Source organism: Triticum aestivum, chromosome 7A (assembly GCF_018294505.1).
Source record: "Triticum aestivum cultivar Chinese Spring chromosome 7A, IWGSC CS RefSeq v2.1, whole genome shotgun sequence".
Classification (NCBI taxonomy): domain Eukaryota; kingdom Viridiplantae; phylum Streptophyta; class Magnoliopsida; order Poales; family Poaceae; genus Triticum; species Triticum aestivum.
Window position 1 is genome coordinate 276,237,674 of NC_057812.1, and position 63,103 is coordinate 276,300,776.

A 63,103-nucleotide genomic window follows, 5' to 3' on the forward strand; every position below is an offset into this window, starting at 1 on the left:
GATGAACTACTTTCCAATAAGGGAGAAGGTACAATTACCTCGTCAAGTTCTACTTTCCTCCCACTCACTTCTTTCGGGAGAAACTCCTTCTCTAGAAAGGATCCATTCTTAGCAACGAATGTTTTGCCTTCGGATCTGTGATAGAAGGTGTACCCAACAGTCTCCTTTGGGTATCCTATGAAGACACATTTCTCCGATTTGGGTTCGAGCTTATTAGGTTGAAGCTTTTTCACATAAGCATCACAGCCCCAAACTTTAAGAAACGACAACTTTGGTTTCTTGCCAAACCACAGTTCATAAGGCGTCGTCTCAACGGATTTAGATGGTGCCCTATTTAACGTGAATGCAACCGTCTCTAAAGCATAACCCCAAAACGATGGCGGTAAATCAGTAAGAGACATCACAGATCGTACCATATCTAGTAAAGTATGATTACGACATTCAGACACACCATTACGCCGTGGTGTTCTGGGTGGCGTGAGTTGCGAAACTATTCCGCATTGTTTCAAATGAAGACCAAACTCGTAACTCAAATATTATCCTCCACGATCAGATCGTAGAAACTTTATTTTCTTGTTACGATGATTTTCCACTTCACTCTGGAATTCTTTGAACTTTTCAAATGTTTCAGACTTATGTTTCATCAAGTAGATATACCCATATCTGCTCAAATCGTCTGTGAAGGTGAGAAAATAACGATACCCGTCGCGAGCCTCAACATTCATCGGACCACATACATCAGTATGTATGATTTCCAACAAATCTGTTGCTCGCTCCATAGTTCCAGAGAATGACGTTTTAGTTATCTTGCCCGTGAGGCATGGTTCGCAAGTACCAAGTGATTCATAATCAAGTGATTCCAAAAGTCCATCAGAATGGAGTTTCTTCATGCGCTTTACACCAATATGACCTAAACGGCAATGCCACAAATAAGTTGCACCATCATTATCAACTCTGCATCTTTTGGCTTCAATATTATGAATATGTGTATCACTAGTATCGATATTCATCAAAAATAGACCACTCTTCAAGGGTGCATGACCATAAAAGATATTACTCATATAAATAGAACAAACATTATTCTCATATTTAAATGAATAACCGTCTCGCATCAAACAAGATCCAGATATAATGTTCATGCTCAACGCTGGCACCAAATAACAATTATTTAGGTCTAAAACCAATTCCGAAGGTAGATGTAGAGGTAGCGTGCCGATCGCGATCACATCGACTTTGGAACCATTTCCCACGTGCATCGTCACCTTGTCGTTAGCCAATCCTCGCTTAATCCATAGCCCCTATTTCGAGTTGCAAATATTAGCAACAGAACCAGTATCAAATACCCAGGTGCTACTACGAGCATTAGTAAGGTACACATCAATAACATGTATATCACATATACCTTTGTTCACCTTGCCATCCTTCTTATCCGCCAAATACTTGGGGCAGTTCCGCTTCCAGTGATCAGTCCCTTTGCAGTAGAAGCACTCCGTTTTAGGTTTAGGTCCAGACTTGGGTTTCTTCACTTTAGCAGCAACTTGCTTGCCATTCTTCTTGAAGTTCTCCTTCTTCCCTTTACCCTTTTTCTTGAAACTGGTGGTCTTGTTGACCATCAACACTTGATGCTCCTTCTTGATTTCTACCTCCCCAGCCTTTAGCATTGCGAAGAGCTCGGGAATCATCTTATCCATCGCTTGCATATTATAGTTCATCACAAAGCTCTTTTAGCTTGGTGGCAGTGATTGAAGAATTCTGTCAATGACACTATCATCCGGAAGATTAACTCCTAGTTGAATCAAGTGATTGTTATACCCAAACATTTTGAGTATATGCTCACTGACAGAACTATTCTCTTCCATCTTGCAGTTGTAGAATTTATTGGAGACTTCATATCTCTCAATCCGGGCATTTGCTTGAAATATTAACTTCAACTCCTGGAACATCTCATATGCTCCATGACATTCAAAACATTGTTGAAGTCCCGGTTCTAAGCCATAAAGCATGGCACACTGAACTATCGAGTAGTCATCAGCTTTGCTCTGCCAGACGTTCATAACATCTGGCGTTGCTCCTGCAACGGGTTTGGCACCTAGCGGTGCTTCCAGGATGCAATTCTTCTATGCAGCAATGAGGATAATCCTCAAGTTACGGACAAAGTCCGTGTAATTGCTACCATCATCTTTCAACTTTGCTTTCTCAAGGAACGCATTAAAATTCAACAGAACAACAGCACGGGCCATCTATCTACAACAACATAGACATGCAAAATACTATCAGGTACTAAGCTCATGATAAATTAAAGTTCAATTAATCATATTACTTAAGAACTCCCACTTAGACAGACATCCCTCTAGTCATCTAAGTGATCACGTGATCCATATCAACTAAACCATGTCCGATCATCACGTGAGATGGAGTAGTTTTCAATGGTGAACATCACTATGTTGATCATATCTACTATATGATTCACGCTCGACCTTTCGGTCTTAGTGTTCCGAGGCCATATTTGCATATGCTAGGCTCGTCAAGTTTAACCCGAGTATTCTGTGTGTGCAAAACTGGCTTGCACCCGTTGTATGTGAACGTAGAGCTTATCACACCCGATCATCACGTGGTGTCTCGGCACGACAAACTTTCACAACGGTGCATACTCAGTGAGAACACTTATACCTTGAAATTTAGTGAGAGATCATCTTATAATGCTACCATCGATCTAAGCAAAATAAGATGCATAAAAGATAAATATCACATGCAATCAATATAAGTGATATGATATGGCCATCATCATCTTGTGCATGTGATCTCCATCTCCAAAGCACCGTCATGATCACCATCGTCACCGGCTTGACACCTTGATCATCGAAGCATCGTTGTCGTCACGCCAACTATTGCCTCCACGACTATCGCTACCGCTTAGTGATAAAGTAAAGCAAATACATGGCGATTGCATTTCATACAATAAAGCGACAACCATATGGCTCCTGCCAGTTGCCGATAACTGTGTTACAAAACATGACATCTCATACAATAAAATTTAGCATCATGTCTTGACCATATCACATCACAACATGCCCTGCAAAAACAAGTTAGACGTCCTCTACTTTGTTGTTGCAAGTTTTACGTGGCTGCTACGGGCTGAGCAAGAACCGTTCTTACCAACGCATGAAAAACCACAACGCGGTATAGTGATTGCTTTTTGATCTTCAGAAAGAACCCTGTTCATTGAATCTGATTCAACTAAAGCTGGAGAAACAGACACCCACTAGCCACATGTGTGTGAAGCACGTCGGTAGAACCAGTCTCGTGTAAGCGTACGCGTAATGTCGGCCTGGGCCGCTTAATCCAACAATGCCGCTGAATCAAGAATCAACTAGTGACGACAAGCAATATGTATATACCCACGCCCACAACTCCTTTGTGTTTTACTCGTGCATATAACATCTACGCATAAACCTGGCTCGGATGCCACTGTTACGGAACATGGTAATTTCAAAAAAATTCCTACGCACACGCAAGATCATGGTGATGCATAGCAACGAGAGGGGAGAGTGTCGTCCACGCACCCTCGTAGACCGTAAGTGGAAGCGTTATGCGAACGCGGTTGATGTAGTCGTACGTCTTCACGATCCGACCGATCCAAGTACGGAACGTACGACACCTCCAAGTTCAGCACACGTTCAGCTCGGTGATGTCCCACGAACTCCGATCCAGCAGAGCTTCGAGGGAGAGTTCCGTCAGCACAACGGCGTGATGACGGTGATGATGATGCTACCGATGCAGGGCTTCGCCTAAGCACCGCTATGATATGACCGAGGTGGATTATGGTGGAGGGGGCATCGCACACGGCTAAAAGATCAACTGATCAAATTGTCTGTCTTGGGGTGCCCCCTGCCCCCGTATATAAAGGAGCAAGGGGTCGACCTGCCCTAGTAGGGCGCGCCATGAGGAGGAGTCCTCCTCCTAGTGGGAGTAGGACTCCCCTTTCCTAGTCCCACTAGGAGGGGGAAGGAAGGAGTGGGAGAGGGGAAAGGCAAGGGGGGTGCCGCCCCCCTTCCATGTCCTATTCGGACTCAAGGGGAGGGGCGCGCGGCCCTGCCCTGGCCGGCCCCTCTCTCTCTCCACTAGGGCCCAACAAGGCCCATTAACCCCCGGGGGGTTCCGGTAACCCTCCCGGCACTTAGGTAAAATCCCGATTTCACCCGGAACCATTCCGATGTCCAAATGTAGGCTTCCAATATATCAATCTTTATGTCTCAACCATTTTGAGACTCCTCGTCATGTTCGTGATTATATCCGGGACTCCGAACTAACTTCAGTACATCAAAACACATAAACTCATATTACCGATCGTCACCGAACTTTAAGCGTGCGGACCCTATGGGTTCGAGAACTATGTAGACATGACCGAGACATGTCTCCGGTCAATAACCAATAGCGGAACAGGGATGCTCATATTGGTTCCTACATATTCTACGAAGATCTTTATCGGTCAAACAGCATAACAACATACGTTGTTCCCTTTGTCATCGGTATGTTACTTGCCCGAGATTCGATCGTCGGTATCCTCATAGCTAGTTCAATCTCGTTACCGGAAAGTCTCTTTACTCGTTCCGTAATGCATCATTCCGTAACTAACTCGTTAGTCACAATGCTTGCAAGGCTTATAGTGATGTGCATTACCGAGAGGGCCCAGAGATACCTCTCCGACAATCGGAGTGACAAATCATAATCTCAATCCATGCCAACTCAACAAGTACCATCGGAGACACCTGTAGAGCACCTTTATAATCACCCAGTTACGTTGTGACGTTTGGTAGCACACAAAGTGTTCCTCTGGTACTCGGGAGTTGCATAATCTCATAGTCATAGGAACATGTATAAGTTATGAAGAAAGCAATAGCAACAAACTAAACAATCATCGTGCTAAGCTAACGGATGGGTCAAGTCAATCACATCATTCTCTAATGATGTGATTCCATTAATCAAATGACAACTCATGTCTATGGTTAGGAAACATAACCATCATTGATTCAACGAGCTAGTCAAGTAGAGGCAAACTAGTGACACTCTGTTTGTCTATGTATTCACACATGTACTAAGTTTCCGCTTAATACAATTCTAGCATGAATAATAAACATTTATCATGATATAAGGAAATATAAATAACAACTTTATTATTGCCTCTAGGGCATATTTCCTTCAAAACCAATTTAGATTTAAATACTAACTGAATTGTAGCTACTGTTTAAACTATATTCAAATTATACTTTTACATATTTTTAAAATTAGTCTACAATAGCTAAGATGAAACTACAATTCACTAGACTCATTTTGCCAAAAAGAATCGATTTATTTGGATTTCTAATTTGCAAGTTATGCCCTATTTGAATCATATTCATTCTATTTGAATTCAAATTTTAAATTGTTCAAAGTGAAATGTTTCTAGACTGAGTGAAAGTATATTTCGTGAGGATAATTTTGCAAAAGGAATCAGTAAATTTGGGTTTATATAGATAAGAAGTTATGAGGGATTGAAGTTCAAGGGGGGTTTCTGCAAAACTGCAAGAATTCTCTTTTTTAGTTTATATCAGTTTTCGGTTCTAGATAAGCTTTCGGATAAGGTGGAAACATGGCGCAACGGGATTGACCGATACCGGTTCAGATAAGTTGTGTGTTGTGGATCGTCGTATATAAGATCTAACGGTCGTGAGTGCATACCCCTTCCCGAAATAAAACGATCTAATCTTGATCGCCAGATCAAGATCGAACAACAGAGAGGAGCTCACGGGCGATGGGAGTCACGGTGGTGCTAGGGTTGGGGAAGATGGTGGCTAGGCAGCTCGGGTTCGACGCAGACGCCCTCTCCGATGATCGTCGGAGCACGAGGAGGGGTTGCATGAAGGTCAGCACGACGCGGGGGGGGGGGGGGGTGTCGGTCGTCACGACATCACCGTGCTTGTCATCTAGTGCCGGCGATGGACGGACGGGGCGGCGGCTCACTTCGGTCATTGTCGGGGTTAACGATTCGGTGCCTCACTGCACGAGGAGAGGTTCCCGTAGACTACGAACGCGTCTATGGCGATTTCGTCAATCTCAAGATGATGTGCCGACTCAGTCACTCGAATGTGCTCATTGGGGTAGGGTGTGCGTGCATGCATTCATATGAGTGAGTGCATGTGTGTATGTACAAGCGTTTGCTCTTGTACTTTTAAGTACATTTTATTCAGTTTAATCTTTTTCACGTACTTCATTTTTTTTCTAATTGAAAGGATCGAGAAGAGGTGTCTAGAGGGGGTGATTAGACCCTCAACAAAGAAAAGTAGCATTTTTAAAGTTCTTCAAGTTAAGGTGGAGTTTTAGCACAAGTTTAAACATTCACAATACATTTCAAGCAAGCATGGCAAGAGTATATGAGCAGCGGAAAGTAAAGCATGCAAGTTGCAAGAAAGTAAAGAGATGGGATTGGAGTGTGCAAACGCAATTGGAGACACAAAGGTTTTTTGTGTGGTTCTGATACGTGGTGCTATCGTACATCCACGTTGATGGAGACTTCAACCCACAAAGGGTAAGGTTGCGCAAGTCCACAGAGGGCTCCAACCATAAAGGGTCCACGAAGAAGCAACCTTGTCTATCCTACCATGGCCATCTCCCATGAAGGACTTGCCTCACTTGGGTCGATCTTCACGAAGTAGGCGATCTCCTTGCCCTTACAAACTCCTTGGTTCAACTCCACAATCTGGACGGAGGCTCCCAAGTGACACCTAACCAATCTAGGAGATACCACTCTCCAAAAGGTAATAAATGGTGTGTTGATGATGAACTCCTTGCTCTTGTGCTTCAAATGATAGTCTCCCCAACACTCAATTCTCTCTCATAGATTTGACTATAGTGGAAAGATGATTTGAGTGGAAAGTAACTTGGGGAAGGCTAGAGATCAAGATTCTTGTGGTTGGATTGGAATGTCTTGGTCTCAACACATGAGTAGGTGGTTATCTCTCTGAAAATGAATGGTGGAAGTGTAGGCACGTTCTGATGGCTCTCTCACTTATGAAGAGGAGGGTGAAGGGGTATATAGAGCCTCCACACAAAATCTAACCGTTACACACAAGAGAGCCAACTCGGTCAGTCCGAATGTGTGAACTCGGTGAGACCGATTCAGTTCAAAATGTGAACGTTAGGATTTTCGGTGGGACCAACATGATCAACTCGGTGAGACCGATGAGCTAGGGTTAGGGCAAAACTTGATCTTGGTTTGACCGATTACTTCAACTCGGTGAGACCGATTTCAGTAACAAGCAAACAGAGAGTTTGCATTGCGAACTCGATGGGACCGATCGCTCATTTTGTTGAGACCGAAACATTACGAAGGGAAACAAAGAGTTTGCAATCCCATCTCGGTGAGACCGAGATCCCTATCGGTGAGATCGAACTGATTAGGGTTTCTGGCTATGGCTATGTCAAGTGAACTCGGTGGCGCCGGATGAATCAAATCGGTGGAGCCGAGTTTGACATTAGGTTTAGGACATATTTGGATTTGAGAAGATGGTTGAGGGCTTTGGAGCATATCACTAAGCATTTTGAGCAAGTAGACCATTAAGCAACACATCATCCCCTTTTAATAGTATTGCCTTTTCCTATGGACTCAATGTGATCTTGGATCACTAAAATAGAAATGAAGAGTCTTGAGCTTTTGCCAATCTTTTGTCCTTAGCATCTTGAAGGGGTTCCACATCCTCTTGCCCATGCCACGTCTTAGTTGAACTTTCTGAAATATACTAGTTGAAACTATTAGTCCAACAAGGGATATGTTGACATTAATTACCAAAATCATCCAGGGAGCACGTGTGCTTTCACCAATAAAGAGTGTTTTTATTCACTCAAAATGAAACATCAAGAGGATACAAACACAATCGACATATACCCGGCATCTGCATAATTAGGATGCACACAACCAACACCAACACACCCACACAAAAGATCACATCGGCAATGAGCAAAGTCATCAAAGACCGAAGCTATACCTAGGCGGATGAAAATAAAAAAGAAGAAAAAACAAATACAACAAACACGACCAAAGACACACAGATAATAAGCAGCAACACTTTCCACCGTCTTTGGTAACACAAGAACTATGAGAAAGGTTCTTCAAAAGCAATGCCTCAAGCATGGAAACGTTGTTGTTTCTGGATTCAAACACTGAAGGTTGGATCCTTGGTTTTCACCTGAGAGAGCACATCTGAGTTATCTCCAAAGCAATAACTTCAACAAGGATGCGGCCCTTGAACACTGCCACTGCCAAGTCCGACCATCGATAGTCAGATCTAGGGTTTTCACCCGGAGCTCGAGACTTCGTACCTGAAGAGCACCACCAAGCCAAAGTCACCTTATGTTGTCGCCACCGCTTGTCGAAGAAGGTGATGTTGAATTGAAGAGCACGCACAGGCCATGGTCACGGGATATTGTAATATGAGCCCTTTTATGGTGCATAGTTCCTAACATGGACATCACCAAGTGACCTCCGCGAAACATGAGTAACCACATGATGTCACCGTGATGCGGAAAAGGAGGCTGTGACACCCGTCTCCTTTAGACGTTGATCCAGGAATCATCCGTGACCAAGAGGTGCCTGTTGTCGAGCCAACCAGGCCAGCCGCGCGGGGCACCAAGGAGCACAACATCGTGGCGCATCGAGCGGCCTTCATCACCACCAAACATCAGGAGCAGATGATTCTGCTGGATCTTAATGAAGGTCGGGGGATGCCGCTGTCCCGCCATGCCAACGAGTCGCCACACCTCAAAGGAAACGTCATCAGCAGCAGACCCATTTGCGCGCACGTGTACCAATGCCTCTGTGGCATTGACTACATCACAACTATGATCTCTAAGGTCACCGTCGGCCATCACGCCGTCGTCGTCGCTGCCAAATCATCTACACCGCCTCAGTCATTTGAATCACATCATTGCCTTCAACAAACCAAACTTGAGCTCCACTCTGATCACCATTGATCTGCTCTCAACCAAGCCGGGGTGAGACATGGATCAAGGGGGGTAAAGCCAACACAAATGTCTCCAACCATTCCTTGCACCGTCCACCTTGTTGCCACTAAGATGTCAGAGGTAGACGAAGGAGGAAGGCAACATGTGGGGGCACGTGATCCAAACTCTGTGTGAGGCAAGGTGATGGAACCGAGCTGCCGACGATGTGTTGGCCCTGGAAAGAAGCCTTCAACCGAGACCGGGGCGTCCGCCTGCTATGCAACCACATTCGTGTTCCACGTCTGCATTGCTTCACTATCACTGTTGCACATCGCCACACCGCCGTCTCTATCTCATGCCGACACAAACCCGCCTGAAGTCCTGCCGCCGCCGTTGGCCACATGGGCGTCATCCGGCGGCAGCAAGGGGAGCAAATAGGAAAACCAGATCGTGGTGGCCGCCCGAGCGGACGACGCGGGGATACTCTTCCTTGGTTTTAGTTGTTTATAAAATCTACATCCACATTTTATTTTAACATGATTCTAGCAACAACGCACGGAGCTACATCTATTTTTCTATTTGAAGGAAAGCCTCGTGGCACTTTATTTAAAATTGTGGCAGCGTTACATCGTTGAGTACATGAGATAATAAAAAGCTGGGAGCAACATTTGCCTAAACAAAACTTACTTAACATCATAACAGTATCGCGGAGCCACATGTAGTTTGATTTATCCACCGGTTGCAACGTTGTACCCTGCTTAGTGAATTAGGGATTTTGTGCCCTCTACCCAAGCACTCGAGTAGATCATATACATTTCTCGTTATAGAAAGTAGCAACCCCGAATAAAATACATTACTCTCTGACCCAACATGATCAAAAAAACAGAGGCATGCAGTAGTGTAACACGCATGCGTGACGGATAAAATTATAGCCGTTTTCATCTTTGTTCTTTTTCATGAGGCGTAAGGCACTGCTTTAGAACACACAGTTTTTCTCGAATACACCATGGTAGCATATCATTGCATTGATAGAAGGAAGAACATACAAAACGGCATCACGGTCTCATACACAAGAAGGCGTGGCCGTGATACAGAGCGAGCATAGGAGGGGTTGCTCAGCCCCCTAAATGTTCAACTAGACTACAGGGATAATAATGCTAAGTCCTTTTGCTCCGGTGTAGGCCCAGGAGCGGCGTCATCTTGAATCGCGGCCAGGAGGGAGGCGGAAGAGGGTGGTAACCAAGCAGCTAGCATCTCTTAATCCGAACCAGGGCAGGCTGTCCCGATTAATCTTGCGCCGAGGCGGCGGCCGCCGCGCGCGCCATGAACGCTGGGAGGCTCGTGATGTGCCGCAGCAGATACTCCATCTCCTCCTCCTCGTCATCTTGGTCCTCCTCACACATGAAGTCGCCGCCGTTGCTTCCGCTGCTGCTGTTGCCGCTACCGTAGTGCACGACCTGCTCGTCCTCTGCGAGAAACTGCAGGAAGTTGGCCAGGACGTCCCCCTCCAGCCACTTGACGCCGGGAAGCTGCGCGGCCTCCTCCGCCTCCTTGAGGAACTGCACGTACTCGGCGAGGACGTCCCCCTTCAGCCACTTGACGCCGGGAAGCGGCGGTGCCGCGGCCTCCTCGGCCTCTTTGAGGAACTGCACGTACTCGGCGAGGACGTCCCCCTCCAGCCAGACCACCGGGAGCGGCGCCGTCACGCACGCCGGCTGCGCCTGTCCGACGATCTGCACGTACTCCGGGGGCGCCATGCTGCTGGCCGGCTGGTCGCTGCTCCTCGTCCCGTATGCAGATTGGGGGAGAAAGGAAGGAAGATGAGCTAGGTCTTTGACGCGATTGATGGAGGACGATTGAGCTTATGTTGTTCCTTGAGGTAGATTATTACTCCTATGTATAAAGAGTGGCCGATCCGACAGCAGCTCGGTATCGGAACCGGGTCTGAGTGCCCGACGGACTGAGAGTGCATATCCGGGACAGGTTTTGCAGTGGCGTAGCCTGCGCGCAAAGCAGTGGCGCGGAATCACCACACAAGGGAACGTGTGTGCGTAGGCGTGCCGCAAAGTCTCTTTTACCGGAACCGGGATGTACCGGCAAAGGATCCATCTTACGCCTCAGACTTTAAGATTCGTGCAATGAAAATAAAATCCATTCACATTTGAAGATACAAACGGAATAGACATGCACAGACTTTTGTCAGGGAAAGTACTAGTGGAGGATACTTTCATTCAGAATAGTAACACTGGCTGCATGCACATGTCGTCCTTGTCTCTCTCTCTCCAAACAAAAAGCTTGCCTTTTATTTTCAATCTAGCATTTTGAATTGCTCATAACTTTTGAACCGAATTTTTGTTTTGGAAACTTTTTATATATTTGTATTTAGGTCAACAAGAACTTTAAATCAAGACCAATCTTGGATATATTTTGACTAGTTTAATTTTTTTAATTATATTTCAATTCTAGTTATGTTTTTCAAAGGAGCGAATAAGTTTTTGAAAATGAGTGAAATAAGTTTTTGAAAATGAGTAAAATGTGTTTTTTCAAAGGAGTGAAATAAGTATTTCAAAATGAGTGGGGTTGGTCTCACGTTTTTTTGAAAATGAATGAAACCAATTATTTCCAATGATTGAAATATGTGTTTTGAAATGACTGAAATAAGTATTTTGAAATGAGTGAAATAAACAAGTTAAATCATTTTTTAAGAAATGAGTGAATTTTGTTTATTAGAAATGAGTGAAATATGTTGCAAGAATTTTAAACTCGTTCGAAATGTATTCAAATAACAAATTTGACATCTCAATTGAGCGAATACTGTCTTTGAATTGAAACGAGTGAAATCCGTTTTTTGAATGGAGTGAAACTATTTTTTTGAAATGATCGAAATATGTGTTTTGAAATGACTAAAATGAGTATTTTGAAATGAGTGAAATAAACAAGCTAAATCATTTTTTAAGAAATGGGTGAAATTTGTTTATTAGGAATGAGTTAAATATGTTGCAAGAATTTTTAACTCATTCGAAATGTATTCAAATAACAAGTTTCACATCTCAATTGAGTGAACACTGTCTTTGAATTGAAAGGAGTGAAATCCGTTTTTTGAAATGACTGAAACCAATTATTTCAAATGATTGAAATATGTGTTTTGAAATGACTGAAATAAGTATTTTGAAATGAGTGAAATAAACAAGTTAAATCAATTTTTAAGAAATGAGTGAAATATGTTGCAACAATTTTTAACTCGTTCGGAATGTATTCAAATAACAAGTTTCACATCTCAATTTAGTGAACATTGTCTTTGAATTGAACGTAGTGAAATCCGTTTTTTTAAATGACTGAAACCAATTTGGTCAAATGATTGAAATATGTGTTTTGGAATGACTGAAATAAGTATTTTGAATGAGTGAAATAAACAAGTTAAATCATTTTTTGAGAAATGAGTGAAATTTGTTTGTTACAAATGAGTGAAATATGTTGCAAGAATTTTGAACTCGTTCGAAATGTATTCAAGTTTGATCTTATTTTAAAGATCACGTCGTCAGGAATTCAAATATGTAAAAATATTTCAAAATGAAATTTTTATTCAAAAGATATCAATGAATTAATATCTTCCAAGATAAATAAAATGTTTGCCTTTTCTGTGTGTGAAGTGGTCTGACAACATGCATGCATTGCTATGCATGCAAGATGCACTCAGTAGTACGGTTGGGTCTGACATTGATTTGACCTAATGGACCTGATACTAGCTAAATACAACACTATACCATTGGATAGTTGGCCCACACAAAGTTAGCTGGAAGCATTTGATTGGTTGGGACTTCACCGGTAGATCCCAGCACCGGTAAAAAAACTTTTTCAGTAGGCGTGCGTCGATCGGGGCGTCACTCGGTCCTCCTCAACGCGGGTGTGGTGAATTAAAGCACCCACGCACGTGCTCCTCATCAAATCATCTGTCCAGAAAAAAAACAAAGGCTGAGCTGTTTTTTCGAAAAACTTTCCGTCTACTCATCAACTGTCAAGATAGTACAAAGAACATAAATTACATCCAGATTTGTGCCTACAAGCACCGGAGCCCCTCATCACCAACACAACCACCCATTGGGTCGTCGGTTGCCGCCGCATGGTCAGGGAGCCACACTGGCCATAGTGCGAAGCCCCCAACCCGAGGTGCCCTAGCTGCCTCGAGTGGTTGCCGCCGCCTCCTCCCGCCTCAGCGCCTTGGCACCGGGAGCCGCCGCCGCTACGGCCAATACTAGAAACAGGCTTTCGCCCCGCTTTATAGATAAAGCATACGTCCAAACAACCACGTCTCAAACAAAGTCATAAAAGAGAAAAACTGGGGCCACAGCACAAAGACGCCCAAATGAAAGAAACTGAAACGACAAAGGCCACCAGGGGCAGGCTATGAAGCAGGCGGGCGGTAGGAGAGCCGACACGCGGTAGACACCAGAGCGTCCAGCAAGAGCTGAAGACGGTCACGATCCCTCGGCCTAGCGAGCGGATGCCAGTACTGCAAGAAGGCAAAAAATTTGAAGAACGAGTCAGAAGCACGACGCGGGAACACCCGCTCAATCACCATCTTGTTGTGAGTAGTCCAAAGAGTCCACATCATAGCCGTGAAGATGAGCCAGAATAATCGGCGCTTAGGGCCAACCTGGGTGGCCCTTACCTGCAGAAACTCTGCAAGGTCATGGGCCTCCCACTCTGGTCCTAGAGCCTCACAAACAAAGCACGAAAGTGCCTGCGCTGCTACGCAAGAAAACAAAATGTGCGTTCCCATTTCCGGGGCATGGCACAAAGGCAAAGGCCATTGCCCGGACCATGGCGTTTCAGCATGTCGGTCCCCGAAGGAAGACGATCTCGTAGAAGCTGCCATACGAAGATCTTAATCTTCAAGGGCATCGGTGCCTTCCACAATGGGGATAGCCACTGTAGAACCGGCACACGACATAATGCCTGGTAGGCTGAACTAAGGAAGAATTCACCCGAAGGAGAAAGGCTCCAAGAAACAGTGTCAGGGTCCTGGGACAGAGGAAGAGGGACTACTTCCCTCAGGTCTGTCCATTCTCGTACCTCATACGGTCCGAATGAGCGGCAAAACGCAATGTTCCATCCCTCATCCAAAGCAGCCGCAGAAACAAGGATGGTCGGGTCGGCACAAATCGCAAAGAGCCTCAGGAACCGCAAGCGGAGAGGCTTGCCCTCCAGCCAGGGGTCTAACCAAAACTGGGTCCCAGACCCATTGTCAACCGAGAAACACAAGCCCAGCCTAATCTCTTGATGGCCTGAATAGATTTCTAGAACTAAGACCCAGCCGAGTGAGAGCAAGCCAGGAGGGGTTGTCCCTGCAAGTACTTGGACTCAATCAGCTGCAGCCACAAACCTCCATCTCCCCGCAAGATCCGCCAAACCCAACGCAACATAAGCGCAATGTTCATCCGGCGAGACGCGGGGATGCCCAACCCACCTTGGTCCTTCGGCAAGCATATGTCAGCCCACTTCACCATATGGTACTTAGGCCGACCATCCCCTATGGTACTTGGGCCGACCATCCCCTGCCTGCCAGAAGAACCTAGCCAGCTCCTTGTCAAAGTGACAAGGAGCTATGTACACCTTCGGGCAAGATGTACATCCCCATCATATACATGGAGAGACTGGCAAGATTAGAGCTAATGAGGACAGTTTTGCTGCCTTTAGAAGTGAACCTACCGCACCAGGGCTCCGCACGGGACGCTACTCGTCCCACAAGCGGATCATACCCACTCACCAAAATCCTGGACTCAGCCAGGGGCATCCCCAAGTAGGATATGGGGAATGACGCCAACCTACAGTTGAGATTGCCAATGGCAACGGCGGTAGGATCTTTCGCTGTGGGGTGGGGGGCTGGCAGTGCTGGGATCTGATCCCCCTAGCGCCGCCCAGGGGTGGCGGCGCCGAGGGGGTCGGGCTGAGCGCTAGTTCTGCCTCAAAACAGGAGATGCCTCAAAACAGGGCTAAAATGGGAGAGATTTTCACTTTGCGGCCTCTGCACCAACTAGAGATGCATACAATCATTTTAGTATGAGTATCAATACAAACATGGTCCTCAATTTTTTTTACATGAGTATCAAGATATTTCTTGATGGGTGGTTCCACCACGGACCAAGCTTAATTCTCAATAAACAAGGAAAAAACCCTGTGCATCACCTGTCAATTCTATGAATTGAACTTGAGTCATTAGGCTGCACAACCATATGCCTAACCACTGACCAAAGGCACTGATCCACTTGTTTCTACTGAGACACTGTTCGGAGCTTCTTCTTTTAAGGTGGGAGTACTCCTCTGTCGTACTTAACTGAAACGAAACATAATCCGGCGTAGCACGCATACTACAATGCAATGCAAGTGTTAGTTTAGCAAGCAACTTACTACAACCAGAATAGACACAAACCCTGCTATCCTGGCAAAGTGTTAGCACCGACAAAGAAGAGAATTCAAATTTCAAACCTCACCTACACCTACACAGCCGCTTTCAGCAGGATCAGAGCAAAGCCTGCGTGGTGCAAAGCACTTTGTACCGGCCAGTGGTATGCTTGTTTAAGCAATGAACTCCTCACCAGCTTACCATTTGTGTAGGAGTGATCAGGCATCGTATGCTTCTCCTGTAAGCAGCCGAGCTGCTTTCCCGGTGTGTCCCTGACCGGCCAGCCTGCAGAGCACCGAGCAACAGAAAGATGAGTAAAGGTTTGGTATTCTATTTGGTATTTCCCATAATAAAGGAGCCGCACCACAGAGACACAATCACACAAGGGTTGCTTTCTTTCCATTCTCATGCTCCAGCCACCATGATCCATGTGATTAATTAGGCTCCTTAATCTACATAATATATATGCACGCATAGCACATGCATTCTCCTAGATATTCAAAGTGAACTTTGAGGTGCCCATGCGTGCTTATCTTTTCACGTTCAATAATTTCATAATTTGCGTTGATGTCTGACATGGGTTCATGTTTCTGGAAGGGAATATGCCCGGCAAATTGAGGAGCACAGCTTAACCTTTTCCACCGACGACGAGCTCCTTACGATCGCAACAGCATGGAGCACAAGACTCTAGTGCTCCTTTTCTTCTATGTATTTTCTTATATAGTACTCCCTCTGTCTCAAAACAAGTATCTTAACCTTAGTACAACTTTGTACTAAAAAAAGTACAAAGTTAAGACACTTATTTTTGGACGGAGGGAGTACGTACCAAAGGTTAACTTTGAGACACACACGCACGGTCTTGTAGCTGATCGAGCTCCTCTTCTAAACCATCCACTGGGCTTCTCTAGCTCTACTCCCACCAGCATCAGCACTAGCAGTACACCAAACCAATACACGCACACAAATCCCGATCCAGGAGGGAAACTGCTTCATGAGGCTAATCGAGGAGACGGTGACGAGCATTACCAGGGCCGTGCTGAACAGGGCGATCCACTTCGCCGAGTCGGCCATCGCAAAGGAGGCAGCTCTCCACCTCGGCATCCAGCGCGATCAGACCTTCATCGCCGACGAGCTTGAGATGATGCAGGGCTTCCTAATGGCCGCGCACGACGACCGTGACAGCCACAACAGGGTGGTGAAGATCTGGGTGAAGCAAGTCCGCGACGTTGCCTACGACGTCGAGGACTGCCTCCAGGACTTTGCTGTCCGTGTGACGGTGAGGAGGTCCTGGTGGCGTTCCCCTCGCAAGCTGCTGCACCGGTGGCACGTGGCCAAGAAGATGAAGGAGCTCAGAGCCAGGGTTGAGGATGTCAGCCAGAGGAACCTGCGCTACCACCTCATCAAGGCATCCAAGCCAATCTCCGCTGATGAGCAGTCGTTGGCCGTCGCTAGTGCAACCATGTCTGACATTGACGAAGTAAGGCGGCAACATGAAAAGGCAAAAGTGGGTCTCATTTGGCTCATCAGCAAGAAGGACAATGACCTTAGAGTCATTGCGGTGTCAGAGACAAATGCTATCGGTCTTGGAGAAACCTCCATCGTCAAAAGAGCCTACGAAGATCTCAAGATACACAAGAAATTCGAGTGTTTTGCCTGGATAAGGTTGGTGCGACCCTTCAATCCGACAAAGTTCTTGCAAAGCATTGCCCGGCAGCTTATGTACATTATCTTCAGCAGGCCAAGCAAACAGAGAAAAATCCTGCAGATGCCCAAGTTCTGAGGAAGATGGGGATGATGAGTGAGGAGGATTTGGCTAATGAATTCAAGACATATATCAGTGAGAAGAGTTACCTGATTGTGATTGATGACCTACACACCTTTGAAGAGTGGGATTGCATTATAACATGCTTCCCACAAAGCAAGAAAGGAAGCCGAATCATAGTGTCGGCACAGCAAGTTGAAGTTGCAAGCTTATGTGTAGGGCCGGAGAATGTAGCACCAGAGCACAGGCAGTTGTTTGTTGATCTTCATGCTTTCTACGAGAAGGTGACATTCAAACTCTGATTCGCCAAATATGATTTTACTAATGCTACCTCTTGTTGGCTTGCTGAACTAAGTACACATGAACTAATGTAATAAACAACACCATCAATAACGTGAAACAATCAATAGGTTGCCAAATCTAGTAAAGTACTTCCTCTTCGTTCAGTATTATAAGATGTTTTGGATGTTTCAATATAGAATACATACGGACTGAAATGAGTGACCAAACACACTAAAATGTGTCTACATACATTCGATTTAGAAAAAAGCTGGAACATCTTATAATAGTGAACAGAGGGAGTAGTAGTCTTTACATTCGATATTTCAATTTTTATATAGATCAATAAGTCCATATATCTATACATTCGCGGGTAACATTTCATTGATATTCCATTTAAGGACCATGAGCTTACGTTATTTAATTCACCCTGGCCGAATCATACTTGTGCATTGATTTTAACTTCCCTAATTTTGGCTCCAAATTGTAAAATGCAAAATATCTCAAATATTCTGAATCCACAACCGTAGACACTTAATTAAATTAAATAGTCTTGCATTATTATTCTAATATGGAGAATACAATTCCATTCCATGTTTTTGTTTACATGAATTACAAGAAGGGTCATCAAGAACTTTATGTGCTAACATGATCTTCATCGGTCACATCAACTAGTTTAGGAGATAGCGAACCTCGGTAATTACCAGGCCGGATAATTAACTACCCTGGACGCTACCCCTAAAGGAGATTTAAAGTTTTTAGAGGCGATGTTACTCCACATGGTTACGCAATTAGACATGTTTCATATTGTTTACGTGTTTAGATTTGAAGATCATAAACTTATGAAAGATTTAGCACTTGACTAAATATTGTCCAATGAAAAAATAAGGCAGCGCCTAATCATTGTTTTCTTATGTCTAGAGTTTTCAAGATGCAGCAGATCTGGCGGAAACAGGATCTAGCTCAAATAAATCTTGTATGTATAATAATAACTCTGTGTACAGGAAGAGCTTAGTTGTTTTGAAGGAATCTGAGCCCATCGGACGTGATCAAGAAAAATCTGATATTATTGAAATAATTACAAATGGCGATAGCCAACACCTTGAGGTGGTCTCTGTGTGCAGAATGGGTGGTCTTGGGAAAACAACACTAATCAGAGATGTCTATGAAAGCCAAGAGCTCAGTGGCATGTTTGAGAAGTCTGCTTTTGTCACAGTAATGCATCCTTTCAATCGGGAAAAGCTCATTGAGAGCTTATCTAGACAGTTTGGAGAAAAGGATGTGGAAAACATGTACCAGTATTTGGAAGGAAGGAAATACTTGGTTGTTCTTGATGATCTCTCGTCCACCACAGAATGGGATGCTATAAAACAACATTTCCCTCCAACAGGCACAGCAAACCGGATCATAATCACGACAAGAAAAGAGGATATTGCGAAGCATTGTTCGAAGAGGCATAAGAATATATACAACCTCCAGGGGCTGGTATACAAAAATGCCCTTGACCTCTTCACACAGAAGGTACTAATAACATATCATTCTCCATCTCTTATGCATTTGTTTTATTTGACCGAAAAAAGGCAGGTTGTAGGTTCTGATAACATATGGTTTGTTTGTACACATATGTCAGGTCACAGAGAAAAAAAAGATGATTGTTACGCATGTGCTAACTATTAGTTACATGATATATTTATTGAAAACATAAAAAGAAGCCATATATTCTGATGTCCTAGTCATCAATGGTAGGGTTCAGTGTAGGCTGAGGCGGTTCCACCCGATCAACCATACACTTTGAAGGAAGGCATTGGCTAGCAAAGGGCCAGAGGGCCAGCAAGAAACAATAATAAGCTGGTTAGATTAGGTTTTATCATCGAGGACCTGGTGGATGATGATGGCAGGCATGCTGTTACATCCCCGGATTCGAATTTTGGTTAAAGTCCAAACCATATGTGGTACAGCCATCTGTTTGGACTACTGTCCTCTCTTCAGTCAAAAGTATTAGGGAAATGTTTTACATATGTAGTCTGATTTTAGCTTTTGGAAGGACAATTGAGTTTCACTTGAACAAGGAAAGTGCCTCCATCACATGAAAAAAGTGTTTCCACATCACAATTTTGTTACATGGGAACAACTTAAAATAAGTGTTTTCATCTTAGAACTTTTATGTTGTGTATGTTTCAACAGTGTTTCCATTTCATGAGTAAAATTTTAAAATGTTTCCATAGACTCCGACCCATGCCAGTCCATAGTCACTGCCAACGTCCTAATTCTAAGAGTTGGCAAGTTTGGCCCAAAGAGATATTATATGCTAGTATTACTTCCTTTAGATTAACAGCTGTAGGATTAACACACCACCATGGCACAGATGATCGCATTCCAACATAGGATGCCATGGATTAAGCTATGGTTCGCTAATTGGCCTCACCAGAGTAGTAGCATGCTTCGTCGACAAGGTCGCCAGCAAGCTGCGCACCTGGAAGGCCTGGCTTATGAACAAGGCAGGCCGCCTCGCCTTTGTCAAATCCGTCCTGAGCGTGATCTCTATTCACCAGCTACTAGTGCTGGCGCCACCGAAGAAGACACTTAAGCTCTTGGAAAAGATAGAAAGAGGATTCCTCTGGTCGGTCCACGCCAAGGCCAACGGTGGCAATTGCCACGTTAATTGGCGGCGCGTTTGCCGGCCTATCCCTCTGGGTGGCCTTGGTGTCCACGACCTGGAGCGTACCGGACTCGCTCTGCGCACGCGCTGGCTATGGCTCAGCCGCGTCAACGATGGCAGGGGCTGGAGCGGCCTCGACATGCAGTTCTCGTGCGAGGAACGCGCGTTCTTCTTCACGTCTACCACCACAACGGTGGGCAATGGGCAGCACGCCCTGTTTTGGGAGGACCGATGGATCAACGGTCGCACCATTGGGGAGATCGCACCGCTCCTGTACGCCTGCATCCCCAAGCAACACCGCAAAACCAGGATGGTCGAGGCCGGCCTACATGAGAACTGTTGGGCATCCGACATCCACGGAATGATCGGCATTCAAGAGGTAGGCCAATGCTTGCACCTCTGGCGCATGATTGAGCACACTGCTCTCAATGCCGAGCCGGACAGTCTGTGCTGGAAGTGGAGCGCGAATGGCGACTACTCCACCAATTCTGCCTACCTGGCCACCTTCCACGGCTCCATCCATTGTTAGGCCTGGAGGCTCAACTGGAAGTGCTGGACGCCGCCACATGTCATCTCTTCCACTGGCTTGCCAACCTAGACCATTGCTGGATGGTCGACCGCCTCGCACGCTGCAGCCTGCCACACCCACAACGCTGCCCCCTTGCGATCAGGCTCCGGAGACGATACAACACTGCTCCTGGGATGCCCATTCTACCGGCAGGTGTGGTACGCGATCCTCTCATGTCTGGGCTTCTCTTGCTTGCCGCCCGACAATGACGCCACACTCCATGATTGGTGGCTCTCGGCCAGGCAGAGCACCCTGAAGCCCATGCACAAAGGCCTTGCGTCCACAACCCTGCTCGTCCCTTGGATGATTTCTAAGCACTGCAACGATTGCGTATTCGACGATGCACGCCCCTCAATCAACACCCCGGTCGCCAGTGTTAAGCTTCATGCACTAGCCAACGCAAGCAAAAGTCCGAACTGATGGAAAGGGCTAGGCAATCCACATATACACTTCAACACCCCCTCTCACATGTGACGTGGGAAGCTCTGTTTTCGAGTCGCTCAACTAGTCGTCGACTAATCAACAAGTAGTCGCACTTCCAGGGCCGACTCAACCTCTCGACTCGACTCTTGGGATGACTCGAGCGACTCAAGTGACTAGTCTCGACTAGTCGTGGTTTCTGGGTCGAACGACTCATTTTTTTGGGCCCCACTTGTCATATGTTTTTCTACTGTATTTGCTTGCCAATCCCCCCCAGCCGCCGCCACCCCTGGTTTGCTGCTCGTCCCCTCCTCCCCTGGTTGCTGCTGCTGCTCGTCCCCTCCTCCCCTGGTTGCTGCTGCTGCTCGTTCCCTCCTCCCCTGGTTGCTGCTGTTGCTGGTCTGCTCCCCCTCATCCCCTGGTTGCTGCTGCTGGTCTGCTCCCCCTCCTCCCCTGGTTTCTGCTGCTGCTGGTCTGCTCCTCCCCTGGTACCTAGTACCTACTGCTTAACTCACTTCGACTCGTCGCATGTCGACTCGTCGACCATGAGTCTAGACTAGTCATGACTAGTCTAGAGTTGCCCCCCCCTGAGCGACTCGTCGACTCAAAAACCTTGGCAGGAAGTCAACACATGAATAGACTCGAGATATGGCTTAAGAGGCCTATACGTGGACACAGCGGGGAGCAGCAGCAATTTTTGAATAAATTGCGAGTCAGGACTTGAGCTCAAGACCTTAGGCTCTGATACCATGCTAAGCTTCATGCACTGGCCAACGCAACCAAAAGTCCGAACTGATGGAAAGGGCTAGGCAATCCACATATACACTTCAACAGCCATGATCAAGGACGAGGCTGCTCTATGGGCCAGAACTGGGTCTCTGGGCCTATGTACCATCTTACCGCAAACCTGGGATGTCCATTATTTTTTCTGTCATTGCCCTGTAACCTGCCTCCTAGGAGGATTGTACCAAACTTCTCGAAAAAAAGGACTGGGTGGCCACAGCAGTAGACACTCACAAGTTGTTCCTCTAACTTGGTGGGGTTAGAGGAACAGGGATAAATATATGTGGACGGGAAAGATGGGAGTAGGTAATCCATTTGATTAATGCTCACAAAGTATTGTACAAAAGATAGGAAACACTAGCAGACATACAAGAACACTTTTTTTTACCATTGTCATGACAAAATTGAGCAGAAAAGATTAATCCTAGTATACCAAAAAACATTAACACTGTATATGCATATTCTAATTTGGAGTTATATAAGGGAGATATTGCTGCCAAATGGAAGGAAAAAATGCTTAGCTTCGGTTGGTGGGGAAGTGTTAGTTGTGACGCTCCTGGCGAACCACTGACATGTAGAGAGCATCACCGGAGGATGGAATCAGTTTGAGAATGAAATCGACAGAGAACTCAACTGGGGAAAAACAGATGAGTTGCGGCGTCCAGTAAATATGAAACCCTAAACCTGAGGCTCTAATACCATGCTGGAGAAGCAACTTATCTCTATTGCATAGCACAAGGGGCAACTATATATAACAAGGAACTTGGAGCTCAAGTAAGGATATCTAGACTAATACGAATACGTAAAGAGACCTAAGTAATAGAACTAATACTCCTAAACAGGTTCAAGTTATCTTGACTTGAACTTGTACCTTTGCAGAGCACAGAGAAATTGCTGACAGACGAAAAAGAAAAGCATGTCTCGGGTTGGGCGGGGGAGCGTGCGTAGTATCCCACCACCTTGGTTCAAGTTCTCTTGACAAGAACTTGGTCTGTAGAGTTTCAGAATTTTTCGAAAGGTGCAAAGACATCTCTTTTTCCGAGAAAGAATGTAACTGTGGATACGGGACATCCTTCTAGAATGTTAGGTCATATACTTCTTAGTTTATTTATTAATTAAACTTTTATTCATTAGGCGATGAGGGCGTCTTGTATGCAATAGTAAAACAGAACTGTGGTTGGAAGTTCAAAAAAAATTGAGCTCCAAATAGTTTGTACTCCCTCCTATCCATATTACTTGTCGCTGCTTTAGTACAACTTTATACTAAAGTTGTACTAAAGCAGGGACAAGTAATATGAATCGGAGAGTGTATTAGAGTTACCTGATTTGCTTGCATATGTAGCCAGAGGACCAAGGGCACAAATTGCAGATTTACTTTGCAAAATGAATTTTGGAAAATTCTCTTGTCCAAGGAGCCAACAAACATAACAGGAGTGTGCACCTTTAAATCACATAGTCTGTGTTCCATTGTAATCACAAAACTAAACTATAAATTTGGATGACTATTGTGTGTTTAGTTTTATATTTGGTGTACTAAAAATATTAAACTGTAAAAATTTCAGGTATTTGGCAAGATTACAAATTTGGATGAGCAATATCCAGAGTTGGTTGAACAAGCAAAGCTGATCCTAAAGAAGTGCAGTGGACTTCCCCTTGCAATAGTCACCATAGGTGGTTTCTTGGCAAACCAACAAAACACACCTTTGGAATGGAGGAAGTAGAATGAGAATATTAGTGCTGAGTTGGAACTGAATCCAGACCTTGGGCCCATAATGACAGTCCTTAATAAAAGCTTTGATGGCCTACCATACTATCTTAAGCCTTGTTTCTTGTATATGTCGATCTTTCCAAAAGATCGCGAGGTCAGTCGGCGCCGTTTGGTGCGTCGGTGGATTGCAGAGGGTTATTCAAGGGAGGTGTGTGGTAGGTCTGCAGAGGAAATAGCAGAGGGCGACTTCATGGAACTCGTAAGCAGGAGCATGCTCCTACCATCTCAACAATCAATTCATGGTAGAAAAGGAATTGATGCATGCCAGGTCCATGATCTAATCCATGAAATCAGCATCAAGAAGTCAACTGAAGAAAATTTTGTTTTCACACTGGAGGAAGGTTACGGCTTAAGCAGACGAGCCACAGTTCGGCACCTTGCTATAAGCTAAAATTGGAAGGGAGATCAAAGTCAGTTCGAGAGCATAGTGGACTTGTCCCGTGTGAGATCAATAACAGTTTTGGGGAAGTGGAAGCCATTTTTTATTTCTGACAAGATGAGGTTGCTACGAGTGCTGGACCTAGAAGGCACACCAGGCCTAGCTGATCACCACCTTCAGCACATTGGGAAGCTTCTTCACCTCAAATATTTTTCCATAAGAGGATGTGATGATATTCATCACCTGCCACACTCCTTGGGTAACCTGAGGCAACTCCATACACTAGATGTCAGGGATACGAGAATACTAAAGCTGCCAAAGACCATCATCAAACTTCGGATGTTAACCTATCTCCGCCTTGGTAGGAAATCGATTGACAAAAAGGTGTCATATGAGAAACTTGAAGAGAAGCTCGCAAATTCAATGGGCAACAACAGACTATGTCTATTGACTTCAGGGTCAGTGATGCTTTGTGCAGCTTGTTGTGCACCCCGTCATTTAGGTTATTCTGAAGACATGAACCGCCATGACGTATGTACTGTTGCTTGCTGTGCTAGACTCCCTGCTGTTGCCAAGCGTCTGGACAGGTATGGAGTTCTAGCTCCTAGAGGGATGAGGAAACTGATCGGCTTGCACACACTGGGGGTTGTAAATGTTGCACGGGCGGTAGTCATTCAGGACATAAAAAAACTGACCTGGTTGCGCAAGTTAGCAGTAACTGGCATCAACGGGAGAAATGGTGAAAATTTTTGTTCAACAATCAATAATCTCAACCGTCTTGAGTCATTGTCAATACGGTCAGAGGGAGAGCCTGGATTGTGTGAATGTTTGCACTGGATGACCTCGCCCCCGGAAAACCTCCAGAGCCTCAAGCTGTACGGTAATCTGATCAAACTGCCAAGATGGGTCCAGAGGCTCCAGAATCTTGTGAAGCTGAATTTACGGAGCACCAGGCTATCGGGGCATGATGGTGATGTGGAAGTTCTTGGGAGGATGCCAAATCTGGCCATCCTGCATTTGTTGGAGAAGTCATTTCAGGGTGAAGAGCTTCGTTTCCAGATTGGGATTTTCAGAAGCCTCACAGTTCTTGTGTTTGGAAACTTTGGGGACATCAAATTGGTGAAGTTTGACCAAGGAGCAATGCCTAAGCTTGAGCAACTACAGGTCAGGAATGACTGGAGGGTAAGTGCTGAAAATGGTTGTTCTGGGAATGAAGTTGCATTTTCAGGGCTAGACTTTCTCCCAAGCATCAAGGAAGCCCGGTTATGGTTAAACATTATCCCGGATGAACAACTCAAGGAAATACCAGATGAAGTATTCCTCAAGGCCAGCAACTTTGAGGAACACTTTCGGACCCAGCTTGCCAACAATCCAAGGAACCCCATTCTGAAGGTGGGTGAGCTCGAGAACCAGAACTAATATTGTATCTCTATACATGTTGATTATTGTTGCCAATCCAAAAGGGCACATCATGGCTCCTGCCCAAGAATATATTTTTGACTAATGTTGTATCCCTATACAGCTTGAACATGCTACTGGAGAATATGTTTTTTACTCTAAAGCATTCCTCTTGTGTTTTCTATAAATACAGGTTAAACCCTCAATGTTTACAACATTGCTATGTTCTGTTTACGAATATACCACTAATTGGTAACCCTTCATCCCGCTTCTTGGGTGAAATTGTGATGCATTCAATTTGATTGTACCAGAAAGACTCAAGTGTGCAACAGATTGTGCATATAAGTGAAATGTGCTAGTACTAATGGAAAATATCATGGTGTGATTGGACCCTTTCCTCATATATCACATGTGCTCTATTTTCATTTTGTCGTGATTGAGCAGTAAGTGTAATAATAATAGAATTAGTGACATCTGTGATAAACGTGGATTGCGTGAAAATTAATGGCTTGTTATGTTTCTTTATATGAACTGCTATGGCCTGCAAGGTGTTTGTTGCTGTCAGAGTTAAAGGGCGTCTTCGAGGCATTTAAGCTTCTTGTTCTGAACCCATAAGGCTCATGGACTTCAGGATTTGGGAGAATAAGAGAGGTGTTCCAGCTAAGCTCTCAGGGAGCTCCTCCCATGTAAGCATGGAGAGGTTGTTGTCTAAGCAATAGCATTAAGAGCTTGGAATGTCAACAATAGACAGACATCAAAGTTACCGAGAATTGATACCATGAACACTCGTAAACAGCCAAAACGAATTTACTAATAATCCGGCAAAACAAAATAAAAAATGCTTAAAGCACACATACAAACTAGATGGTGTGGTGAAGCCACCGCCACCTTATTTTCTGAAAGTTCTGGACCTGCACCATTGCACCCCGTTCCTGAAAGGAATAGCTTGCATATTTAGTTTTTCTTTTCTCACTATGTTCTAATACAGTGAAAAGCAGATATAGCATATCTAGCTAGGCAGCATCTTTATGCATATAGAAAAAAAAGCTTCAAGCCATCGCCCGATGCACGGTAAGGTTTATGCAGCATCTTAGAGGCAGACACAATCTACTTTTGAGTCTTAGACGTTTCATGTGTAGCACACTGTCCATCAACATGTGAAAACAGGCTATAGATGTTAACCTGAGGAAGACACACATTTCTGGGTTACAAAAGCCGGGCCAGATCACTAATCGGTTTACTGATAAATACTACAACTCTGCACATTCCTAATATGCAATTGCCACTAAAAAATTTCTGCACAACCAATGCCGTGCTGTAATTCAAGTGCCGAAACAAAACTGAAAAAAACACAACTTGTGTTGTGCTGCAGGGGATATCTTCGTTTTCCCCAGCTTTCAGTTGAGTAGTTTCTCTGGGTGACACCTCTGCTATCCCGTCAACGTTAATAGGATAGATCATCACAAGTTTACACTACAGATGCAGAGAAATCCCCAGTTTCGCCACACCATGGGACCATCACAGCTAGACAGTTTAATTCTGTTTTCGCAAAAAAAAAAAGAGGGGGGCGTCTAATTCTAGTTCAGATTGCCGAACTAAATCGGAAATTTATGAACACCACACACCGAGGGCCGTTGCTAAGGGAAGCGAGCTCACCAGTCACCAGCGACCCTCTCCCTCCAACGACCCTACACTGGCGCGGCGAGGATTTCCCCGTAATACATCCCTCTGGGCGCAACCCGTCATCCCCTTCTCCTCCTTCGCCGCGGCCGCGGCCGCCCGCCGCCGGGAGAAGCAGGATGTGTTAATTTAATGAAGGATCTGATCTTCGCCGCGGTCAGCTGAACTAGTGCTAACAAGCCAGCCTCGTCCCTGCCGGTGAGGTTTGTTTCCCCTTCGTCGCCATGGCATCAGCGGGAAGGGAGAAGAGAGGTCCCACGAAGAGAATTTTATTGTTTCCCCAAAAAAGGGAGAAAGTTTTGAGAGAAAACAAAATTACTTCAGTGATTAAATGAACAGTACATTCACACATTCCTTTTCTTAAGAGAGTACACAAAATATACCATATAGTTTTATAAAAGAAAGGAGCATATAGTACAAACACTTCCAGCCAAACGGAAAGAGACAAGAAAAAAGATAAGAAAAAGAAAAACAAGGCCCGTCTACTCAAATACCCTACTACTCACAAAAACTTGCGATACTCTGACATGTGATAGTCACCCAAATTTTCAGTTCTCGAATGATAAAGGTGCAAGATCCATTAAAGGCATTTGTTGTGAGCGATTATTGAACACTCTAGTATTCCTTTATTTCCACAAAGTTCAGCATCCTCTTTGAGAATCCTCTTCCACGTGAGGTACCGCCACTCCCTCGACATTTACACATTCACACTAGCGAACCATAAATACACTAACAATAAATAAGTGCGGCCTCTATACCAACACAAGTGGGTACATGCGGTATCTATACCACCCATTTTGTCATGGACATTAGTGTCCACACACTTCTTCTTCTTGGGGTGCGGTTTTGCACCAAGCAAGGGGGCATGATGGGCACCAAGGGGTACGGGGTAATCATCATCATGAGCACAACGAAGGATACAACGAGGATCGTGGCGCATGCCGTTAGGGCGGCAAGTTTTGTCATGGCGATGGTTGTGAGATGGTGGTTAGTAAAAGAAACTTGATAGATGCAGTTTCAGGCAATCCTGCAAAAAAGTATTGATCAAGAGATCGATGGCGAGTTGGTGACTCAACGACGCAGAAGAGGTTGGACTTGGTGTCGCCTCAAGACCAGACAAGTATGAGCGCGGCATGTTACCTATCCCACCCCTCACCTGATATACGTTCCATCACGTGAGAAGGATAAAAAATAGAGGCACTCTGAAGAAGCAAAATACAATTACTGTTAAGAATTTTATCACTTCGATTTGCCCGCTAATGACGAACAAATGCAAAAGTTTGCACACCTCCTTGTTTATTTTGTTCCTTACAAAAATGAATGTTTTTAGGTGAAAAGTCTAGAAATATATGGAATAGTACGGTGTAGAAGATCAATTCCATACAAGTAGGCGTGGATCAAAGGCAACAGAAGAGAAGTCAGTGCATGGTATATGGCTGACACTGCTCATACCAACAGTCATAGCATGTGCCACCGACTCCATAATGTCATCCTTGACAATATTGTGAATTGGCCCGAGCCAAATTCGCAATAGAGACGCTCTGAAACCCTATTCTGCTTGTGTACACTATATAAAGGAGGGGAAGACCTGACGAGTCATCTATCATCAACCATTCACAGTTGCCGCTTAGCCACCATTAACATCTCATCTCCATTGCCATATCCATCACCATAACCTTCATCTCCATTAGATTAGTTACTTGTTACCGAGATTTCATCACGGGCAATGACATTGTAAGACTATCAATCATTCATCTTCAAGAAGTTTATTGTACAATGTCATCTGCTTGTGATTCATTCACGATTTGTGAGTAATTCCCTCCGGATAAGGGCCGAGACATAGCCTCACAGCCCCGTGTATGCGCAAGGGATTAACGCATGAATTTACTTCATATTTTTGTGAAATTATTTGTCTCTTGTCTCTACATTGATCTCAAGGCTTGCCGGTACCCAAGACACCAAATATCGGTACAGGGAGGTAAAGGGTAGGGCGGAGTGGATGGCTATACCCAAAGTCGATGACAGTCAGTACAGCAGACGGGACCGATTTGTTGGAAATATGCCCTAGAGGCAATAATAAATTGATTATTATTATATTTCCTTGTTCATGATAATCGTTTATTATCCATGCTAGAATTGTATTGATAGGAAACTCAGATACATGTGTGGATACATAGACAACACCATGTCCCTAGTAAGCCTCTAGTTGACTAGCTCGTTAATCAATAGATGGTTACGGTTTCCTGACCATGGACATTGGATATCGTTGATAACGGGATCACATCATTAGGAGAATGATGTGATGGACAAGACCCAATCCTAAGCCTAGCACAAGATCATGTAGTTCGTATGCTAAAGCTTTTCTAATGTCAAGTATCATTTCCTTAGACCATGAGATTGTGCAACTCCCGGATACCGTAGGAGTGCTTTGGGTGTGCCAAACGTCACAACGTAACTGGGTGGCTATAAAGGTACACTACGGGTATCTCTGAAAGTGTCTGTTGGGTTGGCACGAATCGAGATTGGGATTTTGTCACTCCGTGTAAACGGAGAGGTATCTCTGGGCCCACTCGGTAGGACATCATCATAATGTGCACAATGTGACCAAGGGGTTGATCACGGGATGATGTGTTACGGAACGAGTAAAGAGACTTGCCGGTAACGAGATTGAACAAGGTATCGGTATACCGACGATCGAATCTCGGGCAAGTAAAATACCGCTAGACAAAGGGAATTGTATACGGGATTGATTGAGTCCTTGACATCGTGGTTCATCCGATGAGATCATCGTGGAACATGTGGGAGCCAACATGGGTATCCAGATCCCGCTGTTGGTTATTGACCGGAGAACGTCTCGGTCATGTCTGCATGTCTCCCGAACCCGTAGGGTCTACACACTTAAGGTTCGATGACGCTAGGGTTATAAAGGAAGTTTGTATGTGGTTACCGAATGTTGTTCGGAGTCCCGGATGAGATCCCGGACGTCACGAGGAGTTCCGGAATGGTCCAGAGGTAAAGATTTATATATAGGAAGTCCTGTTTCGGCCATCGGGACAAGTTTCGGGGTCATCGGTATTGTACCGGGACCACCGGAAGGGTCCCGGGGGCCCACCGGGTGGGGCCACCTGCCCCGGGGGGCCACATGGGCTGTAGGGGGTGCGCCTTGGCCTACATGGGCCAAGGGCACCAGCCCCTAGAGGCCCATGCGCCAAGATATAGGAAAAAGGGGAGAGTCCTAAAGGGGGAAGGCACCTCCGAGGTGCCTTGGGGAGGATGGACTCCTCCCCCCCTCTTAGCCGCACCCCTTCCTTGGAGGAAGGGGCAAGGCTGCGCCTCCCCCCTCTCCCCTGCCCCTATATATAGTGGAGGGGAGGGAGGGCATCCATACCTGAGCCCTTGGCGCCTCCCTCCCTCCCGTGACACCTCCTCCTCTCCCGTAGGTGCTTGGCGAAGCCCTGCAGGATTGCCACGCTCCTCCATCACCACCACGCCGTTGTGCTGCTGCTGGATGGAGTCTTCCTCAACCTCTCCCTCTCTCCTTGCTGGATCAAGGCGTGGGAGACATCGTCGAGTTGTACGTGTGTTGAACGCGGAGGTGCCGTCCGTTCGGCACTAGGATCATCGGTGATCTGAATCACGACGAGTACGACTCCATCAACCCCGTTCACTTGAACGCTTCCGCTTAGCGATCTACAAGGGTATGTAGATGCACTCTCCTTCCCCTCGTTGCTAGTCTCTCCATAGATAGATCTTGGTGACACGTAGGAAAATTTTAAATTTCTGCTACGTTCCCCGACAGTGGCATCATGAGCTAGGTCTATTGCGTAGATTCTTTGCACGAGTAGAACACAAAGTAGTTGTGGGCGTCGATATTGTTCAATATGCTTGCCGTTACTAGTCTTATCTTGATTCGGCGGCATCGTGGGATGAAGCGGCCCGGACCAACCTTACACGTACGCTTACGTGAGACCGGTTCCACCGACAAACATGCACTAGTTGCATAAGGTGGCTGGCGGGTGTCTGTCTCTCCCACTTTAATCGGATCGGATTCGATGAAAAGGGTCCTTATGAAGGGTAAATAGCAATTGGCATATCACGTTGTGGTTCATGCGTAGGTAAGAAACGTTCTTGCTAGAAACCCATAGCAGCCACGTAAAACATGCAAACAACAATTAGAGGACGTCTAACTTGTTTTTGCAGGGTATGCTATGTGATGTGATATGGCCAAAAAGGATGTGATGAATGATATATGTGATGTATGAGATTGATCATGTTCTTGTAATAGGAATCACGACTTGCATGTCGATGAGTATGACAACCGGCAGGAGCCATAGGAGTTGTCTTTATTTATTTGTGACCTGCGTGTCAACTTAAACGTCATGTAATTACTTTACTTTATTGCTAACCGTTAGCCATAGTAGTAGAAGTAATAGTTGGCGAGGCAACTTCATGAAGACACGATGATGGAGATCATGATGATGGAGATCATGGTGTCATGCCGGTGACGATGATGATCATGGAGCCCCGAAGATGGAGATCAAAAGGAGCAAAGTGATGATGGCCATATCACGTCACTATTTGATTGCATGTGATGTTTATCATGTTTATACATCTTATTTGCTTAGAACGACGGTAGTAAATAAGATGATCCCTTACAACAATTTCAAGAAGTGTTCTCCCCTAACTGTGCACCGTTGCGACAGTTCGTGTTTCGAAGCACCACGTGATGATCGGGTGTTAGATTCTAACCTTCACATACAACGGGTGTAAGACAGATTTACACACGCGAAACACTTAGGGTTAACTTGACGAGCCTAGCATGTACAGACATGGCCTCGGAACACGGAGACCGAAAGGTCGAACATGAGTCGTATAGAAGATACGATCAACATGAAGATGTTCACCGATGATGACTAGTCCGTCTCACGTGATGATCGGACACGGCCTAGTTTGACTCGGATCATGTAATCACTTAGATGACTAGAGGGATGTCTATCTGAGTGGGAGTTCATAAGATGAACTTAATTATCCTGAACATAGTCAAAGGGTTTTTGCAAATTATGTCGTAGCTCACGCTATAGTTCTACTGTTTAGATATGTTCCTAGAGAAAAATTAGTTGAAAGTTGATAGTAGCAATTATGCGGACTAGGTCCGTAAACTGAGGATTGTCCTCATTGCTTCATAGAAGGCTTATGTCCTTAATGCACTGCTCAGTGTGCTGAACCTCGAACGTTTTCTGTGGTTGTTGCGAACATCTGACATACACGTTTTGATAACTACGTGATAGTTCAGTTAAACGGTTTAGAGTTGAGGCACCAAAGACGTTTTTGAAACATCGCGAAACATATGAGATGTTTTGAGGGCTGAAATTGGGATTTCAGGCTCGTGCCCATGTCAAGAGGTATAAGACCTCCGATGACTTTCTTAAACATGCAAACTAAGGAGAAAAGCTCAATTGTTGAGCTTGTGCTCAGATTGTCTGAGTACAACAATCATTTGAATCGAGTGGGAGTTGATCTTCCAGATAAGACAGTGATGGTTCTCCAAAGTCATTGCCACCAAGCTGTTAGAGCTTCGTGATGAACTATAACATATCAGGGATAGATATGATGATCCTTGAGGAATTCGCGATGTTTGACACCGCGAAAGTAGAAATCAAGAAGGAGCATCAATTGTTGATGGTTGGTGAAACCACTAGTTTCAAGAAGGGCAAGGGCAAGAAGGGATACTTCATGAAATGGCAAATCAGCTGCTGCTCTAGTGAAGAAACCCAAGGTAAAACCCAAACCCGAGACTAAGTGCTTCTGTAATAAGGGGAACAACCACTAGAGCAGAATTACCCTAGATACTTGGTAGATAAGAAGGCTGGCAAGGTCGATAGAAGTATATTGGATATACATTGTGTTAATGTGTACTTTGCTAGTACTCCTAGTAGCACCAGGGTATTAGATACCGGTTCGGTTGCTAAGTGTTAGTAACTCGAAACAAAAGGCTACGGAATAAACGGAGACTAGCTAAAGGTGAGCTGACGATATGTGTTGGAAGTTTTTCCAAGCTTGATATGATCAAGCATCGCACGCTCCCTCTACCAAAGAGATTGGTGTTAAACCTAAATAATTGTTATTTGGTGTTTGCGTTGAGCATAGACATGATTGGATTACGTCTATCGCAATATGGTTATTCATTTAAGGAGAATAATGGTTACTCTGTTTATTTGAATAATACCTTCAATGGTCTTACACCTAAAATGAATGGTTTATTAAATCTCGATCGTAGTGATACACATGTTCATGCCAAAAGATAGTAATGATGGTACCACGTACTTGTGGCACTGCCACGTAAGTCATATCGGTATAAAATGCATGAAGAAGCTCCATATTGATGGATCTTTGGGCTCACTCGTTTTTGAAAAGTTTGAGACATGCGAACCATGTCTATTGGTGTATATGCATGAAGAAACTCCATGCAAATGGACCGTTTTGACTCACTTGATTTTGAATCACTTGGGACATGCAAATCATACCACATGGGCAAGATGACTGAAAAGCCTCGTTTTCAGTAAGATGGAACAAGATAGCAACTTGTTGGAAGTAACACATTTTGATGTGTGCAGTCCAATGAGTGCTGAGGCATGCAGTGAATATCGTTATGTTCTTACTTCACAGATGATTCGAGTAGATGTTGAGTATATTTACTTGATGAATCACGAGTCTGAATTATTGAAAGGTTCAAGTAATTTCAGTGTGAAGTTGAAAGATCGTCGTGACAAGAGGATAAAAGATCTATGATATGATCATAGAGATGAATATCTGAATCACGAGTTTGGCACAGAATTAAGACATTGTGGAAATTGTTTCACAACTGATACAGCCTGGAACACCATAGTGTGATGGTGTGTCCAAACGTCATAGTTGCACCCTATTGGATATGGTGCATACCATGATGTCTCTTATCAAGTTACCACTATCGTTCATGGGTTAGGCATTAGAGACAACCACATTCACTTTAAATAGGGCACCACATAATTTCGTTGAGACGACACCGTATGAACTATGGTTTGGAGAAACCTAAGTTGCCGTTTCTTGAAAGTTTGGGGCTGCGACGCTTATGTGAAAAGGTTTCAGGTTGATAAGCTCGAACCCAAAGCAGATAAAATGCATCTTCATAGGACACCCAAAACAGTTGAGTATACCTCCTAATTCAGATCCTAAAGCAATAGGGATTGTTTCTTGAATCGGGTCCTTTTTCGAGGAAAGGTTTCTCTCGAAAGAATTGAGTGGGAGGATGGTGGAGACTTGATGAGGTTATTGAACCGTCACTTCAACAAGTGTGTAGCAGGGCACAGGAAGTTGTTCCTGTGGCACGTACACCAACTGAAGTGGAAGCTTATGATAGTGATCATGAAACTTCGGATCGAGTCACTACCAAACCTCGTGGGATGACAAGGATGAGTACTACTTCAGAGTGGTACGTAATCCTGTCTTGGAAGTCATGTTGCTAGACAACAATGAACCTACGAGCTATGGAGAAGCGATGGTGGGCCCGGATTCCGATAAATGGCTCAAGGCCATAAAACCCGAGAGAGGATCCATGTATGAAAACAAAGTGTAGACTTTGGAAGAACTACTTGATGGTCGTAAGGCTGTTAGGTACATATGGATTTTGAAAGGAAGACAGACAATGATGGTAAGTGTCACCATTGAGAAAGCTCGACTTGTCGTTAAGATGTTTTTCGACAAGTTCAAGGAGTTGACTACGATGAGACTTTCTCACTCGTAGCGATGCTAAGAGTCTGTTGGAATTATATTAGAAATTACTGCATTATTTATGAAATCTTGCAGATAGGATGTCAAAACATTGTTTCCTCGACGATTCTTGAGGAAAGGTTGTATGTGATACAACCGGAAGGTTTTGTCTATCCTGAAATATGCTAATAAGTATGCAAAGCTCCAGCAATCCTTCTGAGGACTGGAGTGAGCATCTCGGAGTTGGAATGTATGCTTTGATGATGATCAAAGATTTTGGGTGTATACAAAGTTTATGAGAAACTTGTATTTCCAAAGAAGTGAATGGGAGCACTATAGAATTTCTGATAAGTATATGTTGTTGACATATTAATGATCAGAAATAACGTAGAATTTCTGGAAAGCATATAGGGTTATTTGGAAAGTGTTTTCAATGGAAAACCTGGATTAAGCTACTTGAACATTGAGCATCAAGATCTATAAGGATAGATCAAAACGCTTAATAGTACTTTCAAATGAGCACATGCCTTGACGTGATCTTGAAGGTGTTCAAGATGGATCAGTCAAAGAAGGAGTTCTTGCCTGAGTTGTAAGGTATGAAGTTAAGACTTAAAGCTCGACCATGGCAGAAAGGAACGAAGGTCGTCCCCTATGCTTAAGACATAGGCTCTACAGTATGCTATGCTGTGTACCGCACCTGAAGTGTGCTTTACCATGAGTCAGTCAAGGGGTACAAGAGTGATCCAAGAATGGCTCACAGGACAGCGGTCAAAGTTATCCTTAGTAACTAGTGGACTAAGGAATTTTCTCGATTATGGAGGTGGTAAAAGAGTTAGTCGTTAAGGGTTACGTCGATGCAAGCTTAACACCTATCCGGATAGCTCTGAGTAGAGATACCGGATACGTATAATGGAGCAACAATTTAGAATAGCTCCAAGTAGAACAGTTATTTGGAATAGCTCCAAATAGAACGTGGTAGCTGCATCTAGGAGATGACATAGAGATTTGTAAAGCACACACGGATCTGAAAGGTTCAGACCCGTTGACTATAACCTCTCTCACAAGCATAACATGATCAAACCCAGAACTCATCGAGTGTTAATCACATGGTAAATGTGAACTAGATTATAGACTCTAGTAAACTCTTTGGGTGTTAGTCACATGGCGATGTGACCTTGAGTGTTAATCACATATCGATGTGAACTAGATTATTGACTCTAGTGCAAGTGGGAGACTGTTGGAAATATGCCCTAGAGGCAATAATAAATTGATTATTATTATATTTCCTTGTTCATGATAATCGTTTATTATCCATGCTAGAATTGTATTGATAGGAAACTTAGATGCATGTGTGGATACATAGACAACACCATGTCCCTAGTAAGCCTCTAGTTGACTAGCTCGTTAATCAATAGATGGTTACGGTTTCCTGACCATGGACATTGGATGTCGTTGATAACGGGATCACATCATTAGGAGAATGATGTGATGGACAAGACCCAATCCTAAGCCTAGCACAAGATCATGTAGTTCGTATGCTAAAGCTTTTCTAATGTCAAGTATCATTTCCTTAGACCATGAGATTGTGCAACTCCCGAATACCGTAGGAGTGCTTTGGGTGTGCCAAACGTCACAACGTAACTGGGTGGCTATAAAGGTACACTACGGGTATCTCTGAAAGTGTCTGTTGGGTTGGCATGAATCGAGATTGGGATTTTGTCACTCCGTGTAAACGGAGAGGTATCTCTGGGCCCACTCGGTAGGACATCATCATAATGTGCACAATGTGACCAAGGGGTTGATCACGGGATGATGTGTTACAGAACGAGTAAAGAGACTTGCCGGTAACGAGATTGAACAAGGTATCGGTATACCGACGATCGAATCTCGGGCAAGTAAAATACCGCTAGACAAAGGGAATTGTATACGGGATCGATTGAGTCCTTGACATCGTGGTTCATCCGATGAGATCATCGTGGAACATGTGGGATCCAACATGGGTATCCAGATCCCGCTGTTGGTTATTGACCGGAGAACGTCTCGGTCATGTCTGCATGTCTCCCGAACCCGTAGGGTCTACACACTTAAGGTTCGATGACGCTAGGGTTATAAAGGAAGTTTGTATGTGGTTACTGAATGTTGTTCGGAGTCCCGGATGAGATCCCAGACGTCACGAGGAGTTCCGGAATGGTCCGGAGGTAAAGATTTATATATAGGAAGTCCTATTTCGGCCATCGGGACAAGTTTCGGGGTCATCGGTATTGTACCGGGACCACCGGAAGGGTCCCGGGGGCCCACCGGGTGGGGCCACCTGCCCCGGGGGGCCACATGGGCTGTAGGGGGTGCGCCTTGGCCTACATGGGCCAAGGGCACCAGCCCCTAGAGGCCCATGCGCCAAGATATAGGAAAAAGGGGAGAGTCCTAAAGGGGGAAGGCACCTCCGAGGTGCCTTGGGGAGGATGGACTCCTCCCCCCCTCTTAGCCGCACCCCTTCCTTGGAGGAAGGGGCAAGGCTGCGCCTCCCCCCTCTCCCCTGCCCCTATATATAGTGGAGGGGAGGGAGGGCATCCATACCTGAGCCCTTGGCGCCTCCCTCCCTCCCGTGACACCTCCTCCTCTCCCGTAGGTGCTTGGCGAAGCCCTGCAGGATTGCCACGCTCCTCCATCACCACCACGCCGTTGTGCTGCTGCTGGATGGAGTCTTCCTCAACCTCTCCCTCTCTCCTTGCTGGATCAAGGCGTGGGAGACATCGTCGAGTTGTACGTGTGTTGAACGCGGAGGTGCCGTCCGTTCGGCACTAGGATCATCGGTGATCTGAATCACGACGAGTACGACTCCATCAACCCCGTTCACTTGAACGCTTCCGCTTAGCGATCTACAAGGGTATGTAGATGCACTCTCCTTCCCCTCGTTGCTAGTCTCTCCATAGATAGATCTTGGTGACACGTAGGAAAATTTTAAATTTCTGCTACGTTCCCCGACACGATTCTCTATGGGAGACAACGACGGAGTCATCAAACGCTAATGCGGGTTTGGATTATCCTTAATAACCAAGGTCGCCCCGGGAGTCAGACACGACCAAGGTTGTATAATCTAATCCTTGATGCGGAGGTAGTCGGTCATGGTGTCACAAGGATGCATCACCACTTATTTATTTTGCAATTTACATCTTATTACTTATCGATGCATTGTTGATCTATCTACTTATAATCTCAAGTTTGTGTACATAGTTGCATGTGAAATCTTAGCTCTAACCTATTTCTTTTATTTTTGACCCCTACCAATTTACCAAATAAGAGTTTGACCCCTCAAAATTAGAGTGTATTTTCTGGCTACAAGTATGCAACATTGATTTTTTTTGAGAAATCTCGTCTAGCTTTATTAAGTAACAAAAATGTTCATAGATACAAGAATTGGGTCATGGGGATGACCCAACCACACATGGCGCTTGATACCTAACATGCACGCTTTCTTGGCGATATTATGAGCATCAGAATTGAAGTTCCTACGTTCAAAGATAAAATTACAAGTCTAGAAACCCGTCCTTCTTCCAATAATCTCTCTAATTATAGCTGCACATGGTCAGGCGATTCCTTCCCCTATATCTTGAACCACACCTTTGAAGTCTGATGCTATCTGGATCTTTGTCAGATTTAGATGTTCCGCAAGTGCCATTGCCTCTCTATAGGCCAGGGTTTCTAGTAGTGTTGGGTATGTGATTCCATCACACACAATTTCCGATGAACCAAGATATGTTCTGACAAGATCTTTGCAGAACGTCGCTACTGCTCCCCTTGCTTCGCTCCGGGAAACAACTTCGTCTACATTGAATTTTGCGTAGTCGGTAGGAGGAGGAAGCCACCGGTGTTCGCAGGTAGATGGTATGTGAGCTAGGTTCCCTTCCCCTCTATGGCCACGGTTTGGCTAAAACTTGAAGATCACTTAAATATGACTCAATAAAAGAATTTATCGAGCTGGGAGTTTGGAATATTACTTTATGGATGGCCTTCCTCCTAGCGTACCAGATCACCCATGACTAACCCGGCAAACCTATCATGGGACACAGTTTCATTCATATCGAAGATCCAATTCCTTGCGTTTGGTTGGTCGACTAGAACTTCATCGAAGAGTGCCCAAATGAAATATGTCATAGTGCAGTTAGGAAGAGAGTGTCTCCAAGAATCCTCCGCCCTGCCACTAGGCACACGAACTCAAGTGCAGCATATTTCGATGATGCGGCATATCGAAGGTTGGTAGCGACTGTTTTGCAAGTCTCCAAAGGAAGACCTTGGGTTTGGAAGGAACATAAATTTTCCAAAGTGATGTTCAAGCTTATCATCTTTGTCATCCCCCCAATGAACCACTTCTACCCTCTAGCCAGTTCTCACGATGTAGCTTTATTGTGACGAGGAGTCTGTACGCTGACCGGATTGAGAAATGGCCCTTACGCTCTGAGTTCCAAACCCAAAATCCGCCAATGCTCCTTGTGCTAGCATCTATTGGTAAAAATATACTCTGAACCAGCAGCTCATTCCAAGAGGCAGTCGCCGGTGCGAGAAGCTCCGCAAACAATTGGGGAGGGTTTCGCACAACTGAAACAACGGGTCCCAGTGATGCCTTCTTGGGAATTCAATTGTCTTCTCATATATGTGTTGGAAGTTCATTGCCTATCCTCCTGATTATGCCTTGCTTCAGTATATCTCTCCCTTCCAGAATTGCAAGCCAAATCTATGATGGCCTAGGACCAAGCTCACCGTGAGAATCGAGCCTTCTAGGAAGTTGTCACTTTCAGAATCCTGGCGCTCATTGATGATGGTTCTTGCAAGATTCTCCATGATTGCCTCGCGAGGAGTGACAAGTTGAACAATTTTAGATCCCTGAATCCAAGCCACCCGTATGATTGGGTTTTGTCATTGAATCCCATGAGACCCAAGCCACCTTAATTTCCCCTTGCTTACTGCCCTAGTAAAACTTCTGAATAATTGAATTTAAGTGCTCGCATAAACCTCTTGGAAGCTTGAAACAAGCCATTGAGTAGACAAGAATGTCCTAGGAAACTAATTTGAGAAAAACATATTTGCTGCGTGTAGATAAATACTTGCCTATCCATCCTTTAACCTTCTCACATATACGGTCACTAAGATAATTAAAAGTCCCTTTTTGGAATGCCCGCATCCGTTGGCATCCTCAGATATCTGCCACTTAAAGATTCATTAGGAACTCGTAATGTATCTCTGACCGCATCATGCATGATCCAAGGACATCCCTTACTAAAAAATATGGATGGTTTATCACGGTTTATCCTCTATCCCGACGTCCTACAATAAGTCCCCGATAGATTGGAAACCTCCTCTGCTCCATTAACGTTTGCCTTGGAAAGCAACAGGTTGTCATCTATGAATAAAAGGTGATTCATTGACGGTGTTGATGATGCCAACTTGATGCCACAAAATAAGATGACTGTGGCTGAGATTTAAGGAGGCACGAAAGGCCCTCTGCTGCTATCAAGAAAAGGTATGGAGAGATAGGATCTCCCTGCATGATCCCGCTTGAGGGTTTGAATACTTCTAGCTTGCTTCCAATCAGAAGGATAGAAAAAGATACTGATCTCACCATCCCCGTGACTATTGAGATCCATGGTGCACCAAACCCCAGTTTCACCATAATGGCTTCCAGATAAATTTGTTCCAGTCTGTCATATGCCTTCATCATATCCGGCTTGAGTGCACAAAAGTTATTAATTTTTTGCTCTTCTTCATAAAATGTAAACATTCATAGGAGGAATTATGAATTATATTTTCAGTTGTAAGTCTTCCTGGGACAAAGGCAGTTTGCTCCTCGAAGATATGTTTTTGGTAAGATCAGCTTTAAACGGTTTGCAAGAACTTTTGAAGCAATCTTATAGAACACACTACATAAGCTGATAGACCAAAGCTGAGATAAATGAGTCGGATTTGATACCTTTGGGATGACAACTAATTGAAGGAAATATGCCCTGGAGGCAATAATAAAGTTGTTATTTATATTTCCTTGTATCATGATACATGTTTATTATTCATGCTAGAATTGTATTAACCGGAAACTTAGTACGTGTGTGAATAAATAGACAAATAGAGTGTTACTAGTTTGCCTCTACTTGACTAGCTCGTTGAATAAATGATGGTTATGTTTCCTAACCATAGACATGAGTTGTCATTTGATTAACAGGATCACATCATTAGAGAATGATGTGATTGACTTGACCCATCCGTTAGCTTAGCACGATGATCGTTTAGTTTGTTGCTATTGCTTTCTCCATAACTATACATGTTCCTATGACTATGAGATCATGCAACTCCCGAATACCGGAGGAACACTTTGTGTGCTACCAAACGTCACAACGTAACTGGGTGATTATAAAGGTGCTCTACAGGTGTCTCCGATGGTGTTTGTTGAGTTGGCATGGATCAAGATTAGGATTTGTGGTACGTCTCCAACATATCTATAATTTTTGATTGCTCCATGCTATATTATCTACTGTTTTGGGCAATGTTGGGCTTTATTTTCCACTTTTATATTATTTTTGGGACTAACCTATTAACCGGAGGCCCAGCTCGGATTTGCTGTTTTATGCCTATTTCAGTGTTTCGAAGAAAAGGAATATCAAACGGAGTCAAAACGGAATGAAATCAACTGGAGAAGTTATTTTTGGAACGAAAGCCTCCGGATAGACTTGGACTCCACGTCAGGAGATACGGGAGGTGCTCACGAGGGTGGGGGGCGCCCCCCTCCCTAGGGCGCGCCCCCTGCCTCGTGGGGCCCCCGTAGCTCCTCCGACGTACCCCCTGCACCCATATATACCTACGTATCGTAAAACTTCCAGAACGGAGATTTAGATTGGGAGTTCCGCCGCCAGAAGCCTCCGTTGCCACCGAAAACCAATCTAGACCCGTTCCGGCACCCTGCCGGAGGGGGCAATCCTTCTCCGGTGGCCATCTTCATCATCCCGGTGCTCTCCGTGACAAGGAGGGAGTAGTTCTCCCTCGGGGCTGAGGGTATGTACCAGTAGCTATGTGTTTGATCTCTCTCTCTCTCGTGTTCTTGAGGTGATATGATCTTGATGTATCGCGAGCTTTGCTATTATAGTTGGATCTTATGTTTCTCCTCCCCCTCTTCTCTCTAGTAATGAATTGAGTTTCCCCTTTGAAGTAATCTTATCGGATTGAGTCTTTAAAGATTTGAGAACACTTGATGTATGTCTTGCCATGCGTATCTGTGGTGACAATGCGATACCACGTGATTCACTTGATGTATGTTTTGGTGATCAACTTGCGGGTTTCGCCCATGAACCTATGCATAGGGGTTGGCACACGTTTTGGTCATGATTCTCCGGTAGAACTTTGGGTCACTCTTTGAGGTCCTTTGTGTTGGTTGAATAGATGAATCTGAGATTGTGTGATGCATATCGTATAATCATGCCCATGGATACTTGAGGTGACATTGGAGTATCTAGGTGACATTAGGGTTTTGATTGATTTGTGTCTTAAGGTGTTATTCTAGTACGAACTCTAGGGCTGTTTGTTACACTTATAGGAATAGCCCAACGGATTGATTGGAAATAATAACTTTGAGGTGGTTTCGTACCCTACCATAATCTCTTCGTTCGTTCTCCGCTATTAGTGACTTTGGAGTGACTCTTTGTTGCATGTTGAGGGATAGTTATGTGATCCAATTATGTTAGTATCATTGAGGGAACTTGCACTAGTGAAAGTATGAACCCTAGGCCTTGTTTCAACACATTGCAATACCGTTTACGCTCACTTCATTAGTTACCTTGCTGTTTTTATAATTTCAGATTACAAATACCTTTATCTACCATCCATATACCGCTTGTATCACCATCTCTTCGCCGAACTAGTGCACCTATACAATTTACCATTGTATTGGGTGTGTTGGGGACACAAGAGACTCTTTGTTATTTGGTTGCAGGGTTGCTTGAGAGAGACCATCTTCATCCTACGCCTCCTATGGATTGATAAACCTTAGGTCATCCACTTGAGGGAAATTTGTTACTGTCCTACAAACCTCTGCACTTGGAGGCCCAACAACATCTACAAGAAGAAGGTTTTGTAGTAGACATCAAGCTCTTTTCTGGCGCCGTTGCCGGGGAGGTGAGTGCTTTAAGGTATATATTTAGATCTTGCAATCGAGTCTTTTAGTTTCTTGTTTTATCACTAGTTTAGTTTATAAAAGAAAACTACAAAAAAATGGAATTGAGTTTGTCTCATACGCTTCATCTTTTTAATATCTTTCGTGAGTATGATGGAAAGGATAATTGTGCTCAAGTGCTAGAAGAAGAAATCTATAAAATGTTTGGCACTAAATATTTGAATGATGAGCATGATTTCAATGTTGTTAGTATGAATTCCTTGAATATCCATGATGCTAATGATATGCAAAGCCACAAGCTTGGGGAAGCTATGTTTGATGAAGATGATATTTTTTGTCCCCCAAGTTTTGATGAGCAAATTTATTATGATGAAAGCATGCCTCCTATCTATGATGATTATTGTGATGACACGTATGCTTTAAAGAATAATAATAACAATAAAACTTTTCATCTTGATCTTAATTTTCAATCACATGATAGTTATTTTGTTGAGTTTGCTCCCACTATTATTCATGAGAAGAAATTTGCTTATGTGGAGAGTAGTAAATTTTCTATGCTTATAGATCATGAAAAGAATGCTTTAGGTGCTGGTTATATTGTTGAATTCATTCATGATGCTACTGAAAATTATTATGAGGGAGGAATATATGCTTGTAGGAATTGCAATAATATCAAGTTTCCTCTCTATGTGCTTAAAATTTTGAAGTTATGCTTGTTTTACCTTTCTATGCAAGTTGATTATTGTTCCCACAAGTTGTTTGCTCACAAAATGCCTATGCATAGTAATAGGGTTAGACTTAAATGTGCTAGTCATATTCTTCATGATGCTCTCTTTACGTTACAATTCTTATCTTTTATGTGAGCATCATTGAAATCATCATGCCTAGCTAGGGGCGTTAAACGATAGCGCTTGTTGGGAGGCAACCCAATTTTATTCTTGTTACTTGATTTTTGTTCCTGTTTAGTAATAAATAATTCATCTAGACTCTGTTTAGATGTGGTTTTATGCTTTTAATTAGTGTTTGTGCCAAGTAGAACCTTTGGGAAGACTTGGGGAAAGTCTTGTTGATCTTGCTGTAAAAAACAGAAACTTTAGCGCTGACGAGAATTGCTGCCATTTTTATTTGGAGAGTGATATTTAGTTAATTCTTTTTGCAGATGATTAATATATAAATTCCTCAGGTCCAGAAACTTATTTGAGAATTTTATGAGTTCCATAAGTATACGTTTGATCCAGATTACTACAGACTGTTCTGTTTTTGACAGATTCTGTTTTTCGTGTGTTGTTTGCTTATTTTGATGAATCTATGGCTAGTAAAATAGTTTATAAACCATAGAGAAGTTGGAATACAGTAGGTTTAACACCAATATAAATAAAGAATGAGTTAATTACAGTATCTTGAAGTGGTTATTTATTTTCTTATACTAACGGAGCTTACGAGTTTTCTGTTAAGTTTTGTGTTGTGAAGTTTTCAAGTTTTGGGTAAGGATTCGATGGACTATGGAATAAGGAGTGGCAAGAGCCTAAGATTGGGGATTCCCAAGGCACCCCCAAGATAATATTCAAGGACAACCAAGAGCCTAATCTTGGGGATGCCCTGGAAGGCATCCCCTCCTTCGTCTTCGTTCATCGGTAACTTTACTTGGAGCTATATTTTTATTCGCCACATGATATGTGTTTTGCTTGGAGCATCAATTTATTTTGTTAGAATTTTCTTGATGTTATTTAGAACAATGTTTTTCATCTTTTATTTCAATAAAATAGGCATTGATAGCCTTTACTAAGCCTATTTTAGAAGTCCACATGTTGCTGTTTGAAAACAGAAAGTTTACCGCTGTTGCAATAATTCCCTAGAAAAGTCAGAATGTGATAAAATGTTGAAACCTTTTGCATATTAATCTCTGATAATTTTACTACAATGGGAATTTTCTTTCATAACTTTTGGAGCTAGGGAAGTATGGATGTTGCAGCATTCTTTACAGACTATCCTGTTTAGGCAGATTGCTGTTATGTTTGCATTGTTTGCATATGTTTGTTTCTTTAATGATTCTATTTGAGGATAGGACTATTAAATATGCAGAGGCATTTAGTATGCAATGTTGAATAATAATTTTAGTGATTTTCTACAGTAGAGTATGATAAAGTTTTTCCAATGGTTTATACTAACTTATCTCACGAGTCCTTGTTGAGTTTTGTGTGGATGAAGCGTTTGAGATTTAGGGAGACCGTGATATGAGAGGAATTAAGGAGACACAAAAGGTCAAGCTTGGGGATGCCCAAGGCACCCCAAGATAATATTTCAAGAATTCTCAAGCGTCTAAGCTTGGGGATGCCCCGGTTGGCATCCCACCTTCCTTCTTCAACAACTATCGGTTAGTTTCGGTTGATCCTAAGTTTTTGCTTCTTCACATGATGTTTGCTATTCTTAGAATGTCATTTTATTTTGCTTTGCTTTCTGTTTGAATAAAATACTAAGATCTGAAATTATTAAATGTTAGAGAGTCTTCACATATTTGCATAATTATTCAACTACTCATTGATCTTCACTTATATCTTTCGGAGTAGTTTGTCGTTTGCTCTAGTGCTTCACTTATATCTTTTAGAGCATGGTGGTAGTTTTATTTTGAAGAAATAGATGAACTCTAATGCTTCACTTATATTATTTTGAGAGTCTTAAATAGCATGGTAATTTGCTTAAAATCCTAATATGCTAGGTATTCAAGAATAATAAAATTCTCTTATGAGTGTGTTGAATACTATGAGAAGTTTGATACTTGATAATTGTTTTGAGATATGGAGATGGTGATATTAGAGTCATGCTAGTTGAGTAGTTGTGAATTTGAGAGATACTTGTGTTGAAGTTTGTGATTCTCGTAGCATGCACGTATGGTGAACCGTTATGTGATGAAGTCGGAGCATGATTTATTTATTGATTGCCTTCCTTATGAGTGGCGGTCGGGGACGAGCGATGGTCTTTTCCTACCAATCTATCCCCCTAGGAGCATGCGCGTAGTACTTTGTTTCGATAACTAATAGATTTTTGCAATAAGTATGTGAGTTCTTTAGGACTAATGTTGAGTCCATGGATTATACGCACTCTCACCCTTCCACCATTGCTAGCCTCTCTAGTACCGCGCAACTTCCGCCGGTACCATAAACCCACTATATACCTTCCTCAAAACAGCCACCATACCTACCTATTATGGAATTTCCATAGCCATTCCGAGATATATTGCCATGCAACTTTCCACCATTCCATTTATTATGACACGCTTCATCATTCTCATATTGCTTTGCATGATCATGTAGTTGACATCGTATTTGTGGCAAAGCCACCATTCATAATTCTTTCATACATGTCACTCATGCATCATTGCACATCCCGGTACACCGCCGGAGGCATTCATATAGAGTCATATCTTGTTCTAAGAATCGAGTTGTAATTCATGAGTTGTAAGTAAATAAAAGTGTGATGATCATCATTATTAGAGCATTGTCCCAGTGAGGAGAGGATGATGGAGACTATGATTCCCCCACAAGTCGGGATGAGACTCTGGACGAAAATAAATAAATAAAAGAGGCCAAAGAAGCCCAAATAAAAAAAGAGAAAAAAAGAGGCCATAAAAAAAGAGAAGGCCCAAATAAAAAAATAAAAAAATGAGAGAAAAAGAGAGAATGGACAATGCTACTATCCTTTTACCACACTTGTGCTTCAAAGTAGCACCATGATCTTCATGATAGAGAGTCTCCTATGTTGTCACTTTCATATACTAGTGGGAATATTTCATTATAGAACTTGGCTTGTATATTCCAATGATGGGCTTCCTCGAAATGTCCTAGGTCTTCATGAGCAAGCGAGTTGGATGCACACCCACTTAGTTTCTTTTGTTGAGCTTTCATATACTTATAGCTCTAGTGCATCCGTTGCATGGTAATCCCTACTCACTCACATTGATATCTATTAATGGGCATCTCCATAGCCCGTTGATACGCCTAGTTGATGTGAGACTATCTTCTCCTTTTTGTCTTCTCCACAACCACCATTCTATTCCACCTATAGTGCTATGTCCATGGCTCACGCTCATATATTGCGTGAAGATTGAAAAAGTTTGAGAACATCAAAAGTATGAAACAATTGCTTGGCTTGTCATCGGGGTTGTGCATGATTTAAATATTTTGTGTGGTGAAGATGGAGCATAGCCAGACTATATGATTTTGTAGGGATAGCTCTCTTTGGCCATGTTATTTTGAGAAGACATAATTGCTTTATTAGTATGCTTGAAGTATTATTATTTTTATGTCAATATGAACTTTTGTCTTGAATCTTTCGGATCTGAATATTCATATCACAAGTAAGAAGAATTACATTGAAATTATGCCAACTAGCATTCCACATCAAAAATTATCTTTTTATCATTTACCTACTCGAGGACGAGCTGGAATTAAGCTTGGGGATGCTTGATACGTCTCCAACGTATCTATAATTTTTGATTGCTCCATGCTATATTATCTACTGTTTTGGGCAATATTGGGCTTTATTTTCCATTTTTATATTATTTTTGGGACTAACCTATTAACCGGAGGCCCAGCCCAGATTTGTTGTTTTATGCCTATTTTAGTGTTTCGAAGAAAAGGAATATCAAACGGAGTCGAAATGGAACGAAATCAACTGGAGAAGTTATTTTTGGAATGAAAGCCACCGGATAGACTTGGACTCCACGTCAGGAGATACGGGAGGCGCTCACGAGGGTGGGGCGCGCCCCCCCTTAGGGCGCGCCCCCTGCCTCGTGGGGCCCCCGTAGCTCCTCCGACGTACCCCCTGCACCCATATATACCTACGTATCGTAAAACTTCCAGAACGGAGATTTAGATCGGGAGTTCCGCCGCCAGAAGCCTCCGTAGCCAACAAAAACCAATCTAGACCCGTTCCGGCACCCTGCCGGAGGGGGCAATCCTTCTCTGGTGGCCATCTTCATCATCCCGGTGCTCTCGATGACGAGGAGGGAGTAGTTCTCCCTCGGGGCTGAGGGTATGTACCAGTAGCTATGTGTTTGATCTCTCTCTCTCATGTTCATGAGGTGATATGATCTTGATGTATCGCGAGCTTTGCTATTATAGTTGGATCTTATGTTTCTCCTCCCCCTCTTCTCTCTTGTAATGAATTGAGGTTCCCCTTTGAAGTAATCTTATCGGATTGAGTCTTTAAAGATTCGAGAACACTTGATGTATGTCTTGCCGTGCGTATCTGTGGTGACAATGGGATACCACGTGATTCACTTGATGTATGTTTTGGTGATCAACTTGCGGGTTCCTCCCATGAACCTATGCATAGGGGTTGGCACACGTTTTCATCGTGATTATCCAGTAGAACTTTGGGGCACTCTTTGAGGTCCTTTGTGTTGGTTGAATAGATGAATCTGAGATTGTGTGATGCATATCGTATAATCATGCCCACGAATACTTGAGGTGACATTGGAGTATCTAGGTGACATTAGGGTTTTGATTGATTTGTGTCTTAAGGTGTTATTCTAGTACGAACTCTAGGGCTATTTGTGACACTTGTAGGAATAGCCCAACGGATTGATTGGAAAGAATAACTTTGAGGTGGTTTCGTACCCTACCATAATCTCTTCGTTTGTTCTCCGCTATTAGTGACTTTGGAGTGACTCTTTGTTGCATGTTGAGGGATAGTTATGTGATCCAATTATGTTAGTATCGTTGAGGGAACTTGCACTAGTGAAAGTATGAACCCTAGGCCTTGTTTTAACACATTGCAATACCGTTTACGCTCATTTTTATCATTAGTTACCTTGCTGTTTTTATAATTTCAGATTACAAATACCTTTATCTACCATCCATATACCGCTTGTATCACCATCTCTTCATCGAACTAGTGCACCTATACAATTTACCATTGTATTGGGTGTGTTGGGGACACAAGAGACTCTTTGTTTTTTGGTTGCAGGGTTGCTTGAGAGAGACCATCTTCATCCTACGCCTCCTACGGATTAATAAACCTTAGGTCATCCACTTGAGGGAAATTTGCTACTGTCCTACAAACCTCTGCACTTGGAGGCCCAACAACGTCTACAAGAATAAGGTTGTGTAGTAGAAATCAATTTGTCACTCCGATTGTTGGAGAGGTATCTCTGGGCCCTCTCGGTAATGTACATCACAATAAGCCTTGCAAGCATTGTAGCTAATGAGTTAGTTATAGGATGTATCATTACGGAACGAGTAAAGAGACTTGCCGGTAAGGAGATTGAACTAGGTATTGAGATACCGACGATCGAATCTCGGGCAAGTAACATACCGATGACAAAGGGAACAACGTATACCGTTATGCGGTTTGACCGATAAAGATCTTCGTAGAATATGTAGGAACCAATATGAGCATCCAGGTTCCGCTATTGGTTATTGATCGGAGACATGTCTCGGTCATGTCTACATAGTTCTCGAACCCGTAGGGTCCGCACGCTTAGCGTTCGGTGATGATCGGTATTACGAGTTTATGTGTTTTGATGTACCGAAGGTAGTTCAGAGTCTCGGATTTGATCACGGACATAACGAGGAGTCTCGAAATGGTCGAGACATAAAGATCGATATATTGGAAGCCTATGTTTGGACATCGGAATGGTTCCGGGTGAAAACAGGAGTATACCGGAGCACCGGGAGCTTACCGGAACCCCCCGGGAGGTATATGGGCCTTACTGGGCCTTAGTGGGGGAGAGGGGAAAGGAGCAAAGGAGGAGGTGCCCCCCAAGCCCAATCCGAATTGGGAGTGGGGCCGGCCTCCCTTTCCTTCCTCCTCCCTCCTCCTTCCTTCTCTCCTAAATGGCTAAATCCAACAAGGCAAGGGGGGAATCCTACTCCCGGTGGGAGTAGGACTCCCCTTGGGGTGTGCCTAGGAGGCCGCCTCCCCCTCCTCCACTCCTTTATATACGGGGAAGGGAGCACCCCATAGACACAAAAGTTGATCATTGATCTTTAGCCGTGTGCGGTGTCCCCCTCGGTAATATCATAGCGGTGCTTAGGCGAAGCCATGTTCCGGTAGCAACATCATCACCGTCATCACGCCGTCGTGCTGACGAAGCTCTCCCTCGAAGCTCTACTGGATCGTGAGTTCACAGGACGTCACCGAGCCAAACGTGTGCAGATCGCGGAGGTGCCGTACCTTTGGTTCTAGATCGGTCGATCGTGAAGACGTATGACTACATCAACCGCGTTGTCATAACGCTTCCGCTTATGGTCTACGAGGGTACATAGACGATACTCTCCCCTCTCGTTGCTATGCATCACCATGATCTTGCGTGTGCGTAGGATTTTTTTTTGAAATTATTGTGTTCCCCAACAGCGGCATCCGAGCCAGGTTTATGCGTATATGTTATATGCACGAGTAGAACACAAAGGAGTTGTGGGCGTGGGTTTATACATATTGCTTGCTGTCACTAGTTGATTCTTGATTCCGCGGCATTGTTGGATGAAGCGACCCAGACCGACATTGCGCGTACGCTTCCGCGAGACTGGTTCTACTGACGTGCTTCGCACACAGGTGGCTAGTGGGTGTCTGTTTCTCCAGCTTTAGTTGAATTGGATTCAATGAACATGGTTCTTTCTGAAGATCAAAAAGCAATCACTATACCGTGTTGTGGTTTTTGATGCATAGGTAAGAACGGTTCTTGCTCAGCCCGTAGCAGCCACGTAAAACTTGCAACAACGAAGTAGAGGACGTCGAACTTGTTTTTGCAGGGCATGTTGTGATGTGATATAGTCAATACATGATGCCAAATTTTATTGTATGAGATGATCATGTTTTGTAACATAGTTATCGGCAACTGGCAGGAGCCATATGGTTGTCGCTTTATTGTATGAAATGCAATCGCCATGTAATTGCTTTATTTTATCACTAAGCGGTAGCGATAGTCGTAGAAGCAATAGTTGGCGGGACGACAACGATGCTTCGATGGAGATCAAGGTGTCAAGCCGGTGACGATGGTGATCATGACGGTGCTTTGGAGATGGAGATCAAAGGCACAAGATGATGATGGCCATATCATATCACTTATATTGATTGCATGTGATGTTTATCCTTTATGCATCTTATTTTGATTAGTTTGGCAGTAGCATTATAAGATGATCTCTCACTAAATTTCAGCGTATGAGTGTTCTTCCTGAGTATGCACCGTTGCTACAGTTTGTCGTGCCGAGACACCACGTGATGATCGGGTGTGACAAGCTCTATGTTCACATACAACGGGTGCAAGCCAGTTTTGCACACGCAGAATACTCGGGTTAAACTTGACGAGCCTAGCATATGCAGATATGTCCTCGGAACACTGAGACCGAAAGGTCGAGGTGAATCATATAGTAGATATGATCAACATAGTGATGTTCACCATTGAAAACTACTCCATCTCGCGTGATGATCGGACATGGTTTAGTTGATATGGATCACGTGATCACTTAGATGATTAGAGAGATATCTATCGAAGTGGGAGTTCTTAAGTAATTTGATTAACTGAACTTTAATTTATCATGAACTTAGTACCTGATAGTATTTTGCATGTCTATGTTGTTGTAGATAGATGGCCCGTGCTGTTGTTCCGTTGAATTTTAATGCGTTCCTAGAGAAAGCTAAGTTGAAAGATGATGGTAGCAACTACACGGACTGGGCCCGTAACTTGAGGATTATCCTCATTGCTGTACAGAAGAATTACGTCTTGGAAGCACCGCTAGGTGACAAACCCGCTGCAGGAGCAACGCTAGATGTTATGAACACCTGGCAGAGCAAAGCTGATGACTACTTGATAGTTCAGTGTGCCATGCTTTACGGCTTAGAACCAGGACTTCAACAACGTTTTGAACGTAATGGAGCATATGAGATGTTCCAGGAGTTGAAGTTAATATTTCAAGAAAATGCTCGGATTGAGAGATATGAATTCTCCAATAATTTCTACATCTGCAAGATGGAGGAGAATAGTTCTATCAGTGAACATATACTCAGAATGTCTGGGTACCACAACCACTTGACTCAACTGGGAGTTAATCTTCCTGATGATAGTGTCATTTACAGAGTTCTTCAATCACTGCCACCAAGCTAAAAGAGCTTCGTGATGAACTATAATATGCAAGGGATGGATAAGACGATTCCTGAGCTCTTCGCAATGCTAAAGGTTGCTGAGGTAGAAATCAAGAAGAAGCATCAAGTGTTGATGGTCAACAAGACCACCAGTTTCAAGAAAAAGGATAAAGGGAAGAAGGGGAACTTCAAGAAGAACAGTGATACGTCTCCAACATATCTATAATTTTTGATTGCTCCATGCTATATTATCTACTGTTTTGGGCAATATTGGGCTTTATTTTCCACTTTTATATTATTTTTGGGACTAACCTATTAACCGGAGGCCCAGCCCAGATTTGTTGTTTTATGCCTATTTCAGTGTTTTGAAGAAAAGGAATATCAGACGGAGTCGAAACGGAACGAAATCAACTGGAGAAGTTATTTTTGGAAGGAAACACACCTGATGGACTTGGACCCCATGTCAGAAGATACAGGAGCTGCCCACGAGGGTGGGGGGAGCGCCCACCCCCCTAGGGCACGCCCCCCTGCCTCGTGGGGCCCTCGTGGCTCCCCTGACGTGCTTCTTCTGCCTATATAACTCCATATACCCTAAAACTTACAGAAGAGAGAATAGATCGGGAGTTCCGCCGCCAGAAGCCTCCGCCACCGAAAAGCAATCTAGACCCGTTCCGGCACCCTGCCGGAGGGGGCAATCCCTCTCCGGTGGCCATCTTCATCATCCCTGGGCTCTCCATGATGAGGAGGGAGTAGTTCTCCCTCGGGGATGAGGGTATGTACCAGTAGCTATGTGTTTGATCTCTCTCTCTCTCTCTCTCTCTCGTGTTCTTGAGATGATACGATCTTGATGTATCACGAGCTTTGCTATTATATTTGGATCCTATGATGTTTCTTCCCCCCTCTACTCTCTTGTAATGAATTGAGTTTCCCCTTTGAAGTAATCTTATCGGATTGAGTCTTTAAAGATTTGAGAACACTTGATGTATGTCTTGCCGTGGATATCTGTGGTGACAATGGGATACCACGTGCCACTTGATGTATGTTTTGGTGACCAACTTGCGGGTTCCGCCCATGAACCTATGCATAGGGGTTGGCACACATTTTCGTCGCGATTCTCCGGTAGAAACTTTGGGGCACTCTTTGAGGTCCTTTGTGTTGGTTGAATAGATGAATCTGAGATTGTGTGATGCATATCGTATAATCATATCCACGGATACTTAAGGTGACATTGGAGTATCTAGGTGACATTAGGGTTTTGGTTGATTTGTGTCTTAAGGTGTTATTCTAGTATGAACTCTAGGGCTGTTTGTGACACTTATAGGAATATCCCACCGGATTGATTGGAAAGAATAACTTTGAGGTGGTTTCGTACCCTACCATAATCTCTTCATTTGTTCTCCGCTATTAGTGACTTTGGAGTGACTCTTTGTTGCATGTTGAGGGATAGTTATGTGATCCAATTATGTTAGTATTGTTGAGAGGACTTACACTAGCGAAAGTATGAACCCTAGGCCTTGTTTCAACACATTGCAATACTGTTTACGCTCTCTTTTATCATTAGTTACCTTGCTGTTTTTATAATTTCATATTACAAATACCTTTATCCACCATCCATATACCACTTGTATCACCATCTCTTCGCCGAACTAGTGCACCTATACAATTTACCATTGTATTGGGTGTGTTGGGGACACAAGAGACTCTTTGTTATTTGGTTGCAGGGTTGCTTGAGAGAGACCATCTTCATCCTACGCCTCCTATGGATCAATAAACCTTAGGTCATCCACTTGAGGGAAATTTGCTACTGTCCTACAAACCTCTGCACTTGGAGGCCCAACAACGTCTACAAGAAAAAGGTTGTGTAGTAGACATCAAGCTCTTTTCTAGCGCCGTTGCCGGGGAGGTTGGCGCTTGAAGGTATATCTTTAGATCTTGCAATCGAGTCTTTTAGTTTCTTGTTTTATCACTAGTTTAGTTTATAAAAGAAAACTACAAAAAAATAATGGAATTGAGTGAAACTCCTATGCTTCACCTTTTTAATATCTTTCGTGAGTATGATGGAAAGGAAAATTGTGCTCAAGTACTAGAAGAAGAAATCTATAAAATGTTTGGCACTAAATATTTGAATGATGAGCATGATTGCAATGTTGTTGGTATGAATTCCTTGAATATCCATGATGCTAATGATATGCAAAGCCACAAGCTTGGGGAAGCTATGTTTGATGAAGATGATATTTTTTGTCCCCCAAGTTTTGATGAGCAAATTTATTATGATGAAAGCATGCCTCCTATTTATGATGATTATATTGATGAAAGTGGATTTGGAGAGGTCATGACTTTATTTTGTGATGAATCCACTATTTCGGAAGAGGTTCCAATTGATTACGAGAACAAAGTTGCTATTTATGATGATTATTGTGATGACTTGTATGCTATAAAGATTAATGATAACCATGAAACTTGTCATCATGATTTTAGTTTTCAATTGGATTATGCCTCACATGATAATTATTTTGTTGAGTTTGCTCCCACTATTATTCATGAGAAGAATTTTGCTTATGTGGAGAGTAATAAAGTTTCTATGCAAGTAGATCATGAAAAGAATTATTTAGGTGCTGGTTATATTGTTGAATTCATTCATGATGCTACTAAAAATTATTATGAGGGAGGAATATATGCATGTAGGAATTGCAATAATATCAAGTTTCCTCTCTATGTGCTTAAAGTTTTGAAGTTATGCTTGTTTTGCTTTCCTATGCAAGTTGATTCTTGTTCCCACAAGATGATTGCTCACAAAATCCCGATTCATAGGAAGTGGGTTAGACTTAAATGTTCTAGTCATATTCTTCATGATGCTCTATTTATCTTACAATTCTTATCTTTTATGTGAGCATCATTGAAATCATCGTGCCTAGCTAGGGGCGTTAAACGATAGCGCTTGTTGGGAGGCAAACCAATTTTATTTTAGTTCCTTGATTTTTGTTCCTGTTTAGTAATAAATAATTCATCTAGACTCTATTTAGATGTGGTTTTATGCTTTTAATTAGTTTTTGTGCCAAGTAGAACCTTTGGGAAGACTTGGGGAGAGTCTTGTTGATCATGCTGTAAAAAACAGAAACTTTAGCGCTCACGAGAATTGCTGCCATTTTTATTTGGAGAGTGATATTTAGTTAATTCTTTTTGGAGATGATTAATAGATAAATTCCTCAGATCCAGCAATTTATTCGAGAATTTTATGTGTTCCAGAAGTATACGTTTGATCCAGATTACTACAGACTGTTCTGTTTTTGACAGATTCTGTTTTTCATGTATTGTTTACTTATTTTGATGAATCTATGGCTAGTAAAATAGTTTATAAACTATATATAAGTTGGAATACAGTAGTTATAACACCAATATAAATAAAGAATGAGTTCATTACAGTAGCTTGAAGTGGTGATTTATTTTCTTATACTAACGGAGCTTACGAGTTTTCTGTTAAGTTTTGTGTTGTGAAGTTTTCAAGTTTTGGGTAAGGATTCGATGGACTATGGAATAAGGAGTGGCAAGAGCCTAAGCTTGGGGATGCTCAAGGCACCCCAAGGTAATATTCAAGGACAACCAAGAGCCTAAGCCGGGGCATCCCCTCTTTCGTCTTCGATCTTCGGTAACTTTACTTGGAGCTATATTTTTATTCGCCACATGATATGTGTTTTGCTTGGAGTGTCAATTTATTTTGTTAGAATTTTCTTGCTGTTATTTAGAACAATGTTTTGCATCTTTTATTCCAATAAAAGTGGCATTGATATTCTTTACTATGCCTATGTTACAAGTCTTCATGTTGCTGTTTGAAAACAGAAAGTTTACCGCTGTTGCAATAATTCCCTAGAAAAGTCAGAATGTGATAAAATGTTGAATCCTTTTGCATATTAAGATCTGATAAATTTACAACAGTGGGAGTTTTATTTCATAATTTTTGGATCTAGGTAAGTATGGATGTTGCTGCATTCTTTACAGACTATCCTGTTTAGGCAGATTGCTGTTATGTTTGCATTGTTTGCATATTTTTGCTTCTTTAATGATTATATTTGAGGATAGGACTATTAAATATGCAGAGGCATTTAGTATTCAATGTTGAATAATAATTTTAGTGATCCGCTACAGTAGAGTATGATAAGGTTTTTGCAATGGTTTATACTAACTTATCTCACGAGTCCTTGTTGAGTTTTGTGTGGATGAAGCTTTTGAGATTTAGGGAGACCGTGATATGAGAGGAATTAAGGAGACACAAAAGATCAAGCTTGGGGATGCCCAAGGCACCCCAAGATAATATTTCAAGAAGTCTCAAGCGTCTAAGCTTGGGGATGCCCCGGTTGGCATCCCACCTTTCTTCTTCAACAACTATCGGTTAGTTTCGGTTGATCCTAAGTTTTTGCTTTTTCACATGATGATTGCTATTCTTAGAATGTCATTTTCTTTTGCTTTGCTTGCTGTTTGAATAAAATCCCAAGATCTGAAATTATTAAATGTTAGAGAGTCTTCACATAGTTGCATAATTATTCGACTACTCATTGATCTTCACTTAAATCTTTCGGAGTAGTTTGTCATTTGCTCTAGTGCTTCACTTATATCTTTTAGAGCATGGTGGTAGTTTTATTTTGAAGAAATAGATGAACTATCATGCTTCACTTAGATTATTTTGAGAGTATTAAATAGCATGGCAATTTGCTTAAAATCCTAATATGCTAGGTATTCAAGAATAATAAAATTCTCTTATGAGTGTGTTGAATACTAAGAGAAGTTTGATACTTGATGATTGTTTTGAGATATGAGGATGGTAATATTAGAGTCATGGTAGTTGAGTAGTTGTGAATTTGAGAAAAACTTGTGTTGAAGTTTGTGATTCCCGTAGCATGCACGTATGGTGAACCGTTATGTGATGAAGTCGGAGCATGATTTATTTATTGATTGTCCTCCTTATGAGTGGCGGTCGGGGACGAGCGATGGTCTTTTCCTACCAATCTACCCCCCTAGGAGCATGCACATAATACTTTTTCTTTGATAACTAATAGATTTTTGCAATAAGTATGTGAGTTCTTTAGGACTAATGTTGAGTCCATGGATTATACGCACTCTCACCCTTCCACCATTGCTAGCCTCTCTATTACCGCGCAATTTTCGCCGTCATCATAAACCCACCATATACCTTCCTCAAAACAGCCACCATACCTACCTATTATGGCATTTCCATAGCCATTCCGAGATATATTGCCATGCAACTTTCCACCGTTCCATTTATTATGACACACTCCATCATTGTCATATTGCATATCCCGGTACACCGCCGGAGGCATTCATATAGAGTCATATTTTGTTCTAAGTATTGAGTTGTAAGAAAAATAAAAGTGTGATGATCATCATTATTAGAGCATTGTCCCAGTGAGGAAATAATGATGGAGACTATGATTCCCCCATAAGTCGGGATGAGACTCCGGACGAAAAAAAAGAGGCCAAAGAAGCCCAAATAAAAAGAGGCCATAAAAAAAGAGAAAAGGCCCAAATAAAAAAATGATGAGAGAAAAAGAGAGAAGGGACAATGTTACTATCCTTTTACCACACTTGTGCTTCAAAAGTAGCACCATGATCTTCATAGTAGAGAGTCTCTCATGTTATCACTTTCATATACTAGTGGGAATTTTTCATTATAGAACTTGGCTTGTATATTCCAATGATGGGCTTCCTCAAATTGCCCTAGGTCTTCATGAGCAAGCAAGTTGGATGCACACTGAGGGAGTCCTGGATTAGGGGGTGTCCGGATGGCCGGACTATACCTTCAGCCGGACTCCTGGACTATGAAGATACAAGATTGAAGACTTCATCCCGTGTCCGGAAGGGAATTTTCTTGGCGTGGAAGGCAAGCTTGACGATACAGATATGCAGATCTCCTACCATTGTAACCGACTTTGTGTAACCCTAACCCTCTCCAGTGTCTATATAAACCGGAGGGTTTTAGTCCGTAGGACAACATACACAACAACAATCATACCATAGGCTAGCTTCTAGGGTTTAGCCTCTCTGATCTCGTGGTAGATCTACTCTTGTACTACCCATATCATCAATATTAATCAAGCAGGACGTAGGGTTTTACCTCCATCGAGAGGGCCCGAACCTGGGTAAAACTTCGTGTCCCTTGCCTCCTGTTACCATCCGGCCTAGACGCACAGATCGGGACCCCCTACCCGAGATCTGCCGGTTTTGACACCGACATTGGTGCATTGAGAGTTCCTCTGTGTCGTCGCCATTAGGAAGGATGCCTCGCCCCGTCTTTAAAGACGGCACCGTTGCTAAGGGAGCTTTGGCTGTCGGCCAAACCCTCCGGCTAGGTGGTTTTCTTATGACCGCCTCTTCGGCTTCTGCGCCGACGATGACCTCTCGAGCCATCGAAAACAATCTTCATGTCAGCTCAGAACTCGCCGAGCAGTTAGATCCAATGGAGCTATCCTCCATAAACGAGCTCTTGGATCGCTTCGCCGCCCTGGGAGTCGCTACGGATTATGACCAGATTGGGCCTAAACCCGATATGAGAGAGATTAACTCTCCCCAAGTCACCCATCACGTTGCCGTGGTAGAGGGACAACGCGGGGACCCTTCATCTATCTTAAGGACTCGCTACGTCTGGATTCCTGATCCCTCCAAGCCGGATACCCGTGGAGGGGAGGATATCACTCAAGACCTGAACTTAGAGTCAGGCGATGGGCTGGATTCATTGGACAACATCCAGGAATCCAAATTTTCGAGTTCGGAAATTCCTCGGCCTTTGAGCCTCAGATGGGGTGAGGCTTCGGATTTAATTCCACCCACCCACCCCAACATAAGCGATCTATCCAAAATCAGGCAAGAGCCCGATGAAACAGTACATCATTACTGGGCCAGATTCCTCCTGGTTAAGAACAGGCTAAGGGACTGCCGCGAGGAAGACGCAATCTCAATCTTCTGCAATAATTGCACGGACAAGGGAATACTCAACGCCATAAGTCGCCGTGATATTACACGCTTCGCTGACTTGGCGTCCATTGTACGAAAGTACTGTGCGATGGAAAGCGCCTGGAAAACCGAAATAAATTTTGGGACAATCCGGCCCTGAATACAAACCCAGTCCGAAATAAAAGGGTGCATCATCACCAGACACCCGGGTCAAGCACTAAAAAGCAAAAACCCTCTACAGGGCATGGAACCGTACTGGAAGGATGGCTCAATGGACCCTGTAAAATTCACAGTACAGAGGACGCCACACCAACTCACAGCCTCAGAGCATGTTGGATACTCCGGCAGGTGGCCAAAATTGGCGAAAATCTCCTAATTCCGGAGGCCACAGAAAGCCACCCCAGAGACACCAATACGGTATTAACAGTCTTCGAGACTTTCGCATCAAATAATATGCGAAAAAGGACACTCCGCAGCCTTGCCGAAGTCTACCAAGTAGCAACAATAAACCCATGGAGTGACACGGCTATTACCTTTAACGCCAGTGATGAACCTAAATTCCGAACAGCCCGAGCACCAGCCGCATTGGTCCTCAGTCCAATAGTGGACGGCTTTCGTCTTACCAAGGTACTCATGGACGGCGGCAGCGGATTGAACCTCATTTATGAGGAAACCCTTCAAAAAATGGAAATAGACTGGAACCGCATTGAGCGAAGCAGCACAACCTTTAGAGGAATAATCCCCAGTCGGGAAGCGCGCTGTACAGGAAAAATCACACTAGATGTGGTGTTCGGCACGCCGGATAATTACAGGTCCGAAGAGGTCACGTTCCATGTGGCTCCGTTCAGCAGCGGTTATCACGCTCTGCTAGGGCGGGAAGCGTTTACAATCTTCCAAGCAATACCCCATTACGGGTACATGAAGCTCAAGATGCCCGGGCCTAACGGGATCATCACTCTCGCTAGTGATCCGGACATAGCACTCCGCGCCGAAAACAAGACAGCCGCACTGGCCCTCGAGGCACTATCCGAAGCCCTAGCGGCTGAGGAACTGACTGCGCTGCGCTCTACGGTGAATAGGGACGATGTGGTACTCGACAAAAGATCCAAGTCCACCTCCTTTAAACCGGCGGACGAAATAGTCAAATTCCAAGTCCATCCAACGGACCCCAATAAAACAGCTTCCATCGGGGCACAGTTAAACCCTGATGTAGACGCCGCACTGCGAGAGTTCCTACGAGAGAACTGGGACATTTTCGCCTGGCACCCTTCAGACATGCCAGGAATCCCACGCAGGCTGGCCGAGCACAGCTTAAATATCCAAACAGGATTCAAACCTGTCAAACAGGCTCTTCGGCGTTTTTCCGAACCTAAGAGACAGGCCATGGGAGAGGAGCTAGCAAAGCTATTGGAGGCCGGATTCATCAGAGATATAAAACATCCGGACTGGCTAGCAAACCTGGTGATGGTACCAAAGAAGGACAAATCCTGGCGCCTGTGTGTTGATTTTAAAGACCTTAACAAGGCTTGCCCAAAGGATCCCTTCCCCCTCCCCCGCATCGATCAAATTATCGACGCTACCGCAGGACACGATTCGTTGTGTTTCCTCGACGCATATTCCGGCTACCATCAAATCAAGATGGCAGAACCAGACCAAGCCGCAACGGCATTTATCACACCATACGGCCCATTCTGCTTCAACACGATGCCCTTCGGGCTCAAAAACGCCGGCGCAACATATCAGCGCATGATTCAGACATGTCTGGCAAGCCAGATCGGCAAAACAGTGGAGGCATATGTAGATGATGTGGTCGTCAAAACAAGACATGTTGAATCTCTAGTAGACGACTTGAGGCTCACATTTGATAACCTCCGAACATACGACATCAAGCTCAACCCGGAAAAATGCGTTTTCGGCGTTCCAGCCGGAAAGCTCTTGGGCTTCATTGTATCCGGTAGAGGAATTGAAGCAAATCCAGCCAAGATCCGAGCTCTGTCGCAACTGGATATCCCAAAGGACCTCAAACAAATACAAAAGTTAACCGGATGCGTGGCGGCTCTAAGCCGCTTTATCTCCCGCTTGGGAGAAAAGGCCCTACCCCTTTACCGCCTCCTTCGGCGCACCGAACACTTCAAATGGACGGATGCAGCCACGGCCGGACTCGACGAAATAAAAGCCATACTGGCAACAAACCCAGTCCTGGCCGCGCCAAACATTGGCGAACCAATGCTATTATACATTGCAGCAACACATCAGGTTGTAAGCGCAGTGCTCGTCGTCGAACGAGAAGCGGACGGACACAAATTCCCCCTTCAAAAGCCGGTCTATTATGTGTCCACTGTCCTCACTCCCTGCAAATCACGGTACCCGCATTATCAAAAGATTGCGTACGCGGTATTCATGGCATCCCGGAAGCTACGACACTACTTTCAAGAGTGTTCAATAACAGTAGCCTCGGAAGTACCACTTAACGATATTATAAACAACCGTGACGCAACGGGCCGGATTGCAAAATGGGCCATTGAGCTCCTCCCGTTCGACATAACTTATAAGCCACGGCGAGCCATCAAGTCGCAAGTCTTGGCCGACTTCGTCGCAGAATGGACGGAGGCCGAACTCCCTAAAGAGTACGGCACATATTCAAATTGGATCATGCATTTCGACGGCTCCAAGATGTTGGCCGGACTGGGGGCCGGCGTCGTTTTGACGTCCCCCACAGGAGACACAGTTCAATACGTACTCCAGATTATGTACACGGACTCCAACAATGCAGCCGAATATGAGGCCCTTTTACATGGTCTCCGGATGGCAGTATCCATGGGCATTCAACGCCTAGAGGTGCGCGGGGACTCGAACCTCGCAATATCCCAAATAAATGGAGACTTCGATGCCAAGGATCCAAAAATGGCAGCTTACCGCAACGCCGTCCTAAAAATGTCAGCTCGGTTCGAGGGGCTTGAATTTCACCATATAGCCCGGGAAAATAATCAGGCGGCAGATGTCCTGGCACGCATCGGCGCAAAACGCGATGTAGTCCCCCCAACATCTTCTTGGAAAGGCTGTTCAAGCCATCCGTAGTATGGGAAGGGGAGCCGAACAATAACAGCCCGGACCCAACCGCACTGCCCGACACCGAACATCCTGACACAATCGGAGGCTCTGCCAATGAAATAACACCTTCAGCCCACGTAATAATGGCCGTCATCGCCCCGTGGACAGAACCATTCCTCGCCTACCTTACTAGGCAGGAACTCCCCGAGGACCAAAATGAGGCACGCTGCATAGTGCGGCGATCCAAAGCCTACAGAGTCCACGAGGGAGAGCTTTATAAGAAAAGCACTACCGGAGTCCTTCAAAGGTGCATCTCCGAAGAGGAGGGGCGGAACCTCCTGGCTGAAATTCATGCCGGACTCGGCGGTCATCACGCTGCAGCTCGGTCCCTTGTAAGCAAGGCCTTCCGTACAGGCTTTTATTGGCCGACGGCCCGGGCAGACGCTCAGGACTTAGTCCAACGATGCACCGGTTGCCAGCTCTTTGCAAACCAAAGCCATATGCCACCCACCGCCCTCCAAACTATCCCCATTACTTGGCCCTTCGCGGTCTGGGGGCTTGACATGGTTGGACCCCTTAAAGGCGGAACCCACAAGCAAAAATACTTACTGGTCATGGTGGATAAGTTCACCAAATGGATAGAAGCCAAGCCTGTTAAGACGGCCGAATCCGGACCGGTGATAGACTTTATATCCGGGGTTGTACACCGTTACGGCGTCCCCCACAGCATCATCACTGATAACGGCACGAACTTCACGGCCGACGAGGTAAAACTCTGGTGCAAAAACATGGGCATCAAGCTCGATTATGCTTCCGTCTATCACCCACAAACTAACGGCCAGGTCGAACGTGCAAATGGTCTTATCATGAGCGGCATCAAACCCAGATTAGTGCGGTCCCTCAAGGAATCTAACACGCACTGGGTAGAGGAGCTCGACTCCGTACTCTGGGGGCTGCGGACCACGCCGAATCGCACCACCGGATACACACCATTCTTTATGGTGTACGGCGCAGAGGCAGTTTTGCCTTGCGACATAA

At 44.1% G+C, this 63,103-nt stretch overlaps 1 long non-coding RNA gene and 1 pseudogene across 1 annotated transcript; one reads left to right on the forward strand and one right to left on the reverse strand.

Moving 5' to 3' along the window:
• Positions 1–14,991: 14,991 nt before the first annotated feature.
• Positions 14,992–27,365, reverse strand: LOC123152255 (uncharacterized). The gene is made up of 4 exons (XR_006476080.1): positions 27,052–27,365; positions 26,253–26,327; positions 15,468–15,664; positions 14,992–15,344 (listed from the first exon to the last, which is right to left on the reverse strand). It is a non-coding gene; the product is annotated as an uncharacterized lncRNA (long non-coding RNA).
• On the forward strand, positions 16,230–25,602 carry LOC123152253 (disease resistance protein Pik-2-like; annotated as a pseudogene).
• Positions 27,366–63,103: the final 35,738 nt, after the last annotated feature.